General features: G+C 34.9%; 1 protein-coding gene across 1 annotated transcript; it reads left to right on the top strand.

Moving 5' to 3' along the window:
- The first annotated feature begins 12,084 nt into the window (after window positions 1-12,084).
- LOC120627631 lies at window positions 12,085-34,256 on the top strand. Its single transcript, XM_039895644.1, has 7 exons — window positions 12,085-12,148; window positions 26,104-26,315; window positions 28,936-29,071; window positions 29,702-29,835; window positions 30,926-31,159; window positions 32,400-32,571; window positions 34,111-34,256. The coding sequence occupies exons 1-7, from the start codon at window positions 12,085-12,087 to the stop codon at window positions 34,254-34,256; spliced, it is 1,098 nt and encodes a 365-aa protein (XP_039751578.1).
- The last annotated feature ends 37,833 nt before the right edge of the window (window positions 34,257-72,089 follow it).

A 72,089-nucleotide genomic window follows, 5' to 3' on the forward strand; every position in this document is an offset into this window, starting at 1 on the left:
AACGCTATTTTTCCAAAAACATAAATACATAAAGAATTACTTTTTTTTTAATTTGTTTTTTTGAAACACACTTGTTATACTTTGCTAATAAAATATACTTGTTCTTTTTATTTTTTTATTAAATAATTCACATTATGAAAATATTGCTTACATTATGAAAGACATTAAAAAAAATGGAGTTTAGGTACTTAACGGTTAAGCTAACCATTATTTTATTAGCAATTCATAGTTAACGACTGGGGCTAAATATTGGAGAGAAGCGAGCGTTACTATGCAGAATTCCATAATATATTACGAAAATTAAGCTTTATTCTGGAGAATCTGTATGTTGTAATTTATAATTTCTTAAAACTTTATATTCCACACCAAACAGTTCTTCGACTATGTACACTCTACACGCGTTTCCCTCCGTAAGACGTAACTGCTCTTAGAGATATCAAGGAAAAGTAAAGAATAGATTTATTTTGTATTTATTTATTTATTTAATTATATATTGTACACATAGCAACAACAAAATACAAATTTGTAAAAACTTTACAAGTTATTTAGATGTATAATTTTTTTTTTCTGATTCTTCTTCTTCTCTTATGTTTTTTTCCATCAACGACATCATCCGACGATCTCTAGCTACCGCTCACGTACCAGCTGTATTAGAACGTATTGGTTTGGTGCGGAGCGATGGCAAGAGACCTGATGGTTGACGCTCATACCTTGGAGGCTTGGAAGGTCACTTCTGTGGGATATAACTTGTGTTGATACCCTAGCTGCATCACACATCCAGGCCACCTCGTCAATGGTGGGTGCGGCTGCTACCAGTGCCGAGCAGGCCAAGAGGCGTAAATATGAAACCTGGATAGCAGCTTCATTTTTGTGCCTTTTGGAGTAGAGACTTTGGGACCGTGAGGTCCGGAGGCAAGAGCTCTTTTCAAAGAATTATCGAAAAGGGTTATCGAGTCTGCCGATGATCCTAGAGCGGGCAGTTACCTTGGCCAACGAATTAGTTTGGCCATCCAAAAGGGCAATGCTACCAGCATCTTAGGAACTGTGCCTCGCTGCGGTGGTTTCGAGGACGTTTAAATTTTATTTAGTTTTAAACAGTTTATTTTAGGTTATATTTATAAAACAATTATGTATAATATTTATAGCTTATAGTTATTGGGTAGGTACATTTTAATCGCAAAATACCTATGTGTGATTGTAAAACAATCCAATTGTTCATTGACTACTGAACTGGTATAAACTGTCTTTCAGTTGTCAAATTGGATGATCCAATGCCATAGAAAAGTTATCGACTTCGAACAACATTATTAATACAATCTATTGAGCAAATAGGCCTCAGCACCCTTACGTAATATACTCCAGAACAATTTATATTCTTACAAGCAAATTTTTCGGTAGCTTACTAACCTTCATTGTCATAATATTTTTACGTAGGGTAAGGGAAGTTAAATTTCTTCAGAATATGAATAGATACGGTGTATGAAACGTAACATAATTTTGAAGAATCATTGACATGTTCGAAGATAAATTACTTTTAGGTTACTCTCTAAGGGAAGAGCTTTCTCTCTGTGTTTTAGTCTGTTAGATACAACTATTTGAGATTGGACTCTATCTATACAAATTAATGCAATTAAAATGTATCTGACGTTAGTAAAATATCTGCCTCTTACTTAGCTTATATTTTAACCACAAACTGTGTGAAACAATCAGACACCCGCGTTATTGTCTCTCAATTTGTTTTTCTATCCCGTTTGTCCTGAATGATCTCTGGTACATTTTCAACAGCCGATTTGTGCAGTGTGCAGCAACCCTGCTTTTGGGTACAAGGCTGTGGGTTCGATTCCCACAACTGGAAAATTTTTGTGTGATGAACATGAATGTTTTTCAGTGTCTGGGTGTTTATATGTTTACTATAAGTATGTTATTCATAAAAATACCCATTACACAAGCTACGCTAATAGGGCTACATGGCGATGTGTGTATTGTAGTAAAACTAATTCATTTCCAGGGAATAGATTTGGTAAGGAGTAATAACAACTAATATTTACGGGAAAGCCTTTCTTGTTTCGGGAAACTTTCCTAGTTGTAAGTAAGGTTACTTAGCAGAGAGTGTTCTAGAACATTTATTTTATGGGTTTATTATAACTTCCTGCATTTGTATAGTGAAACAATGTAGATATAATGTATCTAATCAATATTATCTGTGATAGGTACTTACTATTATTTAAATTGTAAAATAGTATAATCAAAATAGATTTGATTTGTATACCTATTAGATTGTGCTGGAATGTACTTTTAACAATCGACGCAAAAACGATGGACGTTAGTTAGTGTGTTCATTCGTCATTGTAGCTGCGGCCGAACGGATGAATCGATTTTGATTTTGTTTTATTCTTTGAAAGGTTAGCTGGGAGTGTTCTGAACTATGTTTGTAAATCGGTTGAAGATAGCCACCACAAAACGGCGAAATACATTTTTCACAACTTGCTCACTTTGGTTATCAAATAAAAGGTCTTGACTTGTAGAACAATGTACACGACATTGAAAGGGGGGGGCTTTTAAATTTTAATAATTATTGTAAAACAATGTATTATGACCCATAATTGTAGCAAAAAAGTTATTATTATTATTGTACTGAAAGTACAAAGTCCTCAAAGTCGTAAATCGGTTCAGAGCAACATTGCTTAACCAGCATTTACGCCTGACTTGAGCCATCGTAACTGGTCACACTCACGCCACTCCGCAGGTATCTTCATCCTACCTTATAAATGCAAAAAAACGTACTTAATTATTTTTGAATAGGTATTAGAAAACCTACTCACATCTAATCTCGCTCGAATCACGTATTACGGTACGACTGGTGATTTAATTTGTGCGCAAAATCCTTACCGGGTACGTAGGCACATATAATATGTACATAAAAAGGGGTGACTCTACCTGTGTCAGATAGCTAGGTAATTATTTATTTTCATCTCTCCCATCGATTTGGGTTAAGTAGAGGTCGTGATTGGAACGAGAGGGTTTTAAAATTGTTTATTTTTAGCCCTCGTCTCCAAAAAGTGGCGTTACATGGAATAGCTCGAATAAGTTTATATTGAAATAATTGTAATAAAGACTTTTATTATTATTATTATTATTTAACTCTTTATTTGTACACCACAATGAAGTTAGGAAAATAAGAAAACAAAAGAAATACAAAGACAGAAGTAGAATACAAAAGGCGGCCTTATCGCTAAGTAGCCATCTCTGCCAGGCAACCTTTGGATTAGGACAAGATGAGAGAGAGCGGACAGGTGGTGTAAAATTATTATAAACGTACATTCAAATAGCTAAATACAAAAACATAAACAAAATTGCACAAATAAGAAAAATATAATAAATAAATATAAAATAATAAACTAATATATACTCAATCATACATATATGAACATATAGATAATAAAAATAAACATAATCAAGGTATAATAAATGTCGTCATTATTGTGCAAGATAATATGCTTTAATATATAACTTTATATAACTTTTTTTACTTTTTTTATATAACTTTTAATATAGCACGGAGGAAATCTTTTATCTGATGTTTATGATTTACGAGATATTCTCCATAATGGTTGAAAACCTGTGTGAGCCTAGTGGGTAAGGGTTCGCTTAAGGAAACATCGCGAGGCAATGACCGTATTTAATCGTTATATGACCTCTCTTAAATTTAAATCATGAGAACTTTAAAGTAGTGCGCAACCGAGTTCAGTATGTTCCGTATTTGAATCTTTAATCTAACTTTTTTTTATTATAGTAATTGTTAGAAAAAGCAGATGGCCCTTCTTATGGAAAGTTGTATCGCTATGAAACAGAGCAACACTTTTTAGAGAATACAAGGAACACGTCCTACAAACTATCCATTACACCGGTAACCACGCCCTTCAGACTGGAACACAACTATGCTGCTTAGCGGCAGAAATAGGAGCATAGCAAGTTAAGGTTAATTTTCATAATTTGTCATTGATTTCCGCAAAGTAACGCCTTATTCTATACGATATCTCAGAAATAGGCATGGCTTACTTCTCCGGCCGATCTCTGTTACAAAAGGTCTAGTACTACTATAGTTATTCTGATATAACTTTGGCATTTTCCCAGGTTTCGTTCTCTGACAATATAGAAAAATAAGTGTTTAATTTTTTTTTTGTCTGACACATACATGTTTATTACAGTTTTATTGATTTTGATATTCAATATGTCCTAATGTAATACGAATGGTATAAATTTAATTCCGACGTTAAAATCTTTTAACGTAGTCTGTTTCATGTGGTAGGTATATATTACCGGTACGGAAGGGTTGTTTATTTATTTATTCGCTGTCAGGCTGCTAATTATTTATTTTCGTTTGACCTGTCCATTCAGGTAACGTCACTGCTTCATTTGAGACGGGAGGGTCGTGAATATTTTGTTTGTAGGTAATTTTACATACCAATGTCATATATTTTTCATCTGTTTTCCTGTTTGTCTAACTACCTTCGGTTCGGGTTACAATCCTGGGACGGGTCACAATTTTTTGGGTATCGAAGGTTCTGTTAACTAATTCTCAGCACTTTACAGAAATTTAGAGGGCCCAGTACGGTTGATAGATACACGATCACTATGGGTCTAGATGACGATGTTTGTATTGTTAATAACATACACACATCAGCATGTAGAAAGTGGTGAGAGCTCATGGAGCTTGATTTCACTTTCCGGGGGCCCCTTTTTGAATCCCAGCACGCACCTCCAACTTTTGAAACTGCGAATGCAGAATTATGTGCGTTTTTATTTAAAACGCACATGGTGAAGGAAAACGTCGTGAGGAAACCTGCATGCCTGAGAGTTCTCCATGACGTTCTCAATCCGCACTTGGCCAGCGTGGTCTACTACGGCCGAAACCCTTTTCATACTGATAGGAGACCCGAGCCCTGTAGTGGACCGGTTATGGGTTTATGATAATGAGGATGGGGCAATAATTCATTTTGTAACTATAGTGAAGCTCCAAGATAAATATTTAAAATGCATTTAAAATTTCGAAACTGGCAGAACTTAACCTGCATCTCTCCGGCAATCGCAGCCTGAGTGCTTTGGCAATTATGCCATGGTTCTTATACCACTGATGCCGAAATAACCATATGCCCTTTTACTTTTAGCATCTGCAATAATATATACCAATAAAATAATATATAGGTACTACGGTAAAACACTCATTGCCATCCAGCCCCAAAGTAAGCGTAGCTTGACAAACATGACCGATAATTATTTTTATGAACAATATACGTAAATACTTATAATATGACACATCATCATCAATCATAAACACTCAAATCGCTCAAATGCCCTCATGTTCACTTCACTTGGACTCAGAAAGCAGGGTCTCTGCTCACATTCTATTCTTTTCGCACAATACCCTAAAAAATTATGGTACTATAAACTGGTATTATAACGAAATTCGTTAATAGATACAGTGATTTTTACTATCGTCGGACAGTTACAAACTCTGATTATCCGATCTAGAATAATATTCAAAATAGTGAAAGTATAAAAAATATAGTATAGTTAAGTGATAAGAAGTTAAAACAGTAATTTTTCATTTAGAATATTGGAAGCAGCTCATCAAACTAAGTTCCTATTTAAAAAAAATACTACTACTTGAAACGACCGCAATTAATTGAATTGATACTGCTGCACCGCGCCGTTTGCGCTAGATTTAGGATGATTATTGTTTATCAAAATGTTAAATCGTTTTATTATAATATTTCGTTATGTTTATATGAAATAAATAGTACTCATTGGACAGAACAAGTCACTGCTGTGACCTGATCTGACGTGACGAAAAAAATGCATCGTGCCACTTATAGCAAAATGGCAAGCGCACTTCCTATTACCTACTACGAGGATTTATTTTCGTATCGACGCGACAGTATTCCAGTGCCCAGTGTTCCAGAAGTTAATTAATCAGAGGCAGGTGTGGCGTTACGTTACCCTCAGGTAAATCACCTTCTTTAATTAAAAATTCCTTACCTTAAAGTCTTTCGTAATAAAAATCCTATGAGTGTACTCGGTGGATATACTGAGCTCCATTGAAGAAATAGACAAATAAACTTCTCTTTCCAGTATAGCCCAGTTGTTTAGTAGTTTTCCTTGAAAGTTTACCGGAAATTTTGTAAATTGGCATTTTCAACGTGCGCTTTTTACTTTTCTCTTTGCTCACATCTTAGCTTGAAAACATAAAATAGGTAATAGTTAGAACAATAAATTACAGCGAAGTTTTCATCGTTTAAGTAAATATTGATATTTTAATAAGATTCTTCAACAACCTTACTTCGAACTACTTAAAACGTAGTTGGTGGTCTATCATAAAATTTGCTCTACCCCCGCGATCGTAACGTTATGTTATACTGGCCACGCGAATATCTTACTCCAATTCACTTAACTTCCAATAGGGCAGGATTTATCTACTTAAGTTTTTTTCAATAATAAAATTATTCTTTTTGGTAAAGATTAATAGTATATGCTAAAAATAAAACTCTACTATCACATTTTCATTTTAAATATTTATCTGACATAAAATGTGTTATGGTGCGTAATTTTTTAGAAATAGGTTGTGAATGAAACATCAGAAACGTTTTCCTCCAGCCATCATTTTAGACTGTAATGTTATGAATATGTTGCTGATAGTGTAAGAATTATTAAAATCGGTTCAGTGGTTTCAACGTTTAGCGATTACAAATCTTTGTGTTTTATAATATTATAAGCTATAAAATAGTATAATAAAAATATAAATGAAAATAAAGGGAAAGGAAAGGAACAAAAATACTTTTCTTACAAAATAAACTGAACCTTTATTACGTAAAGGGTTTATTGAATAAACTGTCCGATCGCCGGTCGTAGAAAAAGGATGTGTACCTTTTATTGACGTGTTGGGACTGATCTTGTGATAACAAGGGATGCTTCAAAGATGCTCTCGATTGTTGCGCAGATATAAATAAACTACTTACAGTTTAGAAGGACTTTCTTTGAATTATAGGAATTATCCCTCGACTTTAGAAAAAAAATGCATTGATTTTTCTATCCTAAAATACTTTAATTATTGATATGTTTGTTTTACCATCGGTTCAGAAGGCAGATTGTAGAGCCGATAAGAAACTCAGCAGATTGCTCTTTTAAAAACATCATTTTACAGTTACAATCTTTAGAATTTTATATTTTCTGAGAGATGAGAGCGAAGCCTGCTTACAAGCAGCCATGTCGTTAAAAAGTTCATCAATCGTACAATAACCACGCTTTATTAAATGTGTTTTAGCACATTGTTTAAACTTATGCGTTGGTAGGTCCATAATTACCTTTATACCTACCATTTCTGGGTTCGGTTCTGGACACTTTTTGGACTCGAATTAGCAGATTCGGAATTAGGCAAAATTGCTATATGGCAGTAATACACAAAAAAATCAATAGCTAATAACACTGGCGGCTGGGTTTAAAGCCAAGATCAAAGCCAGTTTACTTTAGCGTCATAAAGATTCCCACGAGAACTCTCAATGTTTTTAAGTAAACTAAAAAGTTAGTATAAAATACGAAGAAAACAATAAAAACTATCAGCGTTTTTGTTTTTAATTAAAAACTCAATAAATAATACGGAAAAATAATAAAGATAAAACTGAAATCAACTGAAACAACAATTTTTGCCATAATTAGCCGAAACAGGATACTCGGTCAGACACTCATAGCAACTTAATTGAGGGGAACAAGATACGAACAGAATCGGAGTAAAAGCTCTACGCATGATAGCTTTTGACAAATAACCTGCCCTGATCATTAATTCTTCACCGTAGCTGCCATTAACCGGGTCTATTCGATATCGGAAGCTATGTTTTAACATTAATGAGTAGGTCCCAAATTACTGAGCGCAATAAAATCTCTTGTTCTGTGTACGTGAATCTGCGCACTCAAGTTTTTAAGTTTAATGTTGTTTAATCACCCTGGAGCATGATCAGTCCAGTTTTTAATCTGCAAATTAAAAAGTTATTGATATGTTGAATAATTTTTTAACTTTTCACTAGTTAGTTAGTTATTCTGAGTCAGTTAATAGAGTCATTATGAACAGGAATTGCAAAAATAAACTTGCAATAACTCGGTACCTGCTGAGAACTTTCTTTTCAATAATACTTGCAAGTGGACAACGGAATCTTAAATTTCCTTTTTATTCGATTATATTAAAAGGATTGAAGCGTAAACTTCTTATAAAGCAATACAACTCCACTTAGTTTTATTTTCTTGCGTTCTGCCGAATAATCACAGCAGTTATAAAACAATTTTGGGAAAGGAATTCTGAAATGAACATTTACAAACCATTACAGAGAAATTTGGAATGAGTGGAAGAGAAAAATTGTAAAAATCTTTTCTGGAGGTAAATTCATTCATTATTCATCATAGCGTACTAAATTAAGTTAGACTACATTCTTGTGCTGAATTCTGTCGTTTAGTTACTCAAAGGAATTTGTCTTCATAATTCATTTAATGGTTAAGCGGTGAATTTATTTTGAGCGGGATTTATAACAAATAACTAATTTAGGCAATAGGGCCCGACCGAAAAAGTCAACCTTACTGGGATTTTCCTAGTTTAGTAGCAATTTATGCTATCAATAATAAAAAGGAGTCAAGCACTTTCAGTGGAAAATAAAAATACAAGAAGAAATAAACGAAGCAGTGGTACACACATGCTTGTATCCATTATCATCAATTTCCAAACTAATAATAAAAATGAAATGAATGAAAACATTTAAACATATTCATTAAATCAAATCAAACTGTGAATTTCCGACTGTGGTGACCCAGTCAACGTTGGGGTTATATAATAACCTCGGGTTGGAATAATAACCTCGCACCGAAAACGCTTCGTTGGTCAACCCCCTGAGGTGGATAAACGACATCAAACGATTCGGTGGGAGCCACTACAAAATACCTATATTGCTCGATGGACTTCAATTTTTTGAGGTGTTGATTATCCTAATAAATATAAAGTATAGGTAACGAATTAAAAATTTGACAGCCGATTGGTGCAATGGACAGCGATCCTGCTTTCTGAGTTTTTGGGTCTTTGGGTTCCCACAACTCAATCAGTGTATTGGTGTTTATCTGAATATTATAAGTCTTTATGTATATTGTTTATAAAAAATACTCATCATTTATTTTATTATCCATACTAAAAGCTACGCTTACTTTGAAGTAGGCGATGTGTATCGCCGTAGAAAAAAAATTTGAAATGTGTATCGCCGTAGAAAAAAAATTTGAATATGCATTATTCTGTAAAGAGTTCTGTATCATAGTGATTCAATCTAACTAGATCTAAGTTAGGTTAGGCAGTTAGGTTAGGGCATTTAAACAGCGAATTCCAAAATCCTAATCTTCAGGCTTTTAACTTCCCACTCCTGAGCTCTCTCTCACAGGAGAGCATTAACTCAGTGCTCCAACGCTGGTTGGCGCGCTTTGACGGTTATTATCACATGTCACATGCAACGTGGGACCTAAAGATTGTAAAAGTATAAAGCTATTCAGCAGGTAAAAAGAGACATTAGTCTTACTACACGCAATCTACTTATTAAGTTATAAACCAAGTGTCCATTGAATAAAATATTCGATTACGAAAATGGAATTCTTGCGTTCCCTTTATTGACGTGTTGGGACTTACCTAACGATAACATTTCGTTTTTCTGGACCAACTTTTCGTTCTTGATTATATATTACGAGCCTCATATTATGTTAGGGTTTTTCACATACGCAGTCCCTCATGGTACATTACACATTTGTAATTCTGGGAATTACGGGAATGGTTAAGGAATGCATCACTGTCATGCCCTTGTTCTGAATCGTAATATGATAAAGAAGATACTTTAGCTATTGTGGTCATGATCGATATCGTTTTACACGTACGAACGTGGTAATCTCTAGAACTAAGCGGTGATAGCCCAGTGGTTAAGACTTCAGCTTCACTTTCTAATGCCTAAAGGCTATGTTCTAATACCAATACGCACCACTAACTTTTCTAGGTAATGTGCGTTATAAGCAATTAAAGTATACCTTACTTCAACGGTGAAGGAAAACATCGTGAGGAAACCTGCATGCCTGAGAGTTTTCTACAATGTTCTTAAAGGCATGTGGAGTCCACCAATCTGCACTGGCCCAGCGTGATGCATCTCTAAAACTACGAGTTTAATTTGAAAAATCGTTAAGGCTATTTAACGATTTAACATGCTACGTAAGAACGGGTGATTCAACTCGGTTGGTCGGGGTATATCAGAATATACCCCGATTCAGACAGAAGTATGTATGTATGACGTATATTATGACAGAAGATGTTCGCGGATGAAGTCGTGGAGATCTGCTAGTAATATAAAATACTAATAGTGAAGTAGGTAAATATTAAAATACTAAATAAAACAATAACACTACTTTAGATAAAACTTGTAGGGAGGACTGATCTAATAACGATTGTCTTTTTCATACCAGCAACCTACTCCTACTAATATTATAAATGCGAAACTTTATATGGATAGATGGATGAATGTTTTTTACTCTTTCGCGGAAAACTGCAACACCGATTTGACTGAAGTAGTGAAGGAAATTCCCAGGGGATTCATCAAAAACGACCAAAAATGCGGATGAAGCCGCAGGCAATAAATTAAATTCGTTTATAATTTCTTTTTCGTGTTATTTAAAGCCTGCATGGTTCTTGGAATCCGGTAAAATAAAGCCTACTTCTATTATATAGAGAAAATTATTTGCTAAGGCCTATAAACTGGATGTAATTTATTTAGTTACGTTATGATGGACTCGAGAGGTCTATTGAATAAAATATTAGTACCCTAAATTAGGATACTTGCTTGCGTACCCTTTATTGGAGTGGTCGAACTAAACTACTGAATAAGTAGTAAATTCTTTAAGCCTGTATTTTTTAACCTCCGTTACAAAAAGAGAGGTGTTAGAAATAGCTCTCGGACTAGGTCAGTGTTGTACTCAAACGGGTGGACTGATTTGAATAAGGCTTTTTTCATTGTTTATATAATTTTTGTTCAGGCTTTTATATGGTTTAACGTTAAGCAGCGTTACAATAATGTTTAAGTTTATTTTTATCATTACCGATTACAATCGGACCGTCGTAAGAATCTGCTGAATTTGAGTAGTTGTAAAGCTTTTTGTGACAGATCTCGTACGAGGGAGAGGTGCCGCTATGCTTATTGCTGCCGCTGAACACCGTAGCTGTGTTGCGGTCTAAAGGGCCTGAATATCAGTGTATTTACAGGCTTAACGCTGTTGCTTGCTTGCCCTGCAAAGTGTTTATCGTCAATGGTTTTCCGTTTACCATCGGAGGGTCATGGACTAAAGGGTCTAGAATGCTCTTCTAGCTTCTGTTTTTCTCAGTAGGTATATAGGTAATAATAAATATCCATAATAAAAGTGGATGTGGTCATTGCAACATTAAGCATTAATAACAAAAAATAAATAAACTTTTCGAGATTAGTAGACATAATATACAAAATAAAATGTTCATTTAATGGTTCTTTTTCTTGCCCTTTATTATATCTCGTTCTGTGTGGTAAGAACATCATGTCACCTGCAACTTTAAAGATTTGTAGTTTTGGTTTTAGCATGTTTTTTACGCCTGAATGCCTGTCTAACCAGGTTTTCAGTATTTATTTTATGAAATAAAAGCTAACTTTTTTTTTAACGGATCCCATTTTATTCGCAGATTTTTTTATATTAATGTTTACACTATTGTTGTACACAGCAAATAAAAAATACCAAAATATACTAACATTGTGCAAGGTAGACTTGTTTTAATTAAAAATTATTGTTATTTTTCCTCACATATCCTTTTTTATCCGCTTATACTCGAAAACCTGGAATAAACCTTTTACTGTTTATAGCTAAATCATCAAAACATGTGGGACAAATTGTGAATGTGACGACGTGTCTTTGGAACAAATATGATGATAACTCATTAGTAAAAAAGTGTGTTCAAGTGAAACCGCGTCAAGTAATGGTGAATTGAAAGTGAAATCGTGGGTGATGGTTTCTCCACAGATATGCTTGTCTTGGTCAATGCTGGTCCTCATCATCGCTGTAAAACAAGGTAAGTTTTAGCCAACATTTTTTTTTCTAACCTACCCATGCGACATATGACAATGGCTTATCAATTATTCATTCTTCTTGAGTCAACATCTCCTGAGGATGCTCCGGTTTCGGAGCAAAACGTGCGTAGGGTACATTTCCGAAGATCTGTTTAGTGTGGAGTATAAAGATTGAAGAAAGTATAAATTACACGGAATATAGCGAATTAAGCTTTATTTTAATAATTTTTGAAGTTATTCTACCTTAGCGGCGTTAGGAAAAAATCATGGGAATGAAATTACACGATGTAACGAAAAGCGCGCCCACATGTTTACACGATTTTAACAGGATGCCTTCATCCTTCATCTTGCCTTAGTTGCGAAAGAAAGTGAGAGGGGAATACATCGTCCGCCAGCGCACTTTTTCCGATGCGCGCACAACGTCACAAAAAACGGACACCCTAAAGTTAGCTATCCGAGTCCGATAATGAGATAACTAGATAATGCGTTATAATAACACTTTCAATGTATTAAATGCCTTTTTTTCTATTGTTAGTGTCGTTTTCTCTGCAAACGTAAAATAAGGCGAAAGATAAAAAAAAAAAAAAAACTTGTTACGCCAAAGAAGTATAACTTCTAACGCGTTTACAAAAGTATACACACGTTTTTTTTTTAAACAACCTAATAATATGTATACGCACTTAATTTTATACGAAATTAATTACTAAAGTGCCTATGTAATTAAGCGCCGGTAGCGAGTCGCTTACATTTAATTTTGGGCTGTAATTGAAACCTCTATTTACTGTGTTCTGCTAAATGTCACTTGAAAAGTTAGCTAATTTACTAACTTAAATAATTATTCCAATAATTTAGGACCTGCCAATGCATAAGTTTAAACAATGTGTTAAAACTCATTTAATAAATCGTGGTTACTATACGATTGATGAATTTCTTATCGTCAAGGTTGCTTGGAAGCAGGCTTTGCTCGCATCTCTCACAAGATAGAAACATTATTACATTTTTTTTTCATTGTAAACTTTAAGATGTTGAAAAAGAGCAATCTGGTGAGATTCCGGCCGGCTCCTCTCGGTTGAATCTGCCTTCCAAATCGGTGGTAGAGTCACTACAAACAGACTGGCTTGACGTTAAAAATGCTTAAAAACTGGACCTTCTTGAAATAAATGAAGTTTGATTTTGAATTCGATTAATGACACACTTTGCTAGCCAAAGTAAGAAAATAACGGTGTGCACTCTCACCGTATTAAAGAGCTAGATTAATTTGAAAGCTAATAATAACTTCAAGGTCATCTTCACAGGCATTTATATAACAATCAAAACAGATATTATTTCTGTATTTAACCTTCTAGAGTTCCTTTATATTATTTCTTATGTTTAACATTTACATAGTAATTTATAAAGGTTCTTTTGTTACATCTGATCACGTAATTTAACAAACCTTTCGCGTACATATTTTACGAGCATTATTCAATCAGCATATTATATCTACTACAGCGGTGGCGGAATACGCAGGGATAACTGGTTATTTCAATAATTTCTTTTCCCAATGTCATCGTTATTTATTGTGGTTTTTCTAGAGCAACAAGACTGAAGCATATTAAATTAGCACCTTTGTTCAACATTACAACAACTCTCAAGGCAGTGGGTCTGGATTAGAAACGGCGTTAAGTTTATGACAAAATTGTTAATGGTAAAACTAGAAACTAATTATAAAATATTTCGTAATTCAGTTTTCTCTAAATTAGCAAATGTATAGAAAGTAAACTTGTTATTACATACGTCGTACACATTCTCTTGGTTATCAGGCCGCATCTTCTAACGCCGGTCTATATTTAAAAGAAAAGGATAAATTTGTTACATCTGATCACGTAATTTAACAAACCTTTCGCGTACATATTTTACGAGCATTATTCAATCAGCATATTATATTTACTACAGTTTCTTTCAAAACTTTCCAATATTTAAAATACAGTCCATAAATTAGGATTCCAACTGACGCCCAAAGTTATACGTACACAAAATAGGAACTGACAAAGACTTCCGCAGAATTCCAGTCTAGTTCCTCCATAACTTTAAAACTCTGTAGATACTTCCACGTTTATATTGAGTATAGATCATGGAGAGTTTCGGCGAACAGAGTACTCATGCATACGTATTTTAAACAATATAGTTACTTAACTATCGTTTCCATATGGAAACATATAAGAGGGGCATTCATTTCCAGATAAATTACAGAATTCATTAATTATTTAATCTAAGGACAGTGACTTTTGGTGATATTTAATTTGCGAACAAATTCAAATATAATAACAATCAATCAATCAATCAATCAATTATAATAACAGATAAAATTGTAAAAAAAACTTAAAATATATTTAGAGCAGTCATCCCTCACACAATTTTAATATTATGTAGATCAATTTTCTAGCCGTAATGAGGCTACATCCCAATCTGAATTAACTATCACATGAAAATTAAGCTTAATTTGCTATACCTACTCCGCGAAAATCAGGAGAATCTGTATGGTGTAATTTTGAACTTCTTTAATCCTTATACTCCAATGGCAATGTACCCTCTACGCACGTTTCAGCTTAAAGACATTTATTTTCTCAAAAAAGAACACAATAGTTCACTTACATCGAGAATACAATAACATTTTAAAATTAGTAGATACAAAATCTCAAAGTGCTTTACAGATGTACCATATTATTTAAAAGTAAAAATTTTTGCGGGTGGTTAAAGAAAAAGTTAGCGAGCGATAATACAAATCGTTTTATAAGAGGTCACATTAACTTAACTGAACGGTATTTTGTACATGTTCAATAACAAGTTTTTTAAACATTGGTAAACTTTTAGTGTTATTGACTCTCTCAGGTAAATTATTGTACAACAGCACTCCCTCACACAGTATACTTTTCTTTCCATAATTGGTTCTAGTTTTAGATAGTAAAAATTTAGTTTTACGTTTTCATAGATAGTTTGCATATGTTTTTGTTTGAAATCGTAATTGTGAGAGTATATTATCTGTGCTTATTTTTCTTATTAAGGTGCAGGTTTTTAATGCGTATAATTGATTTATATTAAGAATTTTAGTCTCTGTATACAATTTATTTGTAGGAGTTAGATAGTTATACTTATAAAGAGCTTTAATAATTTTATTTTGGATAAGTTGCAATTTTTTAATATGTGATTTCGCGGCGGTTCCCCAAATTTCGATGAGGTATTCAATATGGGGTTTAACTAGGGAGTTGTATATAGTAGATCTTATTTTATTTGGTATACAGGATGATATTCTACGCAAAGCTCCTATTAAGGGCGAGATTTTTGTTTTAAGGTTGTCTATAATATGATTTTGCCACGTTAGTTTAGTGTCCATTATAAGTTCTAAATACTTTTCCGTATTTGATTTTTGTAAAGGATTACCGTAAATTTTCAACTGGTCATGAATGCGGATTTTTTTGTTTTTGGGCGCAAAAATCATGTAGCTCCGAAACCGGAGCATCCTCAGAAGATGTTGACTTTAAAATTATTCATTGTAAAGTCTTTGTATTTGATTACGAATGTCGTTTCGTTTGAGCATTGAAACACGGTTGGTCAAGAAAGTAAAACTTTACTAACTTACTGACTGAAATTTTGATTTTATGAATGGATTTTATATGCATTTGCAAAATTTGTACCAACAATTCCGGTTGATTTCATCTTGGGAATTATCGGCAGCTACCCAAATGGGACTCATCTGGAAATTACGTGACATTTAATCTTCCTAGAACGTATTCGGCTTTAACGACGAGTACTTCCACTGTATGTTTATGTAAGTATAACATATAGCTATCTATTAAAAAAATAGCTAAATTACCACTACATTCTATGGTTTTTTATGGTTAATTTAAGATTATCTGCACTCGGCCATGTTAAGCAATGGCTCGTTCTTATATTAATTCCCGTTTCTGTTAGATCCTAGATTATTGAAATTTTTGTTGTTAGGAATTTTATCATTGTTATTTATTTCAATTCTAAATCATTGTCATACAAACAATTTAACCTAAGAAGTTTAATTAAAATTAGTATTAGTATGATAGTGTCAAATTTTTCAGTATTGCTGTAGAAAATGATCGCACTTCTTTAAGAAACTTAGTTTAGGGATCTGTTTACAACAAAATTGAAGTGGTCGTAGAGATTTTATGACAAAGCCCGTCCGGTGAATTACTATCGCCCTGATTATTTCAGCCGCCAAACAGCATTGCTATGTTCCGGTCTGTGGCCGGTGTAATTACAGACACAGGTGATTAGACACTTAACGGTTCAGGTCGATGGACACAGGTCGGCACTTTGTAGGACGTTCTTGTCTACCCTGCAAAGCGTTATATACAGGGCGTATAAGATATTATATTAAGATACAGGGCGTATAAGATATTATATGACAGTTTTTAGCCAATACATATTTGAAAATTTAATGTATGTTCACAAAAATATATCTAAACCTAAGAGAAAATGTGACTGCAATAATTTGAACATTAGAAGCAAAAATAAACTTGCAGTGCAATATAAAAGAATACATAAAATAAGTAATTCATTCAAAGGAAATTGTATAAAATTTTACAATAAATTACCAGTTGATATCTTGAAGAAGTCTCTGAAAAAGTTCAAAGTTTGTATTAAATGTAAGCTTATAGAAGAGTCCTATTATAGTATTAAGGACTACGTCAACGATAAAAATGCTTGGGTGTAAATTATTGCTCTAACCAGGTTGCTTCTTTAATAGTTTTTAAATGACCATGTGAGATGGTGATAACGAATAAAAAATAACAACCGGCTAAGTTTGTTGTGGGCTGCTTCTTAGACAAGGGCGTGTTTGGAACCCTCGTAGCTTTAGTATTAAGTTGACGAATTTATTTATCGCCATCAACTCACTCCTATGTCATATTTTACATGTAATGTACGCATCAAAAGTGCCATCTATGTGCCATCTATTTGAATAAAGAAATATTTGACTTTGACTTTGACTTTGACTATTTGATGCTATGTACATAATTAGGTGGGCAATCTGCTTGGTCAGTCTATTATGATTTAAAAAAATTGTGTGTGTACTTATGTACACGCGTTAAAGTTATATTCCTTTATCGTAAAGATAAAAATTTAAAATCTTTTCAAAAATTTCATCTTTCGCTTTATTCTACGTTTTTTAGAAAAATGTATTTAATACATTGAAAGTTTTATTATAACGCAATATCCGTTATTTAATTAGTTAAACATTAATATGATTATTTAAATATCACAAAAAAAAATCTATATGATTAAAGAAATGGACATAATAAACATAAATAAATTTGGAATAGACTCATTATCTTCCAAACAACATTATCATTTGTGATTTATGTACAATTGAATCAATTGAATCTTGACTTTGACGTTATTCAAAAAAACCATTGCCTACAATATATGCCGTGTAAATGTGCAAGATACATAAAGTTATACGAAGTATATTTATTGTTATGTGTATATTAATTAACTTTGAGTGAGGCTGACGTCACGGCACACGAGCCTTTGTCCGGAACAGGATGACGCGAGCCGGAAGCATATTCCGGACGCCACGTCAGTGCGCCTGTCCCACGTCTTGTTATAGTTGCCTTCATATGACTTTATGCCTCTTATATTGCTTTAATTGGGACTCTTATTTTTATTGTACTCTATGGCTACGCACATAAAACCTTTGACAAGTCGCAGGATTTTGGCATAATAATGCATTTTGCGCTTAACGCGAATAAACAAAGAGGGCATCTTTGTTTATTCGACTACAAACTAGCCTTCGACTACAAGCTCTGGTGTTGCAGTATGATGCAGCCTAAGATGGTAGAGGGCTAATATTTTTACGGCCTCGAACCGGGATGCCAATCGCTTAGCGCGCACATCTTTGTTGCCAGGGTGGTAACTTGGCAAAGTCTCTCACCAGAAAAACTTTTTATATTTTCCTAGTTTTCATCCCATAAACGGGCATTCATACCAAATTTTAAAGATGTCTGCCCGCGGCATAGCTCGTAAACAATTTTCAATTTTCTCGCGGGAACTACTTAGGAACCGGGATAAAAGGTAGCATATGTTCTTTTCCATGTCAAAAGCTACCTGGAAGGCAAATTTTATCCAAATCCGTTAAGCCGTTTTTGCGTGATTGTGTAACAAACATCCAAACATCCGCACTTTCACATTTATAATATTATTTGGATTTAAGATGCTAGTAAAATTATTTAAAAACAAACCCAGAAATCATAGGTTGGTGCGTAATGCAACAAAACGAGTTATTCATTATTAAGGGAAATACTAACAATGAAACGCACGTACACACACACATAAACATATACTAGCTCAGTTCCGCCTGAGGAAAAATATATATCCTAGTAACTACATTGCTTAATTCCCAACTATTCCAAACAACACTCGTATCCACTAATACTTTTTGTCGCAGTCTTTTGAAGTACAGTTTTTGTTGATGACATGAATGGAGCTCACTCTCTTTTGTTTTAGTGCCCATTCGTGATTACTTTCCAAGGTCGCTCGTTAGGTATGGAGGAACTATTGTGGAGCAAAACGGCGATGCTTCTAATGTTAGTTATTAGGTTAGGGCTTATGGATTTAGCTTATAACTGCCGAATCGGTTAAGTGGGCCACATGGTGTAGTACGGATCACTAGTTCATGGTTTTGTTTTTAATCCAGCTAATGGAGAAAAAATTGGAGTTGCTACCAAGGTGATGTACCTTGGTAGCAACTCCAATTTTTTCTGAGCGCATGTTAAGCTATCAGATTCCAGTTATACCCATTTATAATTAGTCGATAAAAAAGTAGTTAGTAGCCTTGGGGATGTTAGACTATAGCTCTTTAGTAGATGAGTGAGGAATTATAATTCAGCAATTGTTAAAATATAGGCATTATAAAGTTTTTTATTTATACTCTTTATGTGTACACCACAACATTCAGAAAATAATATTGGATAGAAGCAGGCGTTACTTTGCGAAAATTCATGATATATTATCAAAATTAAGCGAAATTCGCTATACTCCTCGTAAAGCAGGATAATCTGTATGGTGTAATTAATAATTATTGGTTAGCATCCTTAGGAGATGTTGACTTAACAATTATTCATTGTAAAGTCAACATCTCCTGAGGATGCTTCGGTTTCGGAGCGGAACGGGCGTTGAGGGTACATTGCCGAAGATCTGTTTGTTGTGGAGTATAAGTATTAAAGAAATTATTAATTACACCATACAAATTCTCCTGCTTTTCGCGGAGCATATTAAGCTTAATTTTCATAATTCAGAAAAAAAAGAACAAACACTTCAAAAATGAAGCAGGATACAAAAGGCGGCCTTATCACTAAGTAGCGATCTTTGCCAGGCAACCTTAGGATTTGGAAAAGAAAAACGTATTGGTATACGTACGTATAGTGAGGTTATCTAAGCTAAAACATTTCGGTAAAATTTCATGCAATCCGAATCGCTCTGCTACAGTATTCGAAATGTCAACTTGCATTTGCTGAGTGATAAAAAAAGATGAATCCATGAAATGGCCGAGAGTTGGCCGAGAGTAAATATCTCGCGATCTGTGAAGCTTCAGTTGGAACAAAGCACGCTATGGCGACTCGGAAAATATGCAATGAAAACTAGTGTTGGTACGAGTTTTAACATACCTACCGCATATATGAATTTTTATTTTAACGTGTTGAACGGACTTGTTTTTAACCGACACCGACCCCGACATAAAACGACGGCGTGTTATAACGTTACAAGTTTGAAGTGACTGTGTGTGTGTTTGTGTCTGTGGCATCATATTTTCCAATAGGAAGAACCGATTTCTAAGAAAATGGGTCCAAGATGGCTGCCGTCTTAAAATGCCTGATTTCATATTTTTTCGCAACTCCCTCTATATAGGAATCAAATGAAAGGGCGTGACTAGTAGAATAATATACACTTTATTGAAAGTCAGGGGTTTTTACAATTAATTATTTTTAAATATTTTAATAATGAACCATACGGATTAAAGGCAAAATACTATTTATTCTATGTGACGGAAAGTAGCTTTCATGCAATTTTGTAAGTGTTTGTATTTTACGCCTGATAATGTCAAAAAATATGCGTAGTTGTAGCTTATTTACGTGACACTAACGGCCCTCCGCGACTTTTCCGCGTATGAGTCAAGCTTAGAAGATAGACATAAAATGCTGTCGTGTACTTTTTTTCGAACTTTTAGAGAGAAAAAATCAAACGTTCTGCTGGCGTAACTTTTACCATTGACGCATCGCACGCATCGGAAGCATTCAAAAGGAATACTTTTTCCGTTTTTCCAAATTTTTTCCCTTTTGCTCCGCTCCTATTGGTCGTAGCGTGATTTTATGTAGCTTTCCTCGATTACTAGACTATCCAACATTATAAGATTTTTTTTTCAATTTGAACCAGTAGTTACTGAGATTAGCGCTTTCAACCAAACAGACTCTTCAGCCTTATTAGATTAATAATAGATAGGTACAAAATGGTTTCGGGAACTTTTATGACAAGCTGGCCCTGCGGTTTTCCCCACGTCTGCTATTTAACGTGACTTTATATACCCTACAACGTGTACATACTTTTTCAGTCTCAACGGAAAACCAATGGAAACTCATCTATAGGTTTAACATTGCATACAAACAGCATACATGAATTTTTAATTCTATTGTGTCGAACGCATTGGTGTTGAAATTATGCGATGTATGTTTTCGCACATTCACCATACGTTCTGTCATATAATTGTATCTGTTTATTTATTTATTTGTTTGCTTACCACTGCACCGATCTTGGCATAATTATTTGACACAAGTCTGAAGAAGGACATAGAATACTTTTGATTCCAGTAAAACACTAAAGAGCTGTACCTACGGAATTAAAAAAATCGGCTTTCCTAACTAAAAGCTTTTATTCTGGAGACAAAGGATACTTTTGATCTCGGAAAACAAACGAATCCTGCGGTTTTTTTTAAAGAACCGTAACGCGGATAGAGTCGTGGGCAGCAACTAGTTTGTAAAAATTAATGTTGATACGCCATAAACCTTTTGACGACCTACTTAGTGATGTAGATCGCCGGGGTGAAAATAAGGGAATTTGTTGTTTCTGAATTTTCTCTAGTCTGGTCTGATGTGAGGCATACCGACAAAGATGTGGTATAACTGCGAAACCTCTGACGGGTTAGCATGCAATAAACACTTCTCACCAAATGAGATTGCAGTCAAGGGCTAACTTTTAGTCATCCACCAGTCTATTAGTTCCACAGCTGGGCACAGGTCTCGTCTCTCATAGGAGAGGCCCCGAGGCGGGTTTATGGCTTGACGGCCGATTGGCGCAGCCGGCAGCGACCATTATTTCTGAGTCCAAGCCCGTGAGTTCAATTCCCACAGCTGGAAAATGTTTGTGTGATGAACATGAATGTTTTTCTATGTCTGGGTCTGTATGTTATAAGTATTTATGTAAATTATTTATAAAAATATTTATTAGTCATCGTAGTACTTATAACACAAGCTACGCTTACTTTGGGACTGCATAACGATGTGTATCGTCGTACTTTATTTATTTCTTATTTATTAATGGGCTTTGACAATCTGAACCCAGGACCTCGTAAGCTGCAGTTCAACATGCTAACCAATAGACCAACGAGGCAGTTAGCTTGTAGTGGAATGAAAAAATGACAAACGAAGCCATGGTCACAATTAGTATTCCTTTAAGTGTTTACGATGAAGCCGGGTTGATAAAACAAACTGACCCCACTATAAAGCGAACGCCATTATACCGAAAGCCTTGACCGTGTTTATCGGCTAACAAAAGCTTTGGGTCTACAATATTAGCTGTAGAAAGTATCAACATATTATTATCGACGATCGGCGATATTAGATTGTTTATATTAAAGTAATAGTAGAGCTATTTGTAACAGAGCTAGTCCATATACCATGTAATATGTACATAATAATCGCCGTCACTCATATATAAGAACAGTCCGCCACTAATTCGCATTCGAAAAGTCCGCTAAATAGCATTTACGTAGTTTAGTAACCCCCAACCCTCTAACCCCCTTTCTCTCATTCTCCCTCTCCCTCTCCATTTCTCGCTCCTCTAAAAGAGAAGACTGTTCCCGTGCATTAAATAATAAGCTGATTAATGATGAAATTCAAAATTCTAATTCAAAAATTGATTATAGTTCAAAGGAGTTTTTATTTTACAACTTAAAGAGTAAAGGTACGCGGGCGTAATAGTAAAATTTTATTTGTGTACTTGACCTCGACCTTAAACTCATAAAAGCCACTAAGTGGTTGGACAAAGCAAGGTTTATCGCTAAATGTGTTGGCCACTATCATCATATTACCCAATGGACATAAATATTTTGAAGGGTGTTAGAATTTTCCGGTCTGTCATCTATTTATCTAGTAAGGGTACTCCGTACTACCAACATTTGCATTGCATTAACGGAATTCAGCTTTCTGAAGTTAGAAGTATGACAGTTATATTAAACCAGTGCAACAACGATTTGTATATTGCGTACCGCTAAATAATTTGGCGGAACGTCTTTGTCGGTAACTAGCTACGGCTGAAGCCTAGAGAAAATTTAGAAATTATAAAGTTCCACAAAATCTAAAACCACAGCGACCCAACAGATTTGCTACTTATGGAACTATTTCGTTAACTTAGGTTCTTTTACAAATTTCCTCTTTTCTGATTTCTTTATTTTTTTATTTGTGTTCCTTACTTTTCTCCTTTGACATTGGGATCGAAGACTGTTCTAAGCCTGTACTCAGATATGCTAGATGGATTGCTTTCTGGTTGCCCTTCTTTCTGGTTCTTTTTTTTTGGTATGCAGCTTCTACATTGAGTCTACGACCGTGTACTACAATATCTTAACCATTAAGAACTTAGATTAAATGTTTTATTTATCAAAGCCTCATTTTCGCCATCAGATTTGATCACGTATAGATACTTCAAGCAAGCTCTCTTCTTTGCCCGCTGTGTATCATGATTGATATACATAGCCTTAAATAATCCAGCAACATGCATTGGAGCAGTGTGGTGTATTTTAGCTCTACGTTCCTCTTTCCCAACAGAAATAAATCTTACAACTCAGTTTTTTTGGAGCGTAAAATAAGGCATGCAATTCTTATTTGCAATTCTAATAGTATCCATTATTTACGGCACACCCTGTATACGATGAAAGCCTTTAAAATAATTCACGACAGCTTTTGTCCAATAGGCATTAAAATATTCCATTGTCCAATCCATCTTACATTACAAAACGTCTTACGATTTGCGTCTTTGTTATCCAAATACCGCTTTGGACAGTTGTTGACACGGAAACGCGTATTTCATATAAGAGCCTTATTTATATTGTATGTATGAATAATGTAGGCAATATCCTTATAAAATGGGGGCCGCGAAATCTAAATTAACTGGAGGAATACAAAGCTCGGGACACAAGTCTTTTTGAAGGATAATGGTCACGTGCTTCAGTGGTTACGTGAAAAATCTTTATACAAAGGAGGGTGTCATACCCTCTTTTGTATACAGATTTTTCATTAGAAGACAAAATAATCATGCCCTGTGTGATATTTTTAACCGATTTTGAAGTACGGGTGGTAAAAAAACATTCGTATCCTCCAGGACATGATTTTTTTTTGCGGATTTCTACGATCATTTTGACCAATAGACGTCAAATGCTGGACATGGGTATTTTGCAGAGAGTTCCAAATGCCACGGTTTTGTGCTTCTTGGGTCCTGAGGCTCCCCGCGATACTTTTGGTGTCTTCCGCAGTCGAGGCTATATCTACGCTACGTTCACGGGTGTGAGGCGATTCCTGCACCTTGGGACCTCAACGTCCATCCGTTCTTTGAGCTATATTCATATTCCAATTTCAGTTACTCACCACACTTCACTGATTTGACGGCCAATTGGCGCAGTGGGCAGCGACCCTGCTTTTTGAATCAAAAGCCGTGGGTTCGATTCCCACAGCTGGAAAATGTTTGTGTGATGAACATGAATGTTTTTCAGTGTCTGGGTGTTTATATGTATATTATAAGTATTTATGTATTATATTCATAAAAATATTCAACAGCTATCTTAGTTCCCATAACATAAGCTACGCTTACTTTAGGGCTAGGTGGCGATGTGTGTATTGTCGTAGTATATTTATTTATTTATTTTATTTCAGGAAAACAAGCCTTATAATTAAGTTTGTGCCTTTACTTCACTAAACTTTACCATAGTTAACGTTCTCCGTTGTAAATAGTTAGAGTTCGCTCATTAATTATTCCCTTCACCCCTGGGGATCCTGAAATATTAGCTTACTGTCAGGGAGTCCAATGGTGTATTCAGTCAATGCTGTATTTACATAGGCTGTTCACTGAAGCAAAATATCCTTTATATCCTAACTGTATCAAGACAACCGGCGCAATATCTTGTTTTATACATACACTAGCGTACCCAGCCCGCTTCGCCGGTCTAGATTTTGCTTTATTTTATTTAAACAATAAACTTACATCATTAAATTTTTAATTTAAGGCTCATAATATATTAAATCATTTATTTCTCTCCGTATTCATTCTCTTCTATTCTCTTCTCGAGCGGGCGAAGATCATTATCTACACCCATGTACACCCAACAATAGAATATCATCATAGTGAATAAAAGCTGTATTTGACAGTTTGACAGTTCAAAAATAGGAGACCTCCGATCGTCACCAAACTTTACAGGATTACTCACCGGGTCATTCCGGAGATTTCCTGAAAGTTTCATTAAAATCGGTCCAGGCGTTTCGGAGCCTATACGGAACATACCCACACACTTTCTCTTTTATATATATAGATAGATAGATAGATACAAATCAAACTCACACTTACGCAGTGCCAACTGGTATCCTTTATACATACTTACTCGTATACAGAAGTAATACCAATAAAGAAGTTTTTCAGTTATATATTAATTCCTAAAATAATTCATGTACCTACCTAGTGCACAATTGCTTCATTCGCTAAAAATTCGAAAGAATTTGTTAGATTTTTAACCAACCTCCTTCAATAAGGAGAAGGTTAACTAAATATTATTAAGGTTAATTAAACTGCCACCAAAATATTATGTGCCTAATTTCACCAATTTAAGCATCTGTGTGGTGGTTGAACAAATGAATAAACAAATTAAAATCAAATACATTTCCCATTTTTATCATTAGTTGCTATTTCTGACGTACAATTTGCTTTCGTAATATGGCTCTCTTTCTCTTCTTTAAATTATATACACATCTTTCTCTCTTATCTAACGAAACGTACCTAAACCATACTCTCTTAAATTTTCAATTTAAATTTATCCACCGTCAGTATTATTAACCCATTATAGTCCCACAAAAGGGCACGGTTTCCTCTCAGAATGAGAATGATTTACAACGTACTTTACCACGCTGACCAAGTGCGGACCTGTTGACTTTACACGCATTTGAGAACATTATTGAAAACTCTCAGGCATGCAGAATATCCTTACGATGTTTTCCTTCACTGTTAAAGCACGTAATATTTAATAACGCAGAACGCACATCGAAAATTAGGGGCGTGTGCCGAGGATGGGACTCGGTTCGCCGAAAAGATAGTCTTAACAACTAGACTCACAGAATTAAGAATGCATGCAGTGCGTTGTGTTCAAAAACATTGAAAACGCCCTGCGCACGTCTCACTTCACTCCCGCGGAATGTTGCTAACTCCAAAACTTATTCCCATTTACCCATTTTTGTAAACGTTAAGAACATTGGTATGAAGTGGCTAACCACCTGCTACTAAAGTCTAAAACACTACTAAAGTGGAGTGGTATTTGATGCTTCAATATTAGTCGTGTAAACGGTTTCTGTATGTTCTTAATTCTTTGAGGCTACCATCACTGCTAATAAGGAGGTACAGACGAGTAATTTGTTTCCAGGTTACGGCCAAGCGACGGATGTGGACGTGCGGATATCCGCACCCAGCTGGGTTGCCCGCGGAGGATCCGCTACACTACGTTGCCTGCACCAAGTCCCACCACAGCTGCTATACAAGGTTGAATTTCTAAGAACCGGATCTAAACTGCTGCAGTATGTGAGAGAGCGCGTGCCACCATACACCAATTATAGTTTTCCTGGAGGGAAACTTAATGTAAGTTAAAGTTGTACTATAACTACCACTCTATTTTTTTATTTTTTATTTTATTACAGAATTGCGTATCAGAGCTATCCCACTGGAATTATGCATAATTCTGGGGTAACATGTATCGTATTTTATTGTCCGGCTCATAAAAATATCTTTATGGAAAAATAAATTTGTCTCATCCATAGATTAGACACTCGGTCATTTCGGTCACTCGATTTCTGTGATTCTTGTTTGATTAATTTGTAAAATTGATCGAATAGAATTATAAAAATTTACAAAGTTGCATTTAAAATAGTACCTAGATTAATAAAATATACATATACTAGACGTGTCCTGCGGCTTCGCCCGCGTAGTTTTGGGCGTCATAGTCTACACCCTTAGTCATATATGAGATTTTTTCACAAACATTTTTGTATCTTACGTTATATTTTTTTTTTAAAGTATACTATATTATTTCTAATACCTCCAAGAATATGTATAAAAAGTTTCATGAAGATCGGTTTAGTGGTTTTCGCGTGAAAGCGTAACAAACAAACTTACATTCACATTTATAATATTAGTAGGGATTTGAAAACAAAATGTTTTCATTATGTTACTAATAAACAGCAGGACTTACAGCAGCAAAATTGTAAGCGAGCCTGTATTATTGCGCAAATGTATAAGTGTGAAAAGTCGAGTGAGATAGACATGAATTTTAGTAGAAAAAAACAATTAAAACATAAAGATAAAAATTTCAAAAAAAGTAAAATAAAGTGCCGATTTAGTTAAACATTGAGATTAGTTCATTGCGTTCCTTCATCAGATCTAGCACCGATATCAATAACTGAAACACTTCTAATATAACCACACTCATCGTTAATTTTTTTATTGAAGTAAAATCTACAGGATTATTTTGATAAACTGAGCATCACTAGTACCTATTTTAAACGAAGACAGTTAATTCTCATAAGTCGAACAAAACAGTTCTGAAGACAGTCCGCGTTCGAATATAGGCCAGCAAGAGAGTATGCAGATGACGAAGTTGTTAAAAGTTGCGCTCGGTAGGGCATATAAATTTTCACAATATATTGTAGTTTACATACTCTAAGGCGCTACAGATGGTACGTCAACGAACACAACGTCTATATTATTTAAGCTACTTTCCCAAAATTGTTGCACAAATTAGAACTACTGAAATTGTAATGGGTGTCTAGATGAAAAGTTCGATGAAACTTAATATAGAATAAACTGCACTAATAGCTCGACATGAAATAATTGAAATTATAAAGTTTAGTGATGTGGTACCTACATAAATAGATAGTGGAACCTTAAATCACTAATAGGGATAGCAATAAGATATTATTCCCCTTTTTCTACACATCTTTGCGCTTACAAGAATACAGCAATGAAACAGTCATGCGACCGAGGTGGTGGGGGAAGCAAATCTCCCCTAATAAATGTTCTGCCTTGGTTTCTGTTAGGAGGAAATAACTTTATTAAGGTAGATAATGCTCCCAATTTCAATAATGCATCAGGCATTTAAATATTCGAATGCATGGAGCCACAAAACAGTTATAATTCATGCCAACCGCACATTTTAGAAACTTCACGGTGCGGCATTTAGATACTAAAATTCTAAAATCACATCGAGCATTGTTTCGCTGCGGTAGAATAGTGCAGAAGTTTTTAATTCATAACAAAAGCAAAGGGTAATAACAAGTGAAGGGGAATTTTAATAAAAGTTAGGAAACTATTTCATAATGTTTAAAAGGTTTTTACCACTCCTAGACATATAGCTCAACTTTTTTAATAAAGTAACGGGTATGTGGTACGAAAACAATTTAATTTTAACAATATTTCTCAGTAATTATCGTGAAATGTATCGTGTTACTTTATTAAAAACAATATTGGTACTAAACGCGAAAGTTTTAAAACACAGTTAATTACTCGTATGTGCTAGTGCTAAATAATAATAATCTTCGTCATGATATCAACCCGTTTCCGGCCCACTACAGGGCACGGGTGTCAACCACCGCACAATGAGAAGGGGTTAAGGCCGTAGTCCACCACGCTGGCCCCGTTAGGATTAGTGGACTCCATACACCTTTTAGGACACAATAATACTAAAATATACATAGTATGTTTACTCTTTTTAGGCAACCACCTTTAGGCTTGAAACAAGATAGAGCCAAAAGCATAAATTAGAATATCGAAATCTAGTTTCTCTTTCGACTTTTTCTACTTTATGGTTATCACTTTGTTTTTTTTTCAATTGATTAGCGCTGTTCAAATTTTATTTCAAAAGAAAACAGAAAATGTACTTAGGTCAAAAAAAAATTCAAGATGAAATGGTGTTTAGGTTAAGGTATGTTTGTTTGTTACCATATTTATTTATTTATATTCTTATTCTAACACTATCATTATAGAATACTTAAACCTAATGCGATAGTGTAGCTGTTTTTTTTTTTTTTTAAATCTTAACATCATAATATTTAATTATCTATTCCTGTGACAAATAACCCACATTGCGATCAAAGCAGAACAAATTTAAAGAAATAACAGCAGACAAATACTACGTAGAAAAAAGTGCCTCAAACCTGATGTTAGAATTTAAAGTATACGGTGATAAAAAGGACATCTATTGCAGATGTCGCTCGTGACTGAGAACTCCATTACGATAGATAATTTGGACCCGACTGCCTCCGGTCTATACTGGTGTGAGGTTTCCCTGGAGACACCCATTTTCACTGCCGCCTCGCCTGCGCACCAGCTGACTGTCGTGTGTAAGTGAAATTGAATTATACCTTTCAGACCGTGAACAAAGGATTATATAGAATAGAATATGTTTCTGGTTATAAGAACAACGCACAAGGCTTAAATAAATAGATATCCTATAATCTAATATATAATTAAAACAACTTGAGTTGTCTGTCTTGCAAACAGATATGATGTGTCGCACCATAAAAAACTCCGACTTCTTTAGGGTGGATGTTATGGAGTGGGATACTAAACCCTAATGGCCCTAACTTGAAAAAAAAATCAAATCCTCTTATATTCTCTTAACCCTCTAATGTTATGATTTCCGGAAAACAAATAGTTTGTTTCTCATCGTAAAACTCTCTACCTGCCTCTGATTTCCCCTCAATATGGTTGAAGATTAACCCTTTCAAAAGACTGACTGACCGACTAAGAATACAGTAGATATATAATATGTTATTAGTTTAGTGATCACAAATGTAGTATTGTAGATTTTGAACGTGTAACTAGCAACCTTTTAATAAAAAAAAACACTGGGTAACTATTGCTACGTAATGCTACATTATTAATAAGGTCCTAAAAGTTACTTGAGTTTTCATCGATGATAGAGCTTACCTGGCTACTACCAATAATTAACACTTCTATTTTTTTATCAGATTCTCAAAAGCATCCGCCGATTATAACGTTCGGTAAACCAGACGTTGTGATTGGTGGATTTATCCGCGCCAATTGCACCAGTGCACCTGCTGCCCCCGCGCCCCGGCTGACATGGTATATCGATAATGAGAAGGTAAGTTTTATTTTAGTAACAGCTAAGAAGGTAAGTTTAATTTAGTAACAGCTAGATTGAAGATAAAGATACGTTAACACAGAAACTACTTTTTCCCCCGGAAACATAATGAACATGATTCCCGCACAATTTGTGAAAAATTTTATGTCAGCAGTGAACTATAACTTATTATGACGGACGACTGGCGCAGTGGGCTTGGGTTCGATTCCCACAACTGGAAAATGTTTTTGTGATGAACATAAATGTTTTTCAGTGTCTGGGTGTTAATCTGTATATTATAAGTATTTATGGATACTACTCATAATAATATTCATCAGTCATCTACTTAGATGACTGATGAATATTATTATGAGTAAGTAAGCGTAGCAAGTACCCATAGCACAAGCTACGCTTACTTTGGGGCTAGATGGCGATGTGTGTATTGTCGTAGTATATTTATTATTTATTATAACTATACATAATAATATTCATCAGTCATCTACTTAGATGACTGATGAATATTATTATGAGTAAGTAAGCGTAGCTTGTGCTATGGGTAAGTACCCATACTAGTAAGCTACGCTTACTTTGGGGCTAGATGGCGATGTGTGTATTGTCGTAGTATATTTATTATTTATTATAACTATAGCTACAGTTGGTCATAGCAAACTTCACATTTATGCTAGCTGCGCACCGCGGTAAATAAGTCTGTATACGATATTACAATAAATAATACGCGTGACGTACTAATTCAACACGGGTAACAACGCGGGATGCAGCTAGTTCTTATTTATGTTCCTCAACAGATTTATATTAAAAAAAAAACATCCCATAAAGTACAACGATAGAATGCTATATTATTAACCGCTGCATCAGCGTCCAATCATTTATATAAGCATATGCCCTATGAACGGAAGTAAAACATCGTGAGGAAACCTATATGCATGAGTGTTCCTCATAATGTTCTCAGAGGCGTGTGAACTGTGAAGTCCTCCAATCCACACTTGGCCAGGGAAATGGACTATGGCCTAAACGCTTCCCATTCTGGGAGGAGACAGTGCCCTGTAGTGGACCGGTAATGGTTTGATAATAATGGTTTTTATTGTTATAGGTGCCCGAAGAATCCATTAGATATTTTTCCTATCGAGTATCAAGCTCTACAAGGAACAAAGGCGGTAGCGGTTACAGGCACAGGAAACACCAACACCGATATATAGCACCCGAATTCAATCACACGGCCAAATACTGGGCTTTGGTGAGCGAAACCACTACCCCGTCGCCTGCGAACCTAACTAAGCAAAGCAAATGCACCTTGAAGGACGGACAGAGTGGAGATGTAGCTAAGGTTTGACCAGCTAAATATGGCTAATAGATCAATGTTATTTTTCAGTGTACTATTAAACTTCCAATGGCTTAATGAGCTCAGCTATGCGATGTCGTAGTAGAAATTATATTCGCGTTAAGGGGTCCTGAGACGGTAATTTGCGATTGCCAATGTTTACGTGATTTGAGGTTTCGAATGTTAGGTTATTTTGATTTTAGTCGTTTGCTCGAGTGATCGTTTTTTTTTATTGAGAAAAGTTTCGATATTTAAACTACATCTAGCATTAATATTGTGAGTACAAAGTTAACGATTTCATAATGCATCGGTGAGAGTTCATGTAAACATTTAACCTTTTCAAATGATCGTTTCGAGGACTCTTCGAAAGGTTCTTTGAATGTTACCATGAGATCTGCTATTTCGTAACCAAATTGAAAAGTATTTTCCTAATAAAAAAAACTTTAGTATATGTAAACTGTAATGCGGTTTTATAGTTGCGGAAATATTATTTGGACATAAAGTACCTACACTGAAATAAATAGATAGTCAGTTTAAAAATGAGTGGAAGAAAAAACAGCGTGTGCCGATCACACAGCTTGGGATAACAGTGAGAAGATGATACTGACTTTAAGAGCTAGTCTGCAATGCAAACAAATCTGTGAGATTTTTGCTTTTTTCAGTTATAAGTATTCGGCACACGGAATTGCACTATGGCATAGAAGCGTTTCTAATATTAATACGCACTGCTTGAAATTTGTAAATTACAGATATTTTAAATCGCATATGCGTGTATATCTAAATATACTGCAAGTGTTACAGAATCGCGTAAAAATTACGCGCGTTTATTTTTCGCAGTTTGTAACTGAATAAAAGTAATTGCTCTATTGTAAAACCTCCAGGGACGCAAGAGCCGACCGCATCAGATACGGACTCATTACTTACCGTGTCGAATGCGATTGACCCCTATTTTGTTTTTATACTACAAGTTAGCCCTCGATTGCAATCTCACATGGTGGTAAGTTATGATGCAATCTAAGATGGTAGTGGGCGTGGGAGGATAGTCTCTGTATCTAGGTGGGTGGTAACTAGTCACGGTCAAAGCATCCTACACAAATTCACAGCGCTCGTCGTTCCGCCAGGGCGGTCGTTAGAGTCAGTTAGTGCTTACTTTAGTTAGTGTCAGATTTAATATATTATGTTCGACTAATATTTTAGCAACTTTAAACCAGTTAAAATATTGATTCTAGTTTAATGTTTATACTAGATTCGAGAGAAACCAAGGGATCAAGCGCCTCCTCCTATATCTCTGTGGGTATCCATAGCTGAACTGCGAACTCCAGCACACGGCCGCTTACAGCTGACTTGCACTGCGACAATACCCGACGAAGTTGGACCTGGGGAAAAGTTTGCAGACATCAAGAAACAAACAGTTACCGGTATGCACCCATTATTTTAAGGGCTTTTATTACTAGGATGACATACTATGTTAACACTTCACTACTGGGTACTGCCACATTTATCTCCTGACCCGACTTCTAATTTATTTTTAAATAGTATCGTTTAACAAAAACCGGGATTTTATTATTATAATTATAAATACTATGGGAAAACATAATTGATTTTATTTTATAACAATATCAATACGTTAAACATTGGATAATATAAAATCATAAAGATCTCGTATCTATAAGATATCACTTAGAATAATTCGCTTTTTTTCGCGAAAAAATAAGCCACAGCCTTCTAGAATCTACTAGAAAGCGGAACATTAATTCGTACAAACATAAATACCTACATTGCCCTGACACGATAACTTATTTAATACTACAATTTCTAATATGTAAAATTTTAGCATATAAACTTTCCTCCCATATTATATTATAAGCAAATATGGCTTTTAGAAGTATATTATTTAAAGCTATTATTGTGATCGTTGATTTTAACGCTTTAACTTTAAAAATATAATACATTCATCCTTAATACAAAATTTATCAACCCCTGAAGATTGTAGGCCGTGCCGAATGAATAGTTAACTGTTGATGGGCAGTATCCGTCATGTTTCTTTTTCTGACGTCACAAATCTACTATGACTTTTATAATGAATCGATCGAATGTAACAAACACATTTGTGGTTGTTGTCAAAATAAAAGGGGTATATTTATATAAGGTTGGCTTATTTATATTATTATGTACAAAAAACGTGTCAGTTCTTTAACCATTAAAATGTGGAAATATGGACACCATTTTAGCTATCTTTCTAGAATTAGACCAAAGACAAATTAATCATAGAGAAACTTCACATGGACAAAGACAAGAAACACACCCAAAGTATTCTGTGAAGTATACGAACTTTAATATTAGTTACAAAGTTTCTACTCATCCATTAAAATTATTATCATGAAAATCTGCTAACAATTTGAAAGGAAACTTTGGTTTGCAGCTCGAGTAGTTTTAAAATTTCCAGCGGAATACCAAATTCATTCACAGATAAGTTTATGAAGCTGATGCGCTGAAGGGCAAAAATACACAATCCATACTTATATTATTGGTATTTATTTACGTACCCGCTTAAATGTTATAAATTTTTTAAACATTAGAGGATTGCGCAATGTTCATATAAATTCAGTGAAGTTTCAGGACATCAAGTCACCTGTTGGTTGGTGGTTGGTTGGTTACATAATACCTAATGTTGTATGAAATCAAAATAAAAATAAATATAAAAAATTTAATTATAAATGGTAAAGAATGTCCATTTGGTCGTTTCGTGACGTAAAGGGGGGGGGGGGGGGGGACACCGTTATACTTTTTCCTACTGCTAAGCAGCATTGCTGTGTTCTGATCTGATCTGATAAAGATAATTTATAAGCGATAACAAATCTTTCGTTTCTTATAATAATTCTTATTTCATAGTTTGTTATTTCCGTTTTATAAATCAATAAATAATTGGTGTGCAATTAAAAAATATTATTTCGCAGTGGCAGTCAATGAGCTTAGTTTGAAAAAACCACGTACGGAATCTTCTGCTTTCAATGGAACCGCGCCGTGTCTTCAGAATTATAACCAGTTTCTACTCATTGGTTTTGGTCTCCTCGTCTATGAGCTTCAATTTCCTCTAAATTAATAGTAATATTACAACTTAACATTGATCTCTGTGGCATGTAACGTTACCTAATTGATAATTTGTTATTTTTAGTATTTTTTAATATCTTTTCATGTATTTGACATTTTATTACTATATTGTGGGCCGACTATGGATTTTAACAACCACTGAAGAATTGTCTTACTTTCGCATTTGTTTTTAGGAGCTTTTACTCAATAACGAAAAATCTCTTATTTTTCGTCAAAAAAATCGTCGTTTTTTGCCGAATTTGACGTATTATCGTATACCGGGCTATTTGGCGTGTAGTTGGTCCATTTTATTATTTTTCAATCCACTCTCATTGGTTGTGGTTTGTTCTTTAGGTAACTATGTTGATTTACACATTTACTTTTGAAAATTACAAGAATGCAAAAATTAAAGCAGCTTTTGTTACCTAGCCACATATAATATACTTGTACTATTATATTACACACTACAAATAATGCTAACATACTAGTTCTGCGGTCCGTGAATATCATTGCCGAAATAGATACAAATAACACTAGAACTCGGATATACACAACCATGTAAATGGCACAACGGCTATTTTGGAGCAAATTCTCTCAGATCGGAGGTATAGAGTAGTAATGTTTCCATGTGGCTTTGGCAAATAGATTTTCCATAATGACTTTTACAATAATTACCATAATCCAGTATCGTCCTAGTTTAGTAATGGTAAAAAGATTGGTCTTGAAAATAAAACACTCAAATACGCTTTTATAAAACGGTTTATGTCAACTTAATATTATATGGGATGGAAACATTTTAAAGAATTTATAGACCAGGCAAAAGTATAATTCTATTTCGACTTGTAGCACTAATTAGTAATTGTGTTAGCTATCAAGAGTACTTCTACACCTTTTAAAACATTTTCATTTATTTCATAATCCTAAGAACTCCGTCATTTAATAACCGTCATTTTATATACGTTCAGATTGGTCCTATACAAATTCGGTTCAATAGCTTAGTTCTTGAAATCAACATAAGCGGAAATAATATATCATCCAAGTAAACCATATTGCGTTTATTAAAATTGTTGTATATATTCAAGATCGTATTACCAAATGTAATAAATGCAAAATTGGGGTACATTGCATTGAGGTAATAATTGAAATACGTAGGCATAGTTTTACGTAAATTTATATCTGAAATATAGCGAGACTCTGGAATCATGGATCAAAGTTACCGATGTAAAATGAGGCTACGTATCGTTTTATTGGTAGCATGTCAGATTAAAATTGATGCAATATATTGTTAACTTTCGGTATCGGTTTTCTTTAAGTACGCCCCAAGAATTCAAACGGCAATCAATGAGCGTGGACTACAAGTATTTCAAAATTAGTTTAAATTTCATTATTTGCGTACTATACATTTTGCCACAATCCTTTCGAAAAGAGACCATTATTCCTAACGATTAATGTTTGCATAATCTGTGTCAAATCTATGTATAGCTTAAAAATAGTGCAAAAATTAATAAAAATCTAAAAAAAATACCGAATAATTATGAAGTTAAATTGTGTTCGTACCTACGCCTACCTTAAGCGTTATTATTTTAAACGTTTGTATATTCTCATTAATTCCGAGCTTTCTCTGTGTCAATTACCTACTCTTCACACAGCTTCTATAACAGGGTTTTCAATAATAATGTTCTCGACCTCTGTTTTAAATCAATTTTGAATTTATGGATGTAAAAGTGAAATTTTAGAAAAAAAAAACATTTCTTTGAGTGTCAAACGGTTTAAATCTTCAAGTTTAAGCTATTTCAAATAATAGTAGACAGAACTTGATTAAAATGCAGAATACATAATTTATTATCTTAATTAGTACTTATACACTGTTCTTTTTTCGTCTTACAATGGCAAACCATGTAAGTTTGTCCAAAGTCACTGTTCTTTGATTTAAATAAAAATTAAAAACATTTTAATAAGTAAGTATTAATTATGATTTCGGTGTATAAGAAACATCCTACAAAAACTAAATATCTTATCTATGAATACTCAAAATCGGACTGCCGATAGAAGACGTTAAAAAGTATCAATGTAAGTACTAACAATAGTTATTGTTCTTTCAAAGCATTTTAAAATCATAGATATTTAATCATAAAAATACTTAACCAAATTTACTGAAAGCTTTAAATGTCGTGTACCTTCTTGTCCTATGTTTGGCATTTAGACTCCTAAAGTAGAATATATAAATTATGTTGTACTATAAAAGGAAACTGACTATTTTGAGAAATATTGCGACAGTATTGGTGTAAGAAACCTTGGTCGCGTTCAATATTGCCTTCCTATTGAAAAGTTTCTGATTCCGGAGCTTTCTGGGGCGATAGCAGTTTCAATTTAAAAATTCTTACATTTAAGGCTTCGGTGAAAATGTTAACAATTTCAACAATAGCGGTTACCTAAATATATGTGATTAAAAAAGATATAAATAGAAATTTCGAATAATATGTTAACTTACTAATTGATAATACGAAATAATATCTTTTTTATGTTCAAATACGAGTATGATAGCATGACTTTAAAATTATGGTATGGTTTTGAATTTGTGGTAAGAATTTTTCCTGGAAACTTGCCCGCTTTTGTAACCCAGACTTTTTCGAATATTAAAACATTAAACTTCCTTTGAGCTTACGAGTGCCAGAATATGCCGCAAGAAGTTTATTATACTTTATTCTCTTGCTCTATTAAATAAGCTTTATAAACAACCTTCCCTTAAGCCTGTATAAAGCACTTACTCGTATTTCAGTTCCGCTGTAGATTTATTTGAAACGTAATAAATTGTTGTTAATTCAAGAAATATTTTCGATATATTATAGTGTTATGCTGTTAAAGCAAATATACTTAATATAGGTATAACTGCCGATATGGGGTTGACGTTTTATTGCAAATCAGAAGATTATTCCAGACAATGCCAATTTCCTAAGTACGGGCTGGTATTGCTAATTCCTACACAGAAATACCCAAGTAGCTGAGATTTATTGGCAGGACCTGGAAATCAAACCCCGCCTATCAAATCCTTAGTATAATATGATAACAACGAGGCAATCTATAAAACGGCGTTGTTGAACGTTTGAAATAGGTCGAAACGTCCTAAAAAAATCTAGATACCATTTTGATGTAGGTACTAAACACTCTGGTGTTGGTCGTTGATATCAAGATTGTAAAGGCATCTTCTAGGCAAGTGCGCGCCACTTAATGCTGTATTATCAATTTTAGTAGAGTAAAAAATTTACACAAATAAAAATTGATCGCATCAGTAGGCCGTAACTTAGACGGTCTGATTTGGTTTGATTTTTTGAACATTTTTTATAATAGAGCGAAAAAGTTTTTTTTTTCGTAAATAAAATTGGAAACTATTCCTAGAAAATGAGAATCACGGAAGGAACTGCGAATGCTTTTTGCTATAGGACTTTTTTGTACGAAATCGTGGCCAATTTGGATGTTACGTCTATCGGATCAGCTTACGATAAAATGTCAACCTCTAGGTCGGTGTCACATGTCTTCCTGCAGCTCTTTACACTGACTTGTAGAGAAATTATTTGTTAGGCTAAATGATGTGATAAGTCAAAATGTGTATAAAAGCGAAATATATTTTAAAAATAGATTGTAAAAGTGATTATTTATTGCATAGACTTTAGATTAGTTGTAAGTATAGAAAAGTTTATGTGAGCCGTGGACCAACAATCACTTCAATTTTATTGGTTTCGACATCCTCAGTATGTTAATGGCACTCTCGCAAGCGTAGAGTATTTTCGAGTAACAAAACACTATCATGGCCAGGTAAAATGGATTTCTAGGTAATGTTAACAGAGTCGCAAATTATATAATACTGGTCTTTTTCTAAGGCTGACTGTGTTAAAAAGTTAATAATTTCTTTTATCCTAAAACATTACAGTGTATTCGAAAACAACTTTGCGATTGTGATCGTATCTACACATTAAAAATTTCGTAATAAGAGCACTGTATTGAGTAACTAAAAATATCTGGAAAAATACTTGTTGATGCAAATTTGAATATTTTATGTGACACTAAATTCCGTTGCAAATGGATGTATTTTAAATGAAAAAGTTATCTCATTTGTCATTTAATTTAAAGGGAATTTCTTAACTTATATTTATTTATTTTAGACAGCCCATAGTGGCGTAGTGGGCAGTGACCCTGCTTTTTGCGACCAAGGCCGTGGGTTCAATTCCCACAACTGGAAAAGTTTTTTAAGTGTCGTGGTGTTTATCTGTGTATTATAAGTATAGATGTTTATTATATTCATAAAAATATTCATCAGCTATCTCATTACCCATAACACAATCTACGCTTACTTTGGGGCTAGGTGGCGCTGTGTGCATTGTCGTAGTTTATTTATAAATTAATAGTAATACTTTCAAATATAATTTGGATAATTTTTTTTATTTATTTAACAAAGTTTTATTAATCATCACAGATTGAAGTAATTAGATATGGCTTGACTCACTATTTTCATCGCAATTTTGTAAAGCTGCGTTTCTAAATAAATATATTGACCACTACTACTGTAGGTACATTCAGGTCAAATGGGTCAGCTCACTAATTTGAAGGTGGACAAATTTCGAAAACCCATACTTTAGTTTCACAGCGTTTATGATGCGTCGAAACCGCCTGGCCGTCTATACACAATATGTAAGTCCTGGGAAGCCGCTATCCCAAGAAGAAAAAAAGGCAAGGAAAATACTGGCTTTTTACAGCAGTATAGACGAATTTGTCGGAATTAACCACAATATCAAAGGCGTCGTAAACAACTGTATCTCTTTTTTCACTGGGCTAACATTATATATGCGAAAAGTGTATGTTCAGTTTAACCTGTACCGATCTCATTGAATGCATCTATAGACGGACTCTTATCAGAACAGAAATGCAGCTTTGAATTTAACAGGTCACACTTTTTAATTCATGAAAACAAACAGATATTACGTGATTGAACAAAAAAAAAAAAATCGCGAATGAAATCGCCGACAGCAGTTAGTATAAACTATAAATTTAAACTAAATGTATCTGAAAGTTTTAAATTATGGGAATTATGAATAACATTTCTCCAAAAAAATGCGTTTGTGACCGTTAACTTTTTTTGAAAGGAACTCGCACTGTAGCAAATGGAATAATAGTTACTATTAGCAATACAGAGTTTCACGTTCATTTTATTTTTCACAAACTATTGATTCGGATATGTTCGTTTGTGCATGCCAAAGTTACGTGCGTATTGGCGAATTGATATTGAATTGATCAAATAGAGCTTTTTCAATAAGGTACCTAGACTGCTTCTGTTTGTCTTTTGTATGATTTTTTATGTTCCTCTAGTTTTATGACGTTCGGAATTGTTAGCGCTCCCATAATCGTGATTGCTGTATTGCCATGTTAATTCTTTTAACAAAAAAAACTTACGTGTAATAGTAGATCTATCCTTTTCACTATGTTTGCCGTGAAAGAGGATGGCACTTTTTTAAGACTCGTCAATTTAGTTTAGTTTTAGTAATTTGTGAACAGCGTTGGCACCATTAATTACACTTTTGAGTATTTTTCAACACAGAATTCTTTATTCTTGTTTCAAATATAATGATCTATAATAGAACTTCGGTTCTAATTTTAGAATTAAAATATACTTATATCGACTTTATTTATTGATCTTAATTTTTTTTATTCTTAACAATGATTAATTTAAAAAAAATATATAAAAATAAATCATCAACCCTCCGCTTGCGGGGCTCTTGAATGCCCAAGCAACCGGCGGTCAGGGCTGCAAAGTGAGGAATTTCCTCACAATACGCGCCGCTTCAAGGACTACTGCCTTCTGTATCCGACCCTTGATCTAACAACCAAGCGAAAGCTTTTTGAGATGTTGGTCGAAACTTTTCGCGAGAAGACCATTGACAAAAACGACGATCGGATATAACGGTCGACTCAACACTACACAACATCAGCTTTCACCAGATTATCGTCATGTGGAATAGAATATATAATTACTCTTATTATTACTAACTCCCGATTAAATCACTAATTTTGGATTAGATTGATTATTAACTTTGCGTAAGTTTTGATCTGATTGAATACTTATTAGTAAAACATATGAACATATCGTAAGTGCTATATGTACAGAGAATTATTTGCATCATTTAATATAGGTATAATAAATGACGCAAAGAATTAATATGTATAGTTTTGAATCATTGATTAAAAATCTAAAATCCAAGCAACTATTGTACCATACCATTTTTTTGTTGTCAAGCCATTACTGTTGTTTTATGACTTTTGAAAACACTAAAAATATTTCTTGTAGATAAACGATAGGAATTAAAATAATTATGCTTTGCATAATATGAACAATTAATGAAGTGATTGTTGGTAAAGTGAGATATGTTTATTTTTGTTTGTTACCTTCGGCCATTCCTCGTAAATAAATTACATTTATGGTTGTAAAATGTGGTGAAATAAAAGCTTTTGAAGCATAACAGAATATCTTTTATTGACCTGTTTACTAACACATTTTTATGCATACAGAGTTAAATACAAAATACCAAAAAGCACTCGGCCTGTATTTGTTTACATAAGAACTAACAAGATTTGTTCTGCGACATTTTTTTTAACTCGATAGTTTGTGAATTATTAAATATTCAATATTTTACATAGATACTCTCCTAGTACAATAGTCGAAAATGTAGACATATTTTGTTTCAAAATACAACTACCTTGGCCAGATCTTGGAAGAAACAATTTTGATCTTCCTCAAGCTTCAACAGAAGAATACGACAGGGCTGGGCAGCGTTTGGGAAATTTAGTCAAGTCTTCTCATCGTCGATACCTCAATGCCTGAAAACGAAAGCCGTGGCGCTGAAACGTGGACGCTTACAAATGGACTGATCCATAAACTTAAGGACACTCAACGAGCTATGGAGAGGGCTATGTTGGGAATTCCCTTGAAGGATAAAATTAGAAACAAAGAGATCAGCAGGAGAACCAAAGTTAATGATATAGCCTGAGTTTATAACTATCACTGAGTTGAAATGGCAATGCGCGGGCGATATCGTAGATGCGAAGGCCATCGGATCAGAACACGAACAAGCAAGCGTAGTGTAGGACATCCTCCACGATGGACAGCGACACAAAGAGAGTGACGTGAGTGATGAGTGTGTGGATGTGGATGGCTGAGGACCGGGTATGGTGGCGCTTCTTGGGAGAGGCCTATGTTCAGCAGTGGACGTCCGCGGGCTGAAATTATGATGATGTTTACTCTCCTTGTTCACTCTCATCACTCTGTAATGTAACATCGGCAACAGCATGCGAACTCTATCGTTCAATCACTGACCATACTACGCGACGTTGTTGAATCGGATGTCTTTGGTTTTACAGTGTAATGTCACTTCAGAAATATCATTTCATATATTTAGTATGTAATAAATTAATACTGAATTTTGAAAAGTTTTTAAGTCATTTTTTTAACTTTGTTGTATTACACAGATCTTAAATGGCTTGCAGCGACAACTGCGGAAAACTAAGTCCTGGTTTCAACTCCCGTGTCGGGCCGTTTATTATTAGAGTCAGTTTACAAAAAGCTTATTCTTAGAGTGTAAAACTTAGATTAAAAATTTTTTGACGTATCAAACTGAGTTTATGCTAAGTTTAAAAACTTCCATTTTAATTTCTATATGTTAAGGAGTCTCAATATTTTTATTAAATACTTAAAAATGTTTCACATACTTATTTGTGTTTTATTAATTTTCTAAGTTTTCCGTAAGTCGTCAATATCGTGAACTAGCTTAACTAAGCTCGAACTTTGCTCGGACTTGAAGATATAGCTTTATAAATACCGACTTTGTCTTAACTCCAAAGTAAAGTAGAAGCTAAGGCTAAGCTGGCTTTATAGATTTTAGCCTTAGTGCACACAGAGCTTCGATTCTCTATTACGTTGTAATCGTTATGTAGTCCCATCGCCCCAGCTTCGTTAAAAAGGCACAGTATACACATAATGTAACTTTTCTATAAGAGTTCAGTTCCAATTGGTAATGGTCCCCGTTAAAATGATACAAACTGGGGAGGACGGAACTATTTCTAATACTTTTCTTCAAATCTCACTGTCACTGTCACTTCACTAAAGTGAAGATATATATAATTTTTTTTTCTTCATATGCCACTTTCTCTGTAACGACGGTAGGTAACGGGAAAGATGGACTATTAAAATTAAAATTATTATTTTTGCGAAAGCTTATAGGAAAGGCCTATTATAGTATAATTCAATACGTAAGCTCTAAAAAATCTTGGTTGTGAACAATTGCTCTAACCTGGTTGCTTCTTAAATATTTTCAAATGACAATGTGAGATGGTGATAACCAAACCACACCCGGCTAAGTTTGTTGTGGACTTCATCTTAGACCAGGGCGCGTTTGGAACCCTCGCCAGTTATCGCCATCACTACTCACTGCTATGTACTCATTTTGTATTTTATCAACGCATCAAAAGTGACATCTTTGTGTCTATTTGAATAAAGAAATATTTGACTTTGACTTTATAAATTTGTTAACTGAGAAATATGTAGTACAACCAGCGCGGTGGGTTTAAACTAGATCTTATTGTAATTAATCTTATTGGGGTGACCGGACTATTTTTAATTTTTTTTCTTCAAATGCCACTGTCTCTGTAACGACGGTAGGTAACGGGGTAGATGGACTATTATTCAAATCCCCTCGTAACGAGGATACGAAACTGAGACTATTTTGAAATAATTATATTCAAAATGTAGGCAATGTGTGGGTTGGTGTGGTGTCCCCGTTATCATAAATATATACGGTAATCTGGGACGATGTTACTAAATCGTAATCATTAAATCTTAGAACATCTGAAACATCGAAACTATTTTGTACGAAAAAAATTGCTTCCAATTGCTTTTGGTTTTATTAAAGAAAATAAATATGTGTAAAACGCACAAACATGAAACATACGAATAAAAATATTCTTTATTTAAAAATCATATGAAAAGAAAGCTCGATTTTATGTCCTCTGTGCATCGCCACGCAAACAATTGGTCCCAAAGTCTGCTATTACATTTTATGTTACTGTCAGTGATCAAAAATTACTGATATAAAAAAAAAAACTTTTTGTATTACATAATAACATTAAACAATTTCATACTCAGTAAAATTGTTTTTACTTTTAGCTTGGTTACAGTAAGTTTTTAAAATTAATTGTTTAAGAAAACTGCTGACCAGAATAATGCTGCAATCAAATTTCTTAAACATTTTTTTTTTTTCAAATTTTATTATTAGTTATGATGTCATTGAGACACAATCGAAATAGCAGATTTTGGGTCCTGGTCTAACCCTACTCGTAAACTACTTGTATAGGATAAAATGTCAACATTCATTATAAAATGAATTTCGTTCCCAGTTAAGGTATCAATGTCATAAAGAAAAAGGATCTAGTACAAAAACAACTAAATTAATAAACAAACAGATTAAATCCTCTTATTTGTGGTTTGATGGATTCATAAAATAAGAGCTTTAATTTAATGGACAATAATCCGTTATTTCGTTTATCCTTTCATCTAACATTGAAGTCGGTGTCTTTGAGAAATATTAATCTTTGTTTCAAAGTTCGGATTGAATCAAGGTAATCCATCTGAGATTTCGGTAATACGATTGTTTTTTGGTGCATGGAATCGCTCAAGCAAAACATTGTGTAATTTTTTTTTATATACGAGTACTTATAGAAATTGTGAAACATTTTTGGGTTAGTACGTAACGAAGTAAATCGAGAAGGGCTTTTATAATAGAGGTTTCATAACGTAGGAATAGTTATAAGAATTATGCAGTGTTTGGCATTTTTCAAATATCGGAGCAAGAATAAAAATTGCATATTGAAAACACCAAATAGAGTACCAACTATTTCGCTTAGTGGCATAAATTATCTTGGGCATATGTTGACGCCTGATCACATATACGACACCGACATCGAGAGAGAACTCAGAACGGAGAGCGTTGTCAGTGAGAGCAAATATGCGGGCACGAAAGTTTACATGGTGTTCTTACGCGTTTAAAGTCACATTGTTAAGACTCTGTCTTACCCTGACCCTGATTAGTGCAATACCTATCTACCCGTGCAGCCTCTGGGGCAAGTACTCTCGGAAAACTTACAACGCTCTCTGAGAATAACGCGTTCAGGGTGTTGAAGAATCTGCCCTGCTTTTGTAGCGCATCAGGGATATTTTCGGAAGCGAGATTCGACTCCTTTTACGCCACAATGTGCAAAAAATGTGGCTCTCTGATCCGACGGTTGCTGGAGAGCACAAACAGCTTCCTGAAGATGATTGCTAGTGCAACCACTAGCAATGCAGGTATGTTAATTTCTGCTGTGCTATTTCAAATGGATTGCAGCGGCAGTGATTCGCATATTCAAATATTATTTTCTTTCAGTAATATAAATATGAGCCTTTATGCCTTTTATAAAGACATTATTACTATATTTGTTTCGGCATTATATTGGATAGAAGCAGGCGTTACTTGGCGGAAATCCATTAAATATTATAAAAATTAGGCTTAATCTGTATGGTGTAATTTGTAGGATTTTGGCATTATGTCGAGTTTAATACTAAGGTCTGAGGTTTTTAGGCTAAGGAAGTGAAGTGATGCGAGCGGGGTTGCAGACTGTCCCTCAATAATCCAAATGAAGCTAATGGTTGGAAGTTTCGTTCTCCTCAACGTTTCTAATCATTATTATGATATTTTAATTCACTGAAACGATGCCCACTGAAGGTGAGCGGAGCGGAATTTAACTCGCATGCAATTCTACTGGTTAAAATGTACAGTTCTAGGGAGGATGAAAGTCCGGTGGCTACTACGAGAATTCAAATTGGACATTGTAGGTATTATTGAGCTACGTTAAGCTCAACGGTGCACAGGCGGTGATGGTTGTTATGTGGTTATGAATTCGGCTTTACTTTCCGAGGGCCGAGTTAGAATCGCAGCACTTCTTATTTTTCTTAGTTATATGCGTTTTAGGGAATTAAAATAACACTTGCTTCAACGGTGAAGGAAAACATCGTGAGGAAATCTGTGTACCTTTATAGAGTTCTCAAAGACATGTGGCGCTCACCGATCCGCATTGGATTAGCGCTGTGGACTACGGTCTAAGCCCTTCTTATTGGGGTAGACCTGTGCTTGGTAGTGGGCTGGTAATGGGTTATTATACAGTGGCGTGAATAGAGGGTATGCACATGGTATGCAGATGATTAAAATGTAGAAAATCTCCAGTACGAGTTATAAAAAACTCAAGGATAGGCTTTGTAAGAGTTATAAAAAGCCTACCCTTAAGTATTTATAACTCGTACTGGAGATTTTCTTCATTTTGTATCATCTGCATACCCTGTGCATACCCTCTATGCACGCCACTGTTGATATGATGATGATAAAGCTTAACTAAGCTAAGGTCCAGCTAAGTTTGTTAAGGATGTCTTCTAGGAACTTGGTTGCTTGAGTTTTAAGTTTACAAATAGAAGGTACACCGAAAAAATGTAACAGCTTCAGAGACTCCTAAAATAGGCTCATATTTAATTTGTACATTTTAATCAACCCCTAACACTTAAAAGAGCTCGTACAATATTAACTATGAATATTGAAAGGTTTCTTATTAGAAAGAAGCCGAGGAGAAAATAATGTTATAAGCTCATATAGAATTATGGGCGATAACAAGTCGGTGAAAAGCCGTTGAATTATTCATTTTCGTCGATCAATACTTACATATTTTGTGGTTGCGATGGAGGCTTCATAATTTAATATTTGGTAGGTATATATTTTCTGTGTACAACCAAAATAACTTCGTTGTATGTCTAGTGGCTAGTATGTTCGAATTTGGATCGCAAAGCGCTGGGTTTGATTGCCAAGTCAAGTCAAAACATTCTGCGGGTTTTTGACAAGAAGTTCTACAATTAAAATTGCACACCCACCTGCTGCTTAGAACATGTGAAGTCATCCTTCGGTCCGGAATATTATCACTAACATCTTCTTATCCACCCTATTCTACATGTGAAGGATTTAGGCCGTAGTCCACTATGCTGACAAGGTGCAGATTGGTAGCCTTCAAACAGACTGGAGAGCTCTTTATGCATGTTTGTCCTCACGATGTTTTGCTTCGCTGTTAAAGGAAGTGATATCTTAATTGCTTAAAATAAAACGCAAATAAATACGGAAAGTTAGAGGTCAGGTAGAATCAAACTCGACACCCCGAGAGGTAGGCCGATGCACTAATCAATAGGGCCTTGTATAATACTAGTTTAGCTGTGCCGAGTGACTATCACTGCTTCGCTAAACCGCGTCCGTGACGGCCCATTTTTTTTTCTAGCCGGTTTTTTTTTTTAATTTATGCCTCAAATTGATGTACACAGGGCGGCATGTTGCAGGACATGCCTTGCGTGCGCTGTGAAGATTTGCCCTTTTTTTTTTTTTTATACAGTGAAAATGCCTGACGCATACCACTCCGTTGGGGGAAACGGAGTAGTTATGTGGGACTTGCATCCACTAAAAACTCTGTGTGTCCCTCGATAGCCCTATAAGTGAGAGCACGGGTTTCACTTGCGTATTCACCGCACTCTCGCCAAGGTTTTGACCCCCCAGTGTGTGGCGGGTCCTATCATTACTGGTCTGATCGCTGCCAAATCCTCCAGAGAGGCGTACACTACACGGCACGCCACCTTTTGCCCTGTTAATAGTTAGCGGTTTAAAAAAAAAATTACCATCGAGCTAACAACACATTTTCAAGTTCGAAATTGAGGATAAATTCACTGATACTTGTTCTTATATCGTTATCGGTTTATGAATGCCAGCTCGAGACACCAACAACACAATATTGGGGACTCCACAACGTCAGCAACCTACCTACTTCACATGCTTTACATACTTACTTCATACTTTAAAGTTACATTATGTACCGCCTCTGTGACTTATCTGTGAACCCGAAAACCTAATAGTTTTGAGTAAACCACTGCCATTGTTTTTACTGAAATAAATCAGATACAGTCCTAACGTCAGATACAAAATTAAAATCATGTGACTCCTATCACTTTATTAGACACGCGTCGCGTAGCGTACTTTTAGGTACTACGAGTATCCGCGTGTCGGTCTTTTATCTTTAATAGGGTTGTCATGAAGAAACACTTAGAATGTTTTGAATTCGTTTCTATGTATAATAAAAATGCTTCATTTGATTTGTTATTTTTACAGGGTGATTTCTTTTGAAATATAATAATCCTTCAACATTATTTTGCAATTCGGTTACACGTAGTCTAAGAAAGGGGACAAGTTATTGTGAATAGTCTGTAACTACGAAAGGTAAAAAGCAGTCACTAACTACTAACCAAAGACACATTCATATAACTAATCAAATTCCGGTTATCAGTTAAAACTCACATATTTTACTACTGGGCCCGAGTCTCGTTCTCCCACCATGCTTCAAGGTCGAGTGAACTGGCGTAAGTCTCTTTTTCTGCTCCAGAATTACAATTTGTGTTGTACCTTTGGTGGTTAAGCTTTTAAAATACGAGTCGAAGCATTCCATAACAGTACCCGGTTCATTACAAAAGTTTTAGCGAATGTTTTCCGTTCGGCTGCGCATCGCGTTCGGATACCGAAATTAAACTTTGTTTTAAAATAGTTGTACTCGTTAGGTATTTTTGAAAACTATAATCAGAATGTGTCCGTAATTTAAGCTTGCGTTATAAAATAATGAATGGCAATAGAATAAAATGATATAAAAATAGATGTTACCCAACAAACACTGACAAAATTGCAATGTAAAATGCGAGTTCACATTGCCAGCGCATATAGATAAATTACGATTTTAGATTTAGTTTCATGAGAATCTACATGTGTTTAGAAAGTTAGACCTATCTTTACCTTGTATTCGAGTGGTTATAGCTGTAAAAATCGTTCACTGTTTATTTACCCAACTAATTAATTGGTTCAGTGAATTAATTTAACTAGAGTAATTTCAACATCGGAAACGACAGCTCAGATAATGTTACTTTCCAAACCATTTGTAAAATTAAAAAAAGATAACTCCTTGGCAGGCTTTCTACCTTCTGTAACTAGTCCAAACGTAATATGAAGTTGAATTTAACATGTTCAATTATGTGTACATGTTCTTAATATGTTCTTATTAATAAACTCAAATTAGGAATAGTTACGCAGTGTTTTTGCAACTATTCCAATGTCTTACGGTGTATATGAGCCTCAAATAAGTTACAAAAAGACAACACACAGACTTTTCAAAACCGTGGAGTACGAAAATCCCTACAAAGCACAAGCAGTGAAAATTAAAACAACGCCACAAATTCAAGTGTAACTTAGATAAAACCTTTTTTATAAGAAAGGGTATGACCCTAAAATTAGGCTGATCTGAAAAGATCGTAATTACTTTATAACGAGAATGCCGCCCGCTTTGTGCAAAGTTTTCAACTAAAGTAAAAAAAAACCCGACCTCCTTAATTCACATAAAAGCGTGATTCAGAAAGGGTCTATTCAATGACGCTATTATGGGTGTTGTTGAGCGACTGAAAGGCTAATGTCCTCGAGATAGGACGTCTACGATGCCGTAAAACGTTATGTCTGTCTAAACGCTATTACATACGAGCGGCACTTTCCGACGAATGGCGTCGACTGTCGTCACGGTAACGGCGGCAGTTGCACCTGGCGTCGTCAAAGTGCTGTTTGTATTTTAGAGCCCAAAATTACCGTTTATAAATGGTTTGTCGTGACAGTGACATTTTTATACAATAAAATCCTTACTATTATAAAGGATAATATTATAAATGCGAAAGTGCTTTTGTTTGTTGGTTTTCCTACCTTAACATCCTAACTATGCAACTAATCGACTTGATCTTGGCATCGAGTTAGTTGAAATGACGGAGAGTAGCATAGGCTACTTTTTATCCCAGGTAAGTAAACCGTCCACACGAGATTTCCAAAAAAATATAATTATCGCGAAGGAAGAACGTGGGCAACAGCCAGTTATATATAAAACTTGAAATTTGGTGATAATCCAAAATAAGCGAACTTTCCGTTTACCGATTGGTAAATTGGCTGTTCATTTTGATAAGCCCTATTAACTTATTACAAAGGTGTCTTGTAAGAGATTACTTGCAGCATTAAGGCCGCCTTTTCATGTCTACATTGTTTACTGCATACTCCTTACTGTTTCTTTTCCTGTATGTTACACAACAGAGTGTCTCTTCTTCTTCTTATAAAAAATAAGGAAGGGGATTAAGTACTTCTTATTATAAGTCACGTGTCATCATTATCATCTCATCAATGCACGTACACTTCTGGACTCTTTTTAAGGTGTTTCAAATCCCACGGCCTTTTGTAGATTGCATCCAGCGGCTCGTTTTATATAAAATAGTTGGGGGTCTAACGATGCTGCAATATGGTCACTATTCCAGAGCTGTCGGATCCAAGCGTCCATTGGTTTTCCCATGCCAGTTGAGTTTAGTGATTCGAAGAGCCATAGTTAGCTCTGGATCTTCTACGGATTTCCTGATGCATCCTTTCTCATTGTATCACTTGGAGATACTCGCAGCATAAATCTCTCCACAGACCGATGATTGACAAAGCCTTCTTATGAGACCCATAGTTAGCGACTATGTATTGGATCTATGAAGCATTACCACGCATGCTGATTTCTGTGTCAAATGTCATAACGTCCAAAGCGCTAAGGTTATATTAAAATTTAATTTTAATATAACCTTAGCTTTATATTATAATAAATTATAATAAGGTGTATGGTATTCTTAAATTTTCTAATTTTCCGCGCAACTTTTTTAATTTTTTCTTTCATAAGAACCTTCTCCTGAAAATAACAAACACAACAAAAAAATAGTAAAATGGGTCCAGCCGTACATGTTTTATGGCATGACCAAGGAAATAGGGATTTATTTTTATATCTATAGATAGATAGTTATACATTACAATTTAAATACCCTTTTTCGTTTTGCCATATTGGGTAAAACTGGGATGGCTATATTTAGAATCGTTATTAAAATAACGTCACTAGAGCAAAATGTATGCAACAAATATCGCAGAAAACTGAAAAGTGCTTTGTGAGCTCGCAGCTGTTTTACGTGCCCTTTGGGGATAACAGTGTTGCATCGCGCTTCAATCGCAACATTCAGATATATTATATCCATTTCGTGGAATACCTTCTGTTGACGGGCTATTATTATGCGCTGTAAAATCTATAACTATAATAAGTAGATAAATGCTCTAAAAGGAACCATGGTGTCAATTAAAAGGAGGTTTATTTAATAGTATTACTAAATGCCGTACACTCTTATTTATAGCCATTACGCACTATCGACAAGTTAGACTTCGTGGCGACTTGGTTTCTCAGCGAACACACAAGGGCAACTACGGACGAAAGACTAGCCTAGCGATTTTATTTAAATTGGCTGTACGGCTGTTTTCATCCACAGGAATTATCTATTGTCAATTAAAAATCTTAATACGATGCTAAACCAAGCAAGTGAAATTGCAATGCTCAAAACGCACATAACTAAGAAGCGTTAGAGGTTCGTGCTGGAATTCAAACTCGGCCCTTTGAAAGTGAAGTCGAAGACCTACTTGGCTATCGTCGCTGCATCATCTTGGACTAGCATAACTTATTAAAGTTTCAAGTAGAGGAGTATTTTAGAGTACTTAACGCCGTAGCAAACAAGTAAAAAACAGGTATTTTCATCCGAACTGTATTCCTTATATTTTTAAGTAAAATATCAAACTTGAACCCCCATTTCGATATAACGGATAAAACCAACTAGCTTTCATAAAAAAGACGCATCAATTTAGGCTGTACTCGTAGTCTCTTACATTTCTTTTCAGTTTCGAGCACTCAATTGGGATGCAGCGATCAAAAGCTTTTTATCCTACTTTGGGGTAAAAACGGATTGGAAAAGTTAACTGCAGTACTGAAATGTTTGCCAATACTGAAAGCATTTTGCTCGATATATGATTTCGTCCGTCATTCTAAAAAGTTCATTACGTATTGGGTCCGTTCTCTTAGTATAAGATTTGTAAGTTTCTAATCGAAGTCGGTTTTGAGTCAAATTCAAATTCAATTCGTGCACGCGTTGTTGGCAAAATAAAAACAGGATTACATAATTTAATACGGGTCAGTTAGCTGTAGGCACTTCTTACCCTCTACCTCCTCCTACTCCTTTGGAATCCTCACCATTCCCTTACAATTATGTAAACGTATATGTTTGAACGCTTCATAAGTGGTAGGGCAAGAAAAAAAAAATTCAATTTTGTTTTTTTTTTATAGACTCAAAAGCCAGCTGAATTTATGATTGTATTCTTCAAAGTTTCAGACGTAAGTATGATACAACTGTCTTATTAAAATTATTACCTAATTTTAAATTGTTTTTTTAAATTTGCCCGTGAAAACTGGAAAGTTGTTTTTTTCATAGACACAGTTAAGCATTTCGGATATTAACCATTTTCTTAAGATTATAAATAAAATATTATATTACATGTGGTCATTATTTTATGCAAAGAGACATATCATAAGAAATGGGGCATCCATCCATACCATAGGCAACTATCCTAAAAAAAGTGTTCTGCAAAGACTCAATTTCTGCATTATCAGGTATAGGTCCTTACAATTTCATAGGTTTTTGACGACCTCTCTTTCGACCTCCTCTCGCAACGGTTAGCGCTGTGAATTTAAGTAGGAGGTCGCGGGTTCGAGTCCCGGCAGAAGAGATTTGGGAATTTATTATTACTGAATATTCTCTGCTTTCGCCGTGGCTAGTTACCACCCTCTAAACAAAGACGTGCCGCTAAGCTATTTAGTGTTCCGGTGCGATGTCGCGTAAAAACCGATTAGGGGGTATGATAAAATATAAAATGTAAATTTCTGATGTTGGAAAAGAGCAACTGCTGAGTTTCTTGCCGGCTTCTTCTCGGTAGTATCTGCCTTCCGAACCGGTGGTAGAGTCACGACACACAGACAAAAATCAAATCAAATCAAATCAAATCGTTTATTTGCAGATTGGTATTACATTGTTGGTAGGTACACAAAACACAGGGACAAATAATCCGCCTTAGGTGGCATGCAAAAAATATATATGATCGTACACTAATTCCTACTTACTATAATAATACTATCCTAAGTCAATCCACATTATTAAAATAAGAATAAACTTTAAGACTGATATTGATATAAAATTACAAATATCTAATTAATTCATGTCAAATTATAATAGCACTGTAAATGTCAAACCTATAATATTGTGTCTGTTAAATATTCTTGGATGGTATAATAACATTTCCCAATAAGTAATTTTTTTATCTTATCTTTAAAATCTACAAGATTTATGTTTCTGTTGGCTAGTGACGCTGGCAATTTGTTGTATATTTTAGGCAGACTTGACATTTCAAAAGTGCTTATATTAGGGCTACTTAAAATAAATTTAAATTTTGACTTTTGACTGCCACACTCATTGACAGGTTAGCCCGCTACCATCTTAGACTGCATGATCCACCACCATGATGTTGATGATGAGTGGAATAAAAAAAAGTCAACCAAAAAAGGCGTTAATTGTGAAGTGGGTCATCTATTCGGTTATACTCAATCATTACAGTCACTAAAAAATAAGATCTCACCCACGATTTAGAAAACATATTCTCTAGGCAGAACATTAATGTGAGTGCATAACACTATATCGAATCGATACCTACTCGACTCATATTAAAGCACTAGCACGTTCCGCTATTTTACACAATATACCCCAAACCTCCGCGTCAAGTCGCCTACCTGCTCGATTAATTCGTTTGTTTGGCTTCTGGGATGATATTAACCTTTCTTAAAAATTGGTCTATCAAATATAATGTATAAATATTATACAAAACAACAACAATAACTACAATTCTTTACCCTTATCAAAAGCATATATTATTATAAAAAGCTCATATTTTAATTTATTTGTTGTTAAAAATATTTGTTTTATAAATATAACCTAAAATAAACTATTTAAAACTAAATAAAAGCTAAAACGTCTTCGAAACCACCGCAGCGAGGCACAGTTCCTCAGATGCTGGCAGCATTGCCCCTTTGGATGGCCAAACTAATTCGTTGGCCGAGGTAACTGCCCGATCTAGGATCGCCGGTAGACTCGATAACCCTTTTCGATAATTCTTTGAAAAGAGCTCGTGCCTCCGGACCCCACGGTCCCAAAGTCTACTCATATTTTAATGTATATTCATATTTTGAGTAAAGTCGGTGTTGAATCGATATGGAATGCAAATTAATAAAGTTGACAGAATACCGTATTTAATACAAGAATCTATATACCTATTTTATTCAGTATTTTCAAACATAATCACGTTTAAGATTTTAGAAAAGTCACACTTTTTCTTATACATTTTGTGTAGAACATCATATTCAAATTGCATATCAAATTTTTTTAATATCAGTGGATATAAGATTTATACAAGATTTATATCCTTCTATGAAAGTGAATTAGGTGCCAAGTTTTATATTATATTATAACACCTAACATAAATTTCATACGAATGTAGGATTAATTAGCAAATGAAGCCTAAATGTACATTGTTAAAATTAACACGAGATAATTAATAAATGGTTTGAAATAATAATGAATATTTAAACGACATCCTAACTAATACATCAGATTCAAAATTTAGGTTATGCTGTCTATATAAATAGACAATCAATATGTCTATATCTTAATAATAAGATTTGATTGCAAACAAAATCATGTACAACTAAAATAAATGAAACCGAAAAATTACTTTCGATGCTTTAGAGATACTTTATTTAATGCCTTTGAGACTAATCTGTGAAACCGAACCGTTGATAATACTGAAAGAAATCAGATCCAGACCACCTAACTTCTCACGCAAAATTAAATTCAAGTGACTTCTTTCACTTTATTAGGTACGTATCGTGTATCGTAGGTACTATGCACGTGCCAGTCTTTTATCTTCAATAGGGTTGTCATAAGTTGTTACTTAATGTTTTGAATTAGTTTGTATGGAAAAATTAATATGCTCCTTTCGATTCAATATCTTCTCAAGGTGATTACTAATGCTAATGAAATGTTTTTTTTATAAGGGAATACTTTTTATAGGTAGTGCCCCAATTTTTACCCGCTTTCTCACTTTATAATTCAAACTAATGTCATAAATGCGTGTGCGCGAAACGTAAAAATTTACTCTCACCATTTTTCCTTACCGCGCCAAAAGAAGTCAAAAACAATGGACACAACAAGAAGTAACTTAAAAGTAGGATACAATATGCGGCCTTATCGCGTGTTGATTTGTTTGTTTCACCTTTCTTTACGCCCGAATTAAGCAATTTTTGGCATAGGGTGAAAGACGGAGTGTAACTTAGGATACTTTCAGTCCTGCAAAAACATTCAATTACAAAGGGTGGTTTACAGGTCTCACATGGGCAGCTATACATATGATGTGTATAAATTGTCGATGTCTTAGCGTTTAATGGAAATACAAACAGTGACACAAACTTGTTTCCAAAGCGAGCTTGTTTCCATCAATAGTGTAATATTCTGTATTCATGGTCAGTAGGTCTGCTATTCCTACTAGCTAAGTTTTTCAAATTACCACGAGAGCGAAGTTGCGGGTAAAAGCTAGTATTTTATAATAATAATATTTTATTATATATATATATATATAGAGGTAGAGACAACTCTGACGATGTAAGCCGTGCTATGTCGCATGTGTCGCACTGGTTTACTGTCAATAATTTACTTTTAAATGCAAAAAAACTAAGTGTGTGGAATTTATTTTACCAAATGTAAAGAAAGTTAATAAAAATATAATAATAAATGGAGAATCACTAAAAATGGAAGATTCCACAGTTTTTCTGGGCATGACCTTGGATTGTAAGCTTCAGTGGGGTACCCATATAGATACACTAGCAGGTAAACTAAGCTCGGCTGCCTACGCCGTCAGGAAAATTAGACAGATTACTGACGTAGAAACAGCAAGACTTGTTTACTTCGCGTACTTTCATAGTGTGATGTCTTACGGGATCTTATTATGGGGCAAAGCTGCTGATATTGAAACTATATTCATATTGCAGAAAAGAGCTGTACGGTCAATATATAAACTTAAATCACGTGAATCCCTCCGTGAAAAATTTAAAGAAATTGGTATACTTACGGTAGCCTCACAATACATTTATAACAATATAGTATTTGTAAGACAACATATTAGTCTTTATAAACAAAAAGTGGATATAAACAGTCGACTTACAAGAAATGGTCATAAATTAGTGACATCTGCATATCGTCTGCGAAAGGTGCAGAAGTCATTTGTGGGATTGAGTATACGCTTTTATAATATGATTCCTAAGGTAATTTTGGACCTACCAATCCATAAGTTTAAAGAATGTGTTAAAACACATTTATTACAGCGAGGTTATTATACAATTGATGAGTTTCTTAATGACAAGGTTGCTTGGAAGCATCCGGCTCCGCTTTCATCTCTCACAAGATAGAAAAATGAATGTTAAAATATAAAATGTAAATTTTTGATGTTGGAAAAGAGCAACTGCTGAGTTTCTTGCCGGCTTCTTCTCGGTAGAATCTGCCTTCCGAACCGGTGGTAGAGTAGTGACTCTACCACCGGTGTAGTGACACACGGACAGACTTGACGTTTCAAAAGTGCTTGTATTAGGCCTACTTGAAATAAATGAATTTTGAATTTTTTGAATTTTATATAGTGCTACTAACACATAATGATTACTTATGTGTAGTAGCACTTTTATAATTATTAGGGGTCTTATTAATAAACTTCTTTCACGCTCTGATATTTGAAATGTGCTGTTGAAATATCGTAAAACACTGTTTAACTATTCCTACATTATACTGCGTTTATTGATAATGTTTCGGCTCCTACTCAAACGCAAATCGGCTTTGGTAATGTGCGTGGGATTATGCAAACCCCGACAGATTTGCGCCATGTTGAACAGAATATCAATCTTCGGCGCTGGGATGTGGCCGACTTACAACCGTTAATCATCAGATGTCGAGCTTGACACTCAATACTTCCCTTTTTTGCATGAAATAATACACTTTTTTTTATTACCTACTTAAGTAAAAGGATGGTTTATGCTAGACTGTGGCGAAAACAAGTCGTACCTTATCTTATGACGAAGATTTAATATGAAGCAGTTTATGCTACAGGGTGTAGCATCCTTGCTTTGAACGACGCTAGGCCGTACCCGGAGCTTACAATAAATCTTGGCCCTTCATATAAATTAATATACGTGAAGTTTTGGATCCGTGTCCGTGTAGTCTAGTTTTCGCTAAGGTCTAAAAATCACCATAAATCATCTTTAATTCTAAATTTTTCATTTATTTCAGATGCTTCAAATACTATCACTCAATCTCGTCTAGAATTGGTACGGTACCTAAGCACGCTTAGATAAAATACGTCATAGTCAACCAGCCAGCTCATGACGACTGATCGCCATGCGGAAGTATGCATCTATACACACATAGCACTACATATCTATATAAGTTCTGAAGTTTGAGTGTCCGTCTGCAAATGCTAACAAAATACCCCTTTTCCAAAACTTTTTTTTTTAAAACGGTTAGAATAGAATAGAATAGAATTTGTTTATTTACCAGAACAACACAAACAGACTTACATACGTAGTAACTTAAAAATTTTTACTTAATTATTAATAGCTTAAGTCTATGATGTGTCGTGCCAATAAAAAGGTTCTGACTCAGCTTAATGTTCCGGATACTAATGTACCCACAACGCTGGTATTCTGTCAGTACCTATGTAGTTGAGGGAAGTCCAGTTATGAAATCACATATAAAAACAAAAAAAAAAATATAAAGTTTATAAAAGAAAGTAAACTTCATAATGTAATGGAGATGAAAATTCATTTTTGTTAAGCTGATTTTAACAGTACTTTCAAAGACCCGTCAAAATCGTAAGAAAACTTTATAAGGAGAGTACCTAATTAAAATTTTATTATTTTACTATATAGGCTTTGCAGATCAGCCGCACTGATCTTGAGAATATTTCGCACAGCGGTAGCTCAGATCCTACAGACTTTTATTCCTTAAAGCACCCTGTTTCCGATCGCCCAAATGGATGCACAGACAATCTTGCATTGTGGTAACCAAGTGCTAAAATATTTTTTAACCATGGAAAACGGTTACCGCTGGATTTTCAAGTAACAAGCGCGAGTGAACTCGCTGGCAACATCAAGTAAAATATAATTCTTAATACTCAAAACTTTTTCACCGGATGTAAGCCTAAGTTTTACTACGTTTTCGCTACTTCCCGCAATACAGTTTCCGGCAATTTTATTTCAGGTTTTTACTTTGTCAGCGACTTTAGTTACCAACTGTATGGTATCGGAGCAGTTGAAAGTGCAGTTTACAGTTTGAGAACTGCAGTAGGGAGGTACCAACTCATAGTGCACTCCTCCAAGTAAACTTTTAAATCGAATTACATTTAAGTTCGCTTGTAACAGCTACTAGCGTCACTGTAGTTGAATGTAAGTTACTGATTTTCACTTGTTACGTTCTTCATCTCTTTTAAGTCATAACGGGTATTACCACAATGAATTACAATATAGTTTTTACAAGTAGTCAATTCCTCATATTTTTAAACGCTTCTGAGAACATTATAGAGAACTCTCAGGCATGCGGGTTTCCTCACGATGTTTTCATTCACCGTTGAAGCAAGTGAAAATTGAATAGCTTAAAACGCACATAACTAAAAAAGTTAGAGGTGTTCGAACTCGTCCCCCCGAAAGTGAGGTCGAGGTTCTACTCACTGGGCTATCACCGCATCGATTATTAGTCCTAGGCCCAACGGGTTAACCTATTATTATCATTGACTGCATCGAGGACTAACTTTTAGAGGAATATTTAAAATAACGATTAAATCAAAACTTAGCTTAGTTTTGATTTGATATATTTAGAGGTTTAGTTTGATATATTTTATTATTATTATTATTATTAAATTCTTTATTGCACACACAAAAACAAAATACATAGAGAAAACACAGAAGATAAAAATAAAAATAAATGAAGAAAAAGAAAGTTGAGGTGTGCATATTCTGTTTTTTACTGGGTGTTTTGTTATAACAGTCTTTTTCAACTTTGGTAAAGAGATGATGAAGATTTTCACTCAGTTAACTTAATGTTATCAATACTACGTTTTATGGAGATACCGTTCTATTGTCCTGAGTCCTGAACGTTTACCGAATCCCCCAAAATATCTGGCACACCAATTGCCATAAGCTGCGCAATTCGTCGAACAGTGCCAGTTATTTTGATTCATGTAAGGTTCCCATTTTATGTCACGTTTTATGCTTATTGAATATCTCAGTTCTTTCGAAAGGAATTAAGTAATTTAGAAGCAACAAGCACTACTAAAAACTTTACTCTGACATATTGTAATTCGATACTCGAAAACTATCGGCGCTTGCGAATTATTCAATATCGTACGAAAAATATTGTAATCCCATGAGGTGAACAGCTGCGAGCTCTCGAAGCACTTTCGTGTATAACATGATTGTAGCCATTTCCACTTTGTGACGTTTCAGTGTGATTTTCTTTTAATATCTACCCGAAAATGTTTTCTGCATTTTGTTACCAAACTCCATTGTTGATGTTTTCAATTTTCTCTTTGAAACCACCTTTCATGTAAACGGCCATTTGCAAGTATGTACGCTTCCGGTGATACAGACCTAAAGCCTGATTTTGAGACAATGAAAACGTATAACTCAAACACATGTAAAATTCGTTACTACAAAAGTTTAAATTTAAGGATAATATTATGTTACTTGACCTACATCTGTACGATTTTTTTTTTCTGACCGTTTTTCTTTTAATGCCTGACTTATATTAACCACATAGGAATTTAACAAAAGAATACGTAACCAGACGTTTTGAAAGTCTCTCTGTCTGTTTGCACAAGCTACTTACATTTCATAATGGCTGAACCGATTACGATGGGACTTTAATAATTAGGTGAATGATAACACACAGATTGATACGTACTACATTTTATAAAGGGAATCTACTATAAACGGTAACGGTGTTACAGAGGAACCGAGCAAAATAAACTAGAAAATGGAGAACGGACCCTATGTAGTGAAATTGTAAAGTAAATGAACAATACTGTGTTATTTTAATAGGTTTCAAGAATCAAAATTTACATCTAACGTTTAATAAATAAAAATACTGACACAATACGCAAATCGCCATCTAAGCGTAGCTTGTGTTATGGGTACTAAGATAGCTGATGAATATTTGTAGAAATATATTATACATAAATATTTATAATACTTATACATATAAAAACCAAGAAACTAAAAAACATTAATGTTCATCACACAAACATTTTACACTTGTAGGCCTTGGACTCAGAAAGCAGGGTCACCGCCTACTGATCCGGCTGTCAAATAAAAAACAAAAAAAAAAACCATTAAAAAAAACTCCCTAAAAACCGCTCTAAAACGCATTTCCTGTTCTTAAATTCTCACAGAGGCTTAAAACTGACTGGAGCATGCTTTGACTACATAAATCGACATTGTTATTCGAGGTCACGCCGGACTTAGAGTTTAAGCGATTCGATAAGGCTGCTTTTCGATGAGAGATGTTCTAAGCAAAACAATTATGCTTTCAGGGTGGCTTTAGGGGATGTTTCTGTCCCGTTTTTGTAAAGCATCTAATAATAATAATAATCATTTATTGAGGCTAAAAATAATGGATGCAATAATAAAAATATAATAGAAAAGTAATATTCATCGAGGATGAAGATAACTTTTCTGCCACAGTTCCAAATAAAATATGTGGATATCTGGTAAGTAGACTACGGATCAGTGACAATAGTATACTGAAATAGGTTGCACAGTGGACAGTCGTGAGTTGCAGCCAGGCCAGCGTGGTGGACTAAGGCTTCCAAGTAAGGCCATACCCTTCCCCTGTAGAGAGCCAGTAGATAATGGGTTGATAATGATAATGACGATTATAGTCGTATTTAACCTAGTGCAAAAAGGGCAATGACCCGGGGCGACAGGCTACGAGGGGCGGCGCAAGTAGAAGTTACAGTGAATGTAATTTTTATCAAGTAAAAATGTTTACTTTTTTTGAGATAGAGATAAAGCGTGATTCTGTTACTCAACCGAGGTGCAGAGGGACCTTATTAACGTTTTCGCTTTTGTAATATTAGTGGGGTAATAGGGATATAAAATTTGAATAGTACAGCGGACGAAGCCGCATGTACTTCTTGTATTGAATAAATGGTGTTTCAGTTTCTTTCTTTATTTTTAGTTTCTTAAATTTTTATGATCATTCAAATCAACTGACTGTTGGATATTATTTCAAAATTATTTTTATGGCTCTGAATCTAATAATATCTTACTGATGATGATGAGTATAGGTCTTCTCTGTATTATGATACAGGTATAAGAACATAGATAGGTTATAGATATGTTAAATAAACAAACCGAGACGACTTGTAATTAAAAAAAATACGCTTTTTTAATTAAGCTTCGTTAAAAAGCCTCACTCTTTGTCAAGAACGAGATGCTCACAAAAGTACCCGTCTGAGTTACAATTCTGAATGGCACTGGTCACCTTTTACATTTACTTTATTGCTTTATGTAATGATTTATTCATTATGCCGGTTAAATTAGCCCCAGAGACATTTCCAGCGTTTGAACGTTTTCTATTTGTCCAGGAAACATTATTTTTGGGGGAACAACCAAATAGCCAATAATTACTTCTACCGGATAAGCAGTGATAGCGCATTGGGTAGGAACTCGACTTCACTTTCAGGGGGCCGAGTTCAAATCCTAGCTCGCACCTCTAAATTTTCTAACTAATGTACGTTTCAATTAATTAAAATATCACTTGCTTCAACGGTGAAGGAAAACATTGTGAGGAAACCTGCATGCCTGAGAGTGGTAAGTACATAATGTTCTCAAAGATGTGTGAACCTTAACTGGCCTTAACCCCTTCTCAGAGGAGACCCGTGCTATGTAGTGGGCCGGTATTGGCTTGATGTGGTGATGATGATGACTTTTACCGACTTCAAAAAATGAGGAGGTTCAATGCTTTTAACGTCGGACCACTACACCAAAAACATACTAGAACGTCATGTGGGCGTAGATTATTATTACAATTGTATAGTATTTCGTCGGTCAGATGACAGTTTTTATTTCTATTCTACTAAAAGTTAGGCCTTACTGCAATCACACCTGGTGATAACTGATAATGCAGTCTAAGATGGTGGCTAACCCTTGAAGAATAGATAATAACTTTCAAGTCCACAGCTGGACATAGGTTTTTGTAGGGAGATTCAAAATCGACTATCCGGCCCACTTGTTTCCAGCGGCTCCCAGCGACTCGTTTGATGTCGTCTGCCTATCTCGTTGGGGGACGACCAACGCTGTGTTTACCTATATGGGATTGCCACTCCAGCACCTTGGAACACCCCAACGTTCATCGGTTCTCCGAGCTATGAGCTATTCAAGCTAGGGCAGTTACATTAAACCTATTATACCCATAATCGGTTTCTACGCGGCATTATGGCGAAATTTCTTTATTAGTCGGATAGTAAATAGCCTCGGCTGTGTAGGAGCTCGACTTAACTTTCTGGGGCCCGAGTTTAAATCCCAGCACGCACCCCTAACTTTTCTTAGTTATATGCGTTTTGAGTAATTAAAATATCACTCGTTTTAACGGTGAAGGAAAACATCGTGAGGAAACATGCAAGCCTGAGAGTTCTCGATAATGTTCTCAAAGGTGTGTAGAGTCCACAAATCCAATCCGACAACCAACGATGACAACGTTCGGTATTTAATTATTATTTATTTATAAAAAAAACTAGCGGACGGGCTGATTTGTGAATCTAAACCATCCAGGGTGCCACCCAAACGCATACCAAAAAATCATTTAAATCGGTCAAGCCGTTTAGGAGGAGTTCAGTGACAGACAATATAATAATATAAATAAAGAAAAGATGTAACACACCGGTGCCGTATTTGATATTTAATACAAAACTTTACAGCGTTTGCAGTTTAAATAGCTATGAAGCAAAACCTGCTTGCATTCTTTGAGGAGGTTGAAGTTTTCTCAGTCTAGGAAAGATATCCTTTATACTTTAGTAGCTTTGATCGCAGTTTAAAGATCGATCACAGTTCGACGAGAGTTTGAACTCTAAAGTGTTTGAAAGTTTTTCATGGCTCGTTCTCTTGCTGTTGATATATTTTATGGACCACATTATATTATGTGCGGTGATAGCCCAGTGGGCAGGACTTCGACTTCACTTTCGAGGGGGCAAGTTCGAATCACAGCACATACCTCTAACTTTTGTAAGTAATGTGCGTTTCAAGCGATTAAAATATCAACATCGTAAGGAAACCTTCATGCCTGAGAGTTCTCCATAATTTTCTCAAAGGTGTGTAGTCCACCAATCCGCACTGGCCCTTAACCCCTTCTCACTGTGGGAGGAGATTCGTGCCTTTTAGTGGGCCGGTAATGGGTTAATTGGATTATTATATTATGTGGGGTTGAATAATTTTAATAGTAGTAATATTACTGACAATTTCACTTTAGTATCGAAACTTCTTAAAAATCACTATCTAAATTATAAAAGATTATTTAAATGGCACTTTTGATCCAAATTATTTTTAATCAAGTAAATTCCTACATGAAAATATTGGCTTTTATACAGTGTAACGGACGTCAATTATTTGGTTATTTAATAATATTAAATATCTTCAACTCAATTTCAGTTATGTGTTGGTTGAAGTTATAATGTTTAAAGTTCTTAAAAAGCTTATTTCTTTCTATTTCTACGAAAGCTTTTAAAATTACTCAAAGACAAAGTGAAAGTCAAAAATATCTTTGCACATTTGATGCGTACATTACATGAGAAGTACACGGTAGTGCGATGATGGCGATAACCATATTCGCTAACTTAAAACTGAAGCTACGATAGTTCCAAACGCGTCCTGGTCTAAGAAGAAGCCCACAAAAAACTTAGCCGGGTGTTTTTTTTATCACCATCTCACAATGTCATTTAAAGTTATTAGAAGAGCAACCTGGTTGCTTTTTGTGCACCTTACATTTTAGTTAGCATAAAGTGGCTTACCTGAACAACAATATTAAATCGAAAAGATTAAGTCAAGCGATAATACCTGTCCAGGAAACTTTTAACCGTATTCTTACTTAGATTACTTTTGTTTTTGAAACCACCAACACTCTTGACACCCGGTACGCTCGAGCTACCGTGGAATAATTGCAGGAGAAAATAATTTTAATAAGGAAATTGAATGAAAAATAGAATTTACCGTTCCAGTTTACAACATGAATCAGAATTTCCAAGAACTTTACTTTAATAGCAGTGAGTATTAAGATCAACGTTTTACACCAGTTATCGTCCTTGTAGTATTAGCATACTATACTGTGAACGGTGAGGTTCCAGGTTCAATTCTCGGGCCGGGCTAATAACTTTTAGGTTATTGGGTTTTCGGTTAGTAACAACCCTTAGGAGTTAAAAAAATGGTATTCATATCAATGCAGCACAGTGTACGCGCTCCGGGTTAATATAACTAATACGTGTTCATTATAGTTAAATACCCGCCAACCAGCATTGAAGTAGCGTGGTGGATTTGAACTACTATATGGAAAAAGGGCATGTGCCAGCATGGATACGGTAACAAGCTGAAAATGAAAAATTTACATTTGTACATTTCTTATACAAAAGTTCGGCATGGACAATAAAATTAAGTTTGAAAAAAATTGCTACCTTAACAACAATTTTAAATTTAAAAAGATTATGTCAAGCGATAATTCCTGTCCTGGGAAACTTTTAACCGTATTCCTACTCAGATTACTTTTTGTTATTGAAACCCTCGACACTCTCGACACCCGGTGCGCTCGACTTACCGTGGAATAATTGCAGGAGAAAAGAAATTTAATAAGGAAATTCAATGAAAAATAGAATTTTCCATTCCAGTTAACTACACGAATCGGAAGTTCCATAGATTGTTTATTTAACCTGAGAGTATTATTTGTGTGTTTAAAAAAACAGTAAGCAGCCAAAAGAAGCAGTGAAAATCCAGTGGGTAAGTGAACCACTTTCGGCCTCTTACATTTCTAAATTGTGTGCGTTTTTCCAGCTAATTAAAATATCACTTGCTTCAAGGGTGAAGGAAAACCTCGCAAAACCTGCATGACTGTGTGTCTTACATAATATTCTCAAAAGATGGTGGAATCCGCCCTGGGCCAGCGTAGTGGACTGCGGCCTTAGCCCGTTCTCGTTGTGGAAGAAGACCCGCGCACTGTTGTGGTGAGTATGATGAAGCAGCCTCGTTGGTTAGCTAATAGGTTGTTATTGGTATGAATATTTGACTACGGCTAACGAGGTCCCGGATCGAATCAAAATATAGGCCTCATAAGAACTGTGAGCCTCACATGAAGGCTCAGAGTCCCTCAGTGGGCGATGCAGAGAGCTATGCTTGGAATATCTACGTGATCAAATCTTAAAGTAGAAGATCGGTAGAACAATAGCGACCCCGCACTGGTAGGGGCGGCGTTGGTCGCCCCCAACGAGAAGGCTAGACGTCATTAAGCGCCTCGCAGGACTCTCCTATCGTGAGGGTTTGACCATCATCGCCACTCTGGGCATACGGTTTGGTAATCGCAGCAGATGGTAGTAATAGAACAGAGAGCACAGATACCTGTTATCCGTTATATATTCCTTTATTCGCTACTTACGACACTCTCAGAACGTGAAGGGTGGTGACAATTGTATTCTGATTTGCCATCAACACACTACACACAACTACACATACGTTTACACGTTTATAATGTTAGTATAAAAGTAAATAAAGAAATAAATAAATAAGTATACTACGACAATGCACACATCGCCATCTAGCCCCAAAGTAAGCGTAGCTTGTGTTATGGGCACTGAGATACCTGATGAACATTTTTATGTGAATATAATACACACAAATACTTATAATATACAGATAAACACCCAGACACTGAAAACCATTCATGTTCATCACACAAACATTTTCCAGTTGTGGGAATCGAACCCACGGCCTTGGACTCAGAAAGCAGGGTCGCTGCCCACTGTGCCAATCGGTCGTCTAATATATAATTATTATAGAAAGTTCCTATAGTATCAATACATAATGTACAAATATATGTAACGCTTAATAGTTGTTGCCTAAGTAAGACTTACTATATCTATAAAGTTTCTTGAATATGAATTTTAATTTATTCATTACGCTTTAGTAAGACTGCTATGATTAATGCAAAAAATAAGTCCCAGAATGAATAACCACAAATGGCTCTCACTTTATACCGTAGTGGTGTTGAAAAGCATTTAAATGGAGGCGTGAAGAGTTCCTAACGAGCAAAGTGTCACTGTAATCATCGCACTCTCATTAAAAGCTTATAACACGGCAATGCGAAGGGAATGGATGATATCAGTAGTCTATTTTAGTATGCATTTTTGTGTTCATTTTTTCCCACCTAACTTGTAAACTATTCATTAGCTAATTAGTGGTAGAGTTACTTCAAACAGATATACTTGAAATTTCAAAAGACCTTATAATGGAGGCATACTTGAAATAATTGAATTACTTATATTTTGATTATATCTAAAGAAATTAACAAGTGTTGTGTGTGTGTGTATGTTAGTTTGCTATTAAAAGTTATTCAAAATAATTGGTTTTATACGAGAGAAAATATTAATTCATCACTAGAATTATATGTTAAGATTAGACAAAAAAATCTCGAGAAAAATAATATATGCTGCCTTCGAGTCTTCGTTCTTGAATATCTGTAAAAAACATATTGCCCGACTGTGATGTGTGGATTACGCCAATAAATCAACCCTTTGCTCCTAAACTGAGCGTTCGTTAACTTTGCATTGTCAGGAATTTGTAAAGTTTGCTCAGATTTATAGTAGCGAATATATTACCTAACGGTAACCACGTACTAACGGCTAAAATTAGTGGAACTTTGTGCCATTTTTGTTTGCTTTACAACAGTAGTTTTTATTTACAGTAGATAAACACTATCATACCTTTATCTATGAAATAATAAATGATTTAACCACCGTCTTAGAATTAAAAATTGCAGATGTTTTGAATATATAATAAAAAGCATAAACCAACACATGCGATTAAAACATTTTTTTCTTTCGGTCTGTTTATCTAGGATTCTTCGGAATGCTATGTCGATTTTGGTAGGAACTTTTTTTTATATATTCAAGTAACGAAGTACGGCATGGAATATTGTTCTGAAAGCTGCTTTATCAGTTAGGTTCTTAACAACAATATTCTGGCTTCTTTATACCTCAGAAAATAGTAAAAAATAATATAATCGTAAAAAGTCAAGGGTTATGCTAAATATATTTTGAAGCTACTATATTTAACTAATGGAAACGGATTTTAGATATTCCTGCGGGAATATCTGAATAATCCGGGCTGAATGTGGCTTAAGTGATAATTCATGGTATTAATTATGTCCATTTTAAAATTCGACAAAATCCGTTCATTTAGGATTAATGTTTAAAACTGCGTAACAAACTTCTACATTTATAACATTAGTAAGGTAAGTCTTCATGATAAGGATCATAGAGCAGACATCTGATCTCCGAACCCATTTAAATGCTAACTAAAAGGTTTAACTCGTCGGAAATCAGTTATTAATCAATTTAGTTTAGTGATGGGTAATGCATATCCACTGAAGCGCAGATGAGCGGAGCGGAAGAAGTAAAGAAATATATATAGTACAGACCTGTTGGATTATCATGTTAAGGTTTCGCCGGCGTATACTATTCATGAGTAAATGTCTAGTTCTGTATAGTGTACACATTTATACAAATTCTAAAATTGCTGAGTAGAAAAGACAATATATTTTTTAAATTTAAATATACAGGGTAAAAATAACAAAAAACTCTAGGCCTTGTAGTTCCTATCCTTAAAACTAACAAGTTTTGTTCTAAGACTTTTGAATATTCAGTATTAATTCAAAAAATCAATAAATAATTTTATTTCTTTATAGTGACGTTACACTGTGAAACCAAATACTTGTGATTGGGACAACGTCACGTAGTCAAGTCAATGATTGCACGATAGAATCGAGGTCCGCATGCTGTTGCCGATGTTAGATTACGGATTAGTAACGCGCAGAGTATCTACATAAAATATTAAATATTTCACAAAATATCAAGCTAAAAAATAAATCGTAGCACAAAAGTTGTTAGTTTTAATGTAAACAAGTAGAAACCGAAAGCTTTCTCCTATTTTTTATTTAACCCTGTATAAGCACTACTATAATTTAGGATGGAAACTACAGATATAGATATTATTATTATTTGGGATGAAAAGTACGCTATGTTTAATTTCAATAGCTCATCATCATCATCATCATAATTTCAACCAATGGACGTCCACTGCCTAGACATAGGTCTTTTATAGGGAGATCCACAATCCTCGGTCCTGGACCGCTTGCCTCCAGCGGCTCAATACCGCATCATCATTAAAATCCGAATATTGGGTTAGTATTCGGATACCCATATACTACCAATTTAATATACTAGTAGTTGGGACTTCAGCCTTCCTATTCATCAGACCGCGGTCGATCCCGTACACCTATAACTCTAACGTTTACGTACCATACGATATTATGTACGTTTTAAGCTATTAAATATCACTCGCTTTAATGGTAAATGAAAGGCTAATGAAGTCTAGCAATCCGTACTTGAAAAGGCGGCCTGAATGCTTCTCACCATGCCAATACCGACTCACTTCAGAGCATGGATGTCTGCCCGTGTTCTCTAGAGAGCCTGTACTCTGTTGACAATGATGACTAACCCACTGCTGGGTAAATGAATCCACAATAATAGGATGGACTGATAGAAGAGCTTAAAGACCCCGTAGGCTGCTCTCATGCGGGTCAACTTAACTCGTTCCTTGGGCATGAGGTTAGGTTAGGCCAATAAACTATCTTAATGCTAAGTTGCTTAGGAAAAAGACAAAATAACAAAGAAAATTCATATGACTGTGTGTCTATATGAGTTTAGAAATGTTTTATTTCATTTTAAAGTTGCCTCGAAAAAAACGCTCTAAAATATTTGTCAAAAATTAAGGATTGCAGGGGGAAGGCGTCATCTCCTATATAGTTGCTGTAAAAAAACAACGATCAGCAAGCAGTAAAGACCGTTCTTTGACCAAGATCTTTAAGCGAGCCTCAATACTGAAAGACTTCAGGAACCTTTACTGCAAATAATAAATTGTACTGTGCAAGGTTGCCTTTTAGAATTTTTTTAGCGAAGAGAACGTCTAAAGCACTTGCGTCACATAATATTTATTGATTTTAATTATTGTTAACCCTTTTGTTCTGGTGTACAATACAGATTACTTCCAATGTTCATTTAATTTACAGAATCAAGCAAGTGGGTACAAGGGTACCCTTGAGGTAAGGGATAAACACTCGACAAGCAATATACGAGTAGAATATCAAAAAGGTGCCTACCACATTTTCATTTCATTAAATTACCTTTAAAACGCCGAACATATTAAACACGTGTAGCCTTTCCAGCACATTATGACCTGATTCCAGACGTAGATAATATCACAAGTAATTACATTGTAACGTAGCAGTAATTAAGGGCTAAGAAGCTCACAAATTGTAGGGGATACACGACGTTACTTTCAATAGCATTAGGCACGGTTTATACTGTGTTACTTGTGTTCATTTATTTATTGGCGACTACATGTTCCCCGCGATTTCACTACTTTATCTATGGGCCGTAATGAAATTAAATTATTATAGCATAATATGAGCCACATTGATGTGACCATATACAGTGGTCCGCCCACTCCCTGTCTACTCTCTTTATGCTATCAGTTCATTGTGCTGGAACGCACATTTCTCCTTGTTCGTGGTCTCCATTCTTAGCCTTTCCAAAATTCAAAAAAAATTCAAAATTCAAAATTCATTTATTTCAAGTAGGCCTAATATAAGCACTTTTGAAACGTCAAGTCTGTCTGTTTGTAGTGATTCTACCACCGGTTCGGAAGGCAGATTCTACCGAGAAGAAGCCGGCAAGAAACTCAGCAGTTGCTCTTTTCCAACATCAACAATTTACATTTTGTATTTTAACATTCATTTTTCTATCTTGTGAGAGCTGAAAGCGGAGCCGGATGCTTCCAAGCAACCTTATCATTAAAAAATTCATCAATTGTATAGTAACCTCGCTCTAATAAATGTGTTTTAACAAATTCTTTAAACTTGTGCATTGGCAGGTCCAAAATCACCTTAGGAATCATATTATAAAAGCGTATACTCAATCCCACAAATGATCCCTGTACCTTACGCAGACGATATGCAGATGACACTAATTTATGACCATTTCTTGTAAGTCGACTGTTTATGTCCACTTTTTGTTTATAAAGACTAATATGTTGTCTTACAAATACTATATTGTTATAAATATATTGTGAAGCTACAGTAAGTATGCCTATTTCTTTAAACTTCTCACGGAGGGATTCGCGTGATTTAAGTTTATATATTGACCGTACAGCTCTTTTCTGCAATATAAATATAGTTTCGATATCAGCTGCTTTACCCCATAACAAGATTCCATAGGACATAACACTATGAAAGTACGCAAAATAAACTAGCCTAGCTATTTCAACGTCAGTAATCTGTCTAATTTTTCTGACTGCGTAGGCAGCCGAGCTTAGTTTACCCGCTAGTAAATCTATATGGGCACCCCACTGTAGCTTATTATCCAACTTATTATTCCTGGTACAATAGTGTCGTGTTCCTGTGCTGTGTTGCCGATCAGAATACAGTTGTCACCCCTCCTTCCGCGGATGTCCTCCAAAGTGATTAAGGGAATATAACGGAGAACGGGAAGCAGCGTTATCTGTGTTATTACTTCCATCTACTGTGATTTAGAGAAGCCTTCACTCCAGTGGACTAATATAGGCTATTGATTTTGAGCTTCGTTATTTCTATAATTAAAATCTATCCTACAATATCTTTATATATATATTTCTTGTGTGCGGGTGTATGTCACTGAACTCCTCCTAGACGGCTGGATCGATTTGAATTAATTTTTCGGTATGCGTTTGGGTGGCACCCTGGAAGGTTTAGATTCACAAATCAGCCCGACAGATGGTGCTGGGGTCGGCTAGTATATATTATAAACGTGAAATTGTGGATGTTTGTTACTCAATCACGTAAAAACGGCTTAACGGATTTGAATGAAATTTGGCATGCGTGTAGCCTTTGACATGAAAAAGAACATAAGCTACCTTTTATTCCGATTCCTTAAGTAGTTCTCGAGGGAAAATTGAAAATTGTTTACGAGCTAAGCTGCTGGCAGACAGCTTTGAAATTTGGTATAATAATAATAATAATATTAATATCTCTATCTCAAATAGTTTCTAGTACATGTATAAAATAAAAAAATACATATTATATATTTAAAAAATATGTAAATAGTATAACTTGAAGGTCTAATGACAGTGAGCCAGAAAAAATATCTATACACTGCGCATTTATAAATATATTTTTTTCATTCATAAATATTTTGTATAGAAATATATTTTTTGAATTGAAGTTTGCATATCTTATTACAGAACAACAATGTTAAAATGTTACGTGAAAACCCCGCGACTTGTAATTTTTTTTATTCATATAAAAAATAGACTACAATAAACAATATTCCAAAAAAGCCGTGTCAACCTAGCTTAACAATACAAAAAAGGACATTTGGGTTAAGCGTGCTCCTCTCAAATCCCCACGAGATCCGCTCTAATTTAATTACGCCATTTGATGACGTCATCATAGCCGGCTTTGACCTTTGTTTTATTTTAAGCCCTCCCTTAGGCTCGCCCCTATCAAATGACTCGTGGCATTGAAAAATTGGCTGCCATTTCCCTAATTTGAGCTTAAACATTTTGATCATTGAACGCGACGATGGAATGGGACGCTGCAGAGTATCTTTGCTTTTTAATAAAGGTTTGAGGGTCGCGAACGGGAGATTGAATTTTGATGGCTTTTTTTTTTCATTAAAAATGGCAATGGCTTGATTACAGAAGGCAGCAAATTATATCACCTTCTTTCACACAAATGGGCCATTTTCAATGTTTTTTTAACTGGTTGTTGCTTATACTGGTTTACATCGATACTTCATATATTTTGTTTGTTTATAGCCGATTTGCAGCTCAAATGGCTTGTTCTGGTTTTGTCATATTTATAACCGACCTCCAGTATGACGTCAACCCTCCTTGGCAAAGTTTTTGTTGGTGGAATTACCGTCACTCTTTGGTTAATAAGTTAACCATTTGGTATTAAGCCGCATATTCAATCAGCTTTCATTTTTCAATATTGGTTTTCATAATGATCTACGTTGATGTAAATTGAACTATAAAGAAAGTCGCAAGTGACTACAAAGTAGCTAGAAAGTTTTCAAGCGCATTTTCATATTCTGACAGCTGACTTACGATTTCTTAAACCATCCGTCCACTGTCGTCGAATAGCCTAGTGAACCCACGATACGACGTTGATCATATCTCTAGTTAAAAGAAAAAAAGTTTGCGCGGCATCTAATTGGTAACTTAAAGTTTGCCTGGGGCTGTCGTTTAGGTGACATAGCTCGCGCCAACTCTTGGCATTCAATTTCCGATAGTTGAGAAACTAGTACGTTCAGTTTACAGCGCTTGGACCATATTCGCTGCGAAATTT

This window comes from Pararge aegeria, chromosome 11 (assembly GCF_905163445.1).
Source record: "Pararge aegeria chromosome 11, ilParAegt1.1, whole genome shotgun sequence".
In the NCBI taxonomy this organism is placed as follows: Eukaryota; Metazoa; Arthropoda; class Insecta; order Lepidoptera; family Nymphalidae; genus Pararge; species Pararge aegeria.

Excerpts from the sequence above, each read along its gene's own strand:
- LOC120627631 (XM_039895644.1), top strand. The coding sequence starts at position 12,085 with ATGGTTTCTCCACAGATATGCTTGTCTTGGTCAATGCTGGTCCTCATC. Across the intron at positions 29,072-29,701 it reads GCACCAGCTGACTGTCGTGT|ATTCTCAAAAGCATCCGCCG; the intron begins GTAAGTGAAATT and ends TTTTTTTATCAG. Across the intron at positions 32,572-34,110 it reads CAAGAAACAAACAGTTACCG|TGGCAGTCAATGAGCTTAGT; the intron begins GTATGCACCCAT and ends ATTATTTCGCAG.